This window comes from Opisthocomus hoazin, chromosome 10, assembly GCF_030867145.1.
Source record: "Opisthocomus hoazin isolate bOpiHoa1 chromosome 10, bOpiHoa1.hap1, whole genome shotgun sequence".
Classification (NCBI taxonomy): Eukaryota; Metazoa; Chordata; class Aves; order Opisthocomiformes; family Opisthocomidae; genus Opisthocomus; species Opisthocomus hoazin.
In genome coordinates, this window is record NC_134423.1 from 20,842,142 (window position 1) to 20,897,663 (window position 55,522).

At 37.3% G+C, this 55,522-nt stretch overlaps 2 protein-coding genes across 5 annotated transcripts in view; both read right to left on the minus strand.

The window, feature by feature from the left end:
- Positions 1 to 1,321: 1,321 nt before the first annotated feature.
- On the minus strand, positions 1,322 to 29,741 carry SECISBP2L (SECIS binding protein 2 like). Of its 3 annotated transcripts, XM_075431714.1 has the most exons (21): positions 29,566 to 29,741; positions 26,902 to 27,020; positions 26,597 to 26,653; positions 25,554 to 25,634; positions 18,892 to 19,070; positions 17,184 to 17,508; positions 16,532 to 16,667; positions 15,351 to 15,580; positions 15,242 to 15,266; positions 14,373 to 14,488; positions 12,444 to 12,575; positions 11,828 to 11,911; positions 10,787 to 10,954; positions 10,491 to 10,632; positions 8,636 to 8,805; positions 7,290 to 7,422; positions 6,170 to 6,332; positions 5,265 to 5,485; positions 4,446 to 4,600; positions 3,721 to 3,940; positions 1,322 to 2,736 (listed from the first exon to the last, which is right to left on the minus strand). In XM_075431714.1, exons 4-21 carry the CDS (start codon positions 25,554 to 25,556, stop codon positions 2,063 to 2,065), a joined length of 3,276 nt encoding a protein of 1,091 aa, XP_075287829.1. In that variant the 5' UTR covers positions 25,557 to 25,634; positions 26,597 to 26,653; positions 26,902 to 27,020; positions 29,566 to 29,741; the 3' UTR covers positions 1,322 to 2,062. The 3 variants fall into 3 exon arrangements, with proteins under 3 accessions (XP_075287829.1, XP_075287831.1, XP_075287828.1); XM_075431716.1 differs by lacking the exon at positions 26,902 to 27,020; XM_075431713.1 differs by lacking the exons at positions 25,554 to 25,634; positions 26,597 to 26,653; positions 26,902 to 27,020.
- Positions 29,742 to 36,865: 7,124 nt separating this feature from the next.
- COPS2 (COP9 signalosome subunit 2) overlaps positions 36,866 to 55,522 on the minus strand; it is a 22,878-nt gene continuing 4,221 nt past the window's right edge. The window contains exons 2-13 of one of the 2 annotated variants that reach the window (XM_075432228.1): positions 49,723 to 49,836; positions 48,571 to 48,648; positions 47,846 to 47,971; positions 46,374 to 46,463; positions 46,176 to 46,253; positions 45,140 to 45,314; positions 43,918 to 44,096; positions 43,739 to 43,791; positions 41,377 to 41,474; positions 39,485 to 39,567; positions 38,398 to 38,456; positions 36,866 to 37,621 (exon numbers count right to left, since the gene is read on the minus strand). In XM_075432228.1, the coding sequence (XP_075288343.1) occupies positions 37,477 to 37,621; positions 38,398 to 38,456; positions 39,485 to 39,567; positions 41,377 to 41,474; positions 43,739 to 43,791; positions 43,918 to 44,096; positions 45,140 to 45,314; positions 46,176 to 46,253; positions 46,374 to 46,463; positions 47,846 to 47,971; positions 48,571 to 48,648; positions 49,723 to 49,836 (1,278 nt within the window). In that variant the 3' untranslated portion in view covers positions 36,866 to 37,476. Of the gene's footprint in view, positions 37,622 to 38,397; positions 38,457 to 39,484; positions 39,568 to 41,376; positions 41,475 to 43,738; positions 43,792 to 43,917; positions 44,097 to 45,139; positions 45,315 to 46,175; positions 46,254 to 46,373; positions 46,485 to 47,845; positions 47,972 to 48,570; positions 48,649 to 49,722; positions 49,837 to 55,522 lie in introns of both variants that reach the window. The other variant, XM_075432227.1, reaches the window with a different exon arrangement.

The window sequence follows — 55,522 nt, forward strand, 5'->3', positions numbered from 1 at the left end:
GTTCCGGTGAAGTTTTGCCCTCAGTGTACACACCAACCTCTGCTGGCGTCAAGACATGTGCTTACACATTCAAGGGCAAGTTTTGCTTGTCAGCAGTTCAAACACCTCTCATTTCCTAAAGCAAAACCTCTTTCAAAACATACAGTGAGTAGAAATCTGCCATATGGACAGTAAAAGGCTTAACATTCAGGAGGCACCATTCCGTAGTCTTTGTTTTCCTATAAAATGCCTGTTCTAACATCTAGGAAGATTACATTAAGGAACTAAGAACGTGACAGAACAGCCAGTTGTCCTACCAGCTCCCTATATACTGCTTATCTACATAGCATTTGCTATGCCTATACCTACCAAAGCACTATTTACATAATACACACAGTTTCTATTATTCTCATTAGCATCCCAAAAACCCAGGGGTAGATGATTTCTAAACCTGGAGTCTTATCTTCCCAGTGCAACTTAAAATGCCAGCGTCACTAGCACTATAAGCGTTGGTCCCATATTAATACGTGTGGACTAAATACTTAACTAAACCATTCGTTTCACATGTTTTTCAGCCTACCCAGAGGTTTTTCATGCATTTTTAGACAAGTGATCAAGAAAAATGAAGTGGAATTAAATGAAACATTTGTTTGCTATAGAAGTGTTATTCACGTGAGTTTCTCTTTGGCTACTCTTGTAGTGAAGCTCCTGCTGCTGGCAGTTTCAGTACATCCCTTGCCAATGTAAGACAAACATGGAAAACAGACTCCTTACATGCAAGGTTTAGACACATACTCCACCTTCAATCTGAAATGAATTCCTCAGCTAATGGATTTCACTTCAGTATTCAGAAAAAAACATGGAACAATTCTCTGGCAACGTGTACGTTTCAGGGAGGGCGTATTTTTGTTTCTTTTACCTCTGAACCACTGAAATACCTCTCCCATGCCACTTCCTCCTTTCCTAGAATAACTACTTGCTTTTATACTCGAGGTCAACTCCTAAAGCTCCTACAACTGGGAGAACAGACAAAAAAGAGGTCACGTTTTGAATGAGACTTGTCAAGATACAACCTGAACTCAAACATGAGGGTGGCCAGGATCAACGCAGGCAGACGAACATGTAGATGCACTGAACCACCATATCATTTGTACTTGATGTTAAAGCATTATTCGTGCTTTCTGCAATGTCACGTAGATTACAATACGCAAACCAGCATTCTTCAGGTAAGTGACAGGAGAAAGAGGAAGTCACCAGTCTACTAAAAGCCCTGGATAGGAATTATGGTTAATGATTCACTTCATGTGGTTTGGCAGGCAGCAATTGTGGAGAGCATGGGGAATTCTTGTTTTGTTTTTTTTTTTTGTTTGTTTGTTTTTTAAATGCAGTATTTCCACCTTGTGAAAAAACCCCAAAACATTAATTATATCCCTCTGGCTTAAAGTTTTTCTAGAATAAAAGTTGTTATAGCTTATTGTAACCATCTCAACTATCAGCAGCTTTTTAATGATGCATTCACCGAGACCAACTAAAAAGCTGCATCTGTCTTAGCGTAATAATCACACATAGATTTCTCTACTACTTACTTTCCATTCAGACGGCAAATGGGGTTTTCTAGTTTTTCTTGAAAGAGAACCAAAATTTTACTTTTATTTCTGGAGAAAACTAGAAAGTCGTGGCCAAATACACTGACGTGCCTGGCACAACACCAATGTAAAGCGTTGGTAATTTGTCAGTATTAACGTAGGTTATCTGTTTGAAAATGAGCTAGAGTCACAGCCTAAAAGAATTTTGCTTAAAACTGGTCAGTTACAAGAAGTTTCCTTTTACAAAAGATCAAATGAATACTTACTGACAAATTTTCCATACAGTTCCTGGAAACAGATACTGATTAAAAGCTAAGCTAGTTTTTAAATCAAACAAGTAACAGACAGCTACAAAAATATTGTCGTGAATTAAATACACATATTAAATGTTTAACAGTGCAAAATGTTGAGATGAAGCATACGAAATAATGGCTGCAACCTTTACAACAGTTAGTTTTAGTATAATTTCTAAATTGTTCCTGAGTTCCTGCTTATTTTTACGGCATATAGATGGAATCTGTGTGTTCTTTATTCAACGAACTGCAGATGGTGGGTTTATGTTGAGTGTTACTTGCGTGCTTATCATTTGTCCATTCCTCACCATCAGTGACTGGATCAGCCTGCTCAGAAGTCTCTATTTCCTCCTCTTCACTTTGTTCTGCATTGTCTTCTTCGGCACCACTAAGGGTCTTCCCAAGCTGAAGAGTCTCCATAGTTCTCTGAGTCTCTGAAACCCAAGATTCAATTCTGCTATTAAGTTGAACCTCTACAGAAATTGGTTCATGGGCATAATCCTCCTCATCATCATCTTCCTCCTCCTCCTCCTCTTCTAACATTCCTGGTACAAGAGTACTGGTGGTACTGGTCATGGAGGAATTCAAGAGATCTCGGCAGCTGCCATCCAGAGATCCTGTTTCTGTACTCTGCTGTGAGGCCCACTCCAGATTGTCATCCGGTTTCACCTCATCTTTGTCACCTGGTGTGGATTTTCCATGATTTGTTGCTGAGGTAGTGCCAGCTGTAGCCAGAGGTGGTTGTTTGTTAGGAGTGGCTTTTTCAACTTCACCATTACCAGCTTTTTCTGGTACCGCAGTCTTACATGAGGATTCTCTCTCATTTTCAGAGGTTTCTAACCCATCAGGTGTTTCCACCATATTTCTCCAGTTTGTTTCTACAAGTTTCAAAAGAAGTTTAAGTAGGAAACATTAATTCTTTCTAGATAGAAAAAAAATATTTCTCCTGAACATCCCAGAATTATTTAAATGAGCAATAGAAGCTTAGTCTATGCTCGCTAGAAAAATTTCAATTAGAAAAAGGGGGAAGAAGGGAAAGGGAGAGACAACAGAAAGAGCTCTGAATAAATTTGGGTTTTTACAGTATACCGAAACAGACATTTACAAAGTCAAAAGTTTGTGCACTTAGTTTCCTGTGTAAACTGTGGCAGCACCAAACGTAACGGTGAGTGTAGTCAAAGGGGTTACTCTCAAGTATAAATTTAAAGCAGAAAATTGCCACAGTATTAAGTCATCTGTTGAATGATTTTTTGAAAAACATTTAACAAATTAAGTAAGTTTTAGACACCACAAAAGAATTAACTAAAATCAAGACAGTATCCTTTTTAATTCACCGTAAGACTAAAAGAGAGAAGCCTTTTGACTTCAAACAAGCATTCTTCCTTTTATCCCATCTGTCATCTGGGCTTAAGCAACCAGATAAATGAATTTGCCTTTTGCTCACACTAGTGTCATTCATTGCCACCTCAAGTTTCAAAATTTAAGCCACATGTCCCATCTTCAGAGACATCAATAATTTAGTTCCTACCCTCTGTCATTAGTTCTTCCTCAATCATATAATCAATTCTGTGTTTGGTATCAGTTCTATACTACTTCAGTAAAACTGGAGAAGCCCCCTCCACTGATGTGAGTTAGGTAACTAACACTTTTGAGGATTAGAAATTAGAATTATTTTCTATATAGTTCGGGGAAAAAAATGACTTGCAAAGCTACCTGAAGACTAACCTATTTTCTCCTACCCCTGAAAATTGTAAAATACTGTAAATTATGAAGAAATACAGTATTTTCAGCTACATTTTGCAGTAAGCAGCATTTGGAAAATTCCAGCTTCTAGTTACTAAAGTAAGTTTTAACACACTTACCATATTCTTTCTCATTCACTTCAGATATGGGTTCAGAAATAACACTACAGAATGAGATTGCACTTGCTGCAGAGGGGTTACGAGAATGACCCATATGATGGGGTGCCTTCTTGACATTCTTCAAGGCTTCTTCTGCCTGTTCCTGTTCCATTGCAGCAACCATATCTCTGTAGGCTTTTCTGGCCTCTTCAGTCAGTGATACCAGCTTATTAAATAGGTCCTAAGTATGAAGGCAGTTTTTATAATCAGTAGTTCTTACTAGTACTCCTCATTTTAAATTACTTCTTTTAGTCAAAGGTATACTACATAGTGAGCCTTAAGCTTATTAACACCAAATACCTCTACTTGAACCAAAAAATTAGTTCTTCCCTGTATTATATAAAAAGAATGCTCCATCTTTAAGCAATTTCGAGGAGATGTACTTAAAGATACTGTTTTCCTTACAATCTCAAACATTCCAGAGAATTTCAGATGGCATTTAAGTCTATTTGAAAGCTATAGAGATGTTGTGACCAAAGTGTTTCAGCATACTCTCTGAGTTCTGTAAATACTGAATTTCAAAGAAAAACACATCCTAATATAGATCAGGTCAGGGCCATCATCAAATGTGTGTTAGTTAGGTGTGCTCTGCATGTCAAAAATTCTTAACTACAAGGATTAACTATAATCAACTCTTAACTACAAGGCTGTTTACTCCAGCCATTTATGTGAATGGAACTACTCACCTCAGCACCTGAGTAGTTGAAGATACCCACTACGCTAACAGGAACCAGCTTATTCACACAACGGCCAAGAGCTTTACGTCCAAGAGCAAAGACAAAAGGAATTTCTTGTTCCCGTGCCATGGCTATTACATTATACAGAGCCTCATCTAGTCCACCTTGAAGAAAGCAATTTTGAATAGATATCTACAGTCAGTTAAAGTCATAGTATAGCAAGATACAACTCTCTATCCCATTTTAACAATAATTAGTCAGTAAAACTTCAAATACACACCATCACCAGCTACTATGTTCTACAGGACAACAAACTACACATTTCAAGTACAGGGAGTGAGTATAGATCAAGACGCTACCTGTAGTCTCTATTAGTCCTGCACACAAGTTAAACCAGAATTTTTCACAGCTCTTTTCTTGAGCAGAGCTCTGTTTTTCTCCCAGCTCAGAAAGCCTCTGTTTAAATTTCTGGCTGTGGCAAAATGTGTTGGTTGGCTATCTAACCAATTCATATTTCTCTTAAGGAATCGTACTTAAAAGCACCTAGAGCTCAGGACTCCAATTGTATCAAAGACTGAATGGAATAAAACTGAAGTCTATTGTATGTATTATAACATCTGTTTTTCTTTAAGCTGTTCACCCCTCGTGAACAAGTTTCTTCCAGAATGGATAAGAAGAGAATGAATATGGAGTGGCAATTGCACAATTGATTCTGGAAGTGTTATATCATGCACAGTAACTAAAAAATGCTTCTACCCTTGCTAATCAGCACTTCTAATCAGCACAAGAAAACTGTAAACAGTTAAGTGCACCACTAATCATTTATACCTTTTGACTGGATTTTTTCGCAGTTGGGAGATATGATTACACACTTGATCTTGTTTAGCTTCATATGCTTAGTAACCTCACGCAACCCCATAACAAGTCTTCTCCTTGCTTTAGCTCTCATGGGATCCTTTTGATAAATCCGTTCCTGGAAGCTGACAAGCTCTTGCAATAGAAGAGTCACACACTCATCTATTTCTTTACTTAGAACTTGGTTACAGTATCTGTCCATTTAAAAAACACCAAATATTAGCATAGCACATAATTAATACTATTTCACTGAGTCTTTTCTTTTACCAAATAAAAATAATTTTACTTCCTCAGAGCAGTTATTAAACTGTTAGTTATTAAAAGGATTTAGAAATCAGACTGTATACTGTAAGTTAAAAAAATACATCCTGAAAACATTTATATGACCAGTATCCCTTACAAGTTGGTCAAAAAGCATATTAAAAAATGCAAAGAAATACTCCAACAGGTGCCACAAGTAACTACTCTTCTCCTTAATTTGGTACTCTATAATAATACATTAATAAGAAAAGCAGTACTGTATATAGAGTGACTATTGCAGTATTTTCAGCATTCGTAAGTACTCTTCCTTTCCCATCCGACGTCTACGCAGCCCTCCTTTAAAAAAAATATTTTTTAGAGAATACATCCATCTAGCTTATTTGCTGCAGCAACAATTGAAAATTCAAAGTGTGTGTGTACATGCACAATATATATATACATTTATGCATGTATATACACACACATATGTAGCAATCTATCTATGGCAAGAAAATACTTGCAAAAACTTCTATTGATGAAAGAGTAGCTCATGTTCATTAAGCTCCTCTTAAGTCTACTAAACCTTTCCACTTCAGTTTATATTTCTTGAGCTTATATTAATAATGAAAAACTCTTACTCTCTGAATCTCTTGCTGTGAATTTTGGTTATTGCAGAAGATGCCATTGGACTACCTATTCCAGAACTAGCAGGTGAACCCTGTGACACTGGGGTCATGCAGTACGGAGAATTCTGACTTGCTGGCGAGAGTGAAGTATCACTAGGCATACTTAGTCCAGTTTCTGAAAGACAATTTTGCAACATCATGCAATGCAAAGACATTTTCCCATAGAAGAAACTGCATCACACTTCTTATGTATCTCTCCCTCGCCTTTTCCAAATTATATTCTGAAAACACTAAGGACTATTCTTCCCTGAAGGAGCAGTTGAGTGAGGGGAAGACAAAACAAGCACGTTTCCAACATAAATAAGCAATATTTGAATATTCATTAAAAATATCCAAAGCTTAGCTTGGGAAATGGACAGAAGAGAAGGGAAAGCACACCTAAATGTTACAACTTCTTCCAATAATTTTTTACTATTTACATATATAACTAACTTATTCCTAGGATATTTAAGATTTTCACACTTATCTTCAGTCAGCTGAAGCCTGTCAGGTCATTCAGAAGAAAAGTTCTGAAGCAGTACAACTGGAATCTTGATAGACACCTTCCCCCCTAGCCCCTGCCAAACCACCCCCATGTGAATGACACCGAAAGTTCTTTGGAGGTTCCCAGTTGCTCAGAGCTGTTGCTGCACCTTGACAGTCCAGACATTGCAGTCGACTGGAAAACCTTATTTACAGTTTGCAATTTCTGTATCTGGAAAACTTTCAGTATGCTCACCATTAAAAAGCATTGTGATCAACATGGCATGGCTGACAACAGGTCACATTTTATCTGCTTATCAAAAATGCTGTCAACTCTGACATGTGTTGGGAACATCTGCTCAGGAGAAATGAATTAAAAGGCTGTATGAAGATTATGTACTTGGAACCCATACTGCACTGAGCCTTCCACTACTGAGGGACAGACAGGAGATCTCAGAAGGAGAGGGTTCTTGTTTTTAGTGTTTCATAACACTAAAAAAGTTAAAAGATAGTATCAATAAATTGTGTTGCATAAAGAGAAAGACAAAATATTAGAATAAGCAGATTAGTACAACTGGGGGAAGAGGGAAAGGGGACAAGAGAGACCAACCTTCTTGGGAGGCCAGCTCCTGCGACTGATCAGCAGTCAAGTTTATATGAACCTCTTTCTGTTCATCAGATCCCAAAAGGCTGTGGTCAGCTGATAAACGGCCTTTCTTCTCTTCTCTCTCTTTCAAAATAATCTAGGAACAAAATGAACAGCTATGAGCATCTGAAAATTATAGATACACCTGTAAAGAAAAATGTCCATTTGACTAAACAAAACACAAAATAGTTAACCAAGTTGTTTTGAACCTTCCTACTCATGCCAGTATAGAAACCCAGAAATCGTTTTGTTTCATCTTTGATCACAAAAGTATTTCATTCCAGCATTTTACAGATGGTATACTCAATACTCTCATATTTCTACATAAATAATACTTTGAACTAAGTACTTTTACAGCTTGCTTCTGATACATAACACTCACTCATTAACAACTCATCCCCACCCCTTAAAACCATCTTATGCAAGAATACTAGTCATCTTAGTGAAGCACCACGAAAACAGACAGAACCCTTTCTTTTATAGAAAGGAAAATGCAAAGATAAACAGCCATGGATATATTGGTAATGCTATGAGAAATAAGCTTCAGAGAGTTTCGAACTTTTCTGAACAGGTAGCTGTGAATTTCTCTAACTTAAATAGATCAAAGGTAAGTCAGAAAAAAAGATTGCCAGGGAGATTAAAAGAATAAAACTAACCTTTATACAAACTCACTTCTACCAGATTCTAACTCTCCGTAACATAAAGCAATCTTGGTGACAGGAAACGTGGTGCATGAGTACAGGCGACTTGCACGCTTTTTTTAAAAAGGCTTTCACACTTTCTTTTTTAGAGCTAGGTTTTTTCTGTTTTACCTTCCTATTTCCATACATGCTGTATTCTCTGTGTACATACCTACTTTATGTGTACATGTATATAGACATATACAACCAATTATTTCTAAATATACTCAAGTAAAAATCATTTTTACTTCAAGCTCTATATTCATTCTGTAAAAAAGGAGTAGGGTAATTTGAGGTTAGCATACTACATTGCACTGCCAACTAGGATTCAACAACATGAAAAAAGACTATGCACATTTTCCTATATGTCCTAGTGCTCATAGTTAAAGATCCTTGAAATCTGTATTGAGATGGATTTGTATCACCTTCAACTAACTACGGGGGTATAAAAGTTATGTTACATGTCTAAATCCAAAGGACAGGACCATCACTGCAATGGGAATTAGAGGCAGAAGCTCATGACTCCCTTACTCGATGCTCATTGTCCCTAGTCCTCATGTAAGAAAATACCATTTTTTTTGTTTTGAAGTACAAATGTAGGTCAAGACACTCCAGGACTGACATGTTTACCTTTTTAAGCGCTGTAGGGCGTTTCAGTTTTGCAATCTCTCTTTCTTTTCCTCTTTTCACTTTTGGGGCGGTTGAATCCAAAGGATTAAGGCAACCCGTAGATGGCTGTCCCTTTGTTAAGGACTTTCTGTTGGCAGATTCTTTGGTATGAAAGGGAGCAGCACTGCCAACTAAATACAAGAAAGATATCAGTTTCACCAAGAGACATGTCAGCTTTATTTCAACACCGTTTTCAGAATTTCCATTGATGAATGCTCAAAGTACATTTTCCTTCCTTGGAAAAAAGAAGTTCATAATGACAGGAAAATTACATCATCAGATATTGTCGCTTCCAGATGGTTTTAAGCTTTCTTCAACTTAGCCTCATGTTTTAGGAAGCTATGGATTCCAGGAAAGGAATTGCGTTAGTACTGGTAAGGTATCTCTCTCAAATGACTACATGTAGCTTTATTAGTAAGATGATACTAGTAAGATAAGTTGCAAATATTTATCCAAACATTAATTTTTAGTTGTCAAAGACTCAATTAGTTCACAGGACAAAATAGATGAGAAAAATCTCATCTTTTCAGCATGTAGCATGTAGTTAAGTGTATCTTCTGCAAGAAAGAATAAAACAAATGCTGTCTCCAGTAGAAACACCGACTGTTCTTTGCTGAGCTTTGTTTGATATAATCTTGCCAACTTTAATTAATGTTTGAACATGGCTGAAACTCAAAGCAGGTACATGAAGCAACACACAAGAAGGAAAATGGTAACTATGTGCATAACGATGGACTTTAGGCTACATACTCCTGCTCAGGAATGAGATTCATGGGTTGCAATAGATAACTACAAAAAAGTAAAGTCTGTATTCAGAAGCAAGCATTAAAAAAGCTAATTTAATGTTAAGTGTTGATCAAGAAATAGGTAACAAAAAAGCGTAATTAAGCCATTACATACATTCATGATGGAACTATAACTTTAGTCTGTGCACGTCTGATCTTCCTTATTTTCAAAAAGGCACAGTAGAATACAAGAAGGCACAGAGAAAGCAATATGGATTATCAGAAAATACATGCTTCCACAATGGAATAATTAAACAGACTAGGAATCTTCAGACTAGAAACGAGACGACAGACTTCTAAGAATCTTAGAAGAAGGAGAGCAGGGAACGATTGCTCAGTCTCTTTATAATACAAAGGTTATGAAAGCTAACGAAATGATGGGGGCACAAAAAAACCCCTGACCCCTACTCCCCAAAAAAAACACAGTAGAAGGAAGAGCTTCTCCACACAGCATATAGTAAGGTTAGAATTCACTGTCATTGGACCTTATGGACAGCACAAGCATCTGACAGAACCAATGGATAGTTTCAGAAACAAATTTGGTTTGAGAAACCCTTGGGTCAGGAGGCCCTGAACTATAATTAGTAGAGGTGGGAAGAATATCCTGGAGAGGTATCCCTCCATATCATAGTCACAGGTATCCTTCTCTAAGCTGCTTTCAAAAAGAATTCTGTACTATCTGCAGTAGCTGTTCAGTTTGACCTAGTACAGTTCTTTTTGCATATTCATTTTGGCACTGAATTACTCTCAAGACATGAATCCCAAGTTTTGAATAGTAGGTCTTCTAAGAGACATTTGTCCTCAGTTCTACATGGGCTTTCATCATTGCATACTGCATCTCAGAGGAAGATAGCACAGGTAAATTTGAGAAATGCATTAAGAAATAATAATAATAATAAAAGAAAATCCTTTATTATGTTTATATTCCAAAAAAAAAGTTGACAGAAAAAAGCATATTTAAGATGCTCAGATCGATCACATTTGTACTGTCACAAAATGTGTTTAGCAATAGTCAAGCAGACTAGAAATACCTGTGTATGAGAGAGGCCTGGTGTTGGTGATCTGACGAGCCTTCATTGCTTGCTGCTGCTTTTCAAGAGCTGCTAACATGTCACCCAAATCTAACTGAACAGGGGTCTTGCTCTTCTTTCCAGCTGCTTTTGATAATGCCTCCTATAACATAAACATCACATGCTGATAAATACAAAGAAATAGTGCCTATAAAGTGTCCTTAACAAAGAGATTGTTATTATAAAGAGGAGCAACAGCTAACTGATACTTCTCTTCACCACTTATGTGGGGGTGGTGGGGGTGTAGTGCTACACACTTGGAGTTTTTTCTGTTCCATGCTTATCTCCGAATACTCTTGAGCTGTTGCAAGTGCTGCTGCCAAGGCCTTCTTCTTCTGACTTTTTGCACGCTTTGGTACAGAGGTTGTAATGGGAATTGGAGTTTGGACTATATTGATTGGAGAATTCTCTGGTAAGTCATCCAACTAGGATTTTAAACAAAATGCAAGAAAGCCACAATTAAAGACCTTTCTGCCAAGACCACAGAAAATGTGACACTCAGGAAGCAAATGAACCATTGCTTTGGCCAGCAGTATGACATCTCAATTAAGTACAGATACATGACATATTAAGTTAATAAAACTAGAAACTTCTGTGTATTTCATTTTTGTATGGGAAAACTATTACACCTATCTCCAATTATGCCTTCAGAAGGTTTTCCAGTCTGACTGCTAAATAAGGGAGGGTTCCCCCTCCCCGTTAAGATTTCATGTAGGACTTGACTTTCCTGAAAAGCAGCCAGATAGATCAAGTAGTCTGTATGTACAGTACTGCAACAAAATATTTAAGTAGACCGGGTATTAAAAGAGCATCTTTCCAACAACCGTTTCTACAGCCTTAAAGCAGATAAAGTTTAGTTTATTTTCATTTCAGAATAAACTACACAACTTGTGGTTACTTTGAAAAATCGACACCATTACTACATATTTGCAGATTTAACAATTTTAAGAGAAGTCTGCATCAAAGCATCAGTCTGAATGCAAGCCGAGTCAGAAAGAACAACCAAGATGTAGTTGACATTAACAAGAAGAAAGCTCAATAATCCTCAAAACTAGTTTTAATCTCAAAAATCCTGCTGCATCTACTGTTCAGCCAAAATTTAGCATGCAACTTCAAAAAGCACAAAACTCATGAGAAACAATCAGTGAGATGGAGAAGCAGAAGGATGAAGAGTTGGACTCTATGATCTTTATGGGTCCCTTCCAACTTGGGATATTCTATGATTTTAAGTGTCTGTCACATCTATCTTACAGTGTCACTCTAACAATCTCATTAGCAGACAAAAAGTCAGTACTTACTACTTTGGGTGAAATCTTTTGCTGGATGTTACTACTTTTGCTGCTGCCATTGTCACTATTTAGCTCTGGAAATTCATCTTCATCCTAAACAATACACAAATTAAGAACGAAGACAATGGAACCAAAAGTCATATGAAAAGCATCAACTGAAACGGATGAAGCTAGAAGAACAAATTGAATCCTGAAGTCCCACATAAGCTAGAAGGGCTTAAAAGTGACACAAACAGAAAATGATGAAAAATGAAGAAAGCATTTCTGTATCCAAATAACCATTTTCAAAAAAAAAAAATTTATTAGTGTTTTATACTAAAGAAATACAGTAATAATGAGGGGAGAAAGGGGATAAACCAGAGAACACAGTAATTTTTATTCATGAGTGAACAGAAAAAGTTACTTGAAAGTTGCTTATCTAATTTGTCAATCAAATTGTTCTAAATTCTTACACTTTCTACAACACCCAAATACAATGAAAGCATCATATAATAATTAAATTAGTGCATTATATTGTACGCCTCTTGGGAGTCAGATGTTTCCCAATTTCTCCCTGTTGAGAACATCACTTACTCCATACACAACTCGCATGACTATAGTGCAAAAAGTTTTCATACAACACTACCTCAAAATACAGAGGTTCAGGACTCTGCTCTGTTCTACTTGACTGGCTTGCAGTTAGAGGTTTTTCATGTCGTTTCTGCAAATTCTGCCTTCTTTCTGAAGATGTGCTGTGGTCTCTGCATGTGAAACCGGACTGAAAATAACAAACATTGATTGGCATTTTGCAATTTCAATTTTTCAAGGTGTGTGTGCACACATGTAAGGCATTCTCATGTCTGCTAATTAGCAACTAAGAAGGTACATTTTTTACGAATTAGATTTAATAAGCTGTGCTTTGGTGGTTTTTTTTGTGGGTTTTTTTGGTTGGTTGGTTTATTTTTTTAATTTAAACCTGCAAAAACATATTCTACAGATAATATCAGACTATTCCCCCCTCCCAAACCAAATACAGTATCTCCATACATTCATCTCTAAATTTCTAGGTTAAAAATCATAGTGTCCTTTTGGCCAACATGAAGAAAACCTCAAGAGTTGCTGATGACTCTGCGTAACTCAGACATGCATCCTGAAGAACTGTCTGTAACCGTGATCAATCAAAAGAACTTTCTCCCACTACATAATTGTTCTGCATGCAATTATTGCCTTTTCAACATGTGTTTTATGACAACGCACAGGCTCTCTAAGGACCAGAGACCTCAGTATAGTGGTATAAACATTATTCTGTTTATTACGTGAAAGGTTGGTGGAAACCCATGTGCAAGACCAGTTGGCTGAAAACAAAGCATGACCGAAATTGTGGATCTCTCATACTAATGTATTTCGCAAGAAAATTTCTTACAGAGCTGGTACAAATTTAGTTTCAAAGGAAAATATTTTCTAGGACATTTCTGCCTTGAGGTACAATGAATTTGGCTGGGGAAACCTCACTTAAAACTGTTTGTGCCAGCTTTGTTTTTAAATATCTGAAATGACTGCCAGATTTAGAGTCTAAACTGTGACTGGATAAAAGGAAATCTGGTTCTTCCCACTCTCCCAATGCTATAAACCACAAATAGTGGCTTCTAAAAGACTCCGATTTGACTACAGGTTATAAAAAGATTCAGAATGGCTACACTGCCAGATACAAGCATCAAGGAGCTTCTTTATATAATAAACCCACAGATACCAAGTGGGAAGATTCAAGACAAATTAACAATTACATCTAAAAAACTAAACAAACTATCTCACATGTATCTGTGCATATAGGCATGTCTATGATAAAGTACCCACTCCACGCTCAGCTGTCCTTGTCTGCAATAACCGAATTCAAGTAAAACCTGTGTTTAAGCAAAGGTAGATGCTTCAGCCTTCTCCGTCCACCTCTGCACTCCCCTTCCCATAAAATGAGACTATCAAAACTAGGAAGACCACCTTCTCCTTGCATACAAATGACAGAAATCCTGTCCCCCTTGATGGAAGTTTCACAAACATATTCTCGAAGTTTTAGCACAAAACCTATAAATTTAATAAATAATAGAAGTTTTAAAAAAGAAAGTTTCAGAGACAACAGGAGTGAGAACACAGGATTCTAGTTCATCATCCCATCAGAATCTTTAGAAAGTTTGAGATTTTTTTATTTTCCTTCTAAAGTGTGAATGGGTGAAAAAATGAACTAACTTTTCTACACCCACGCTGTCTTCATTTCACAAGTTACCTTATATATGTAATGTCCTCCTAGGTAGATACATACAAAGAACAGGCTAAAGGCAGATGATTTCCAAATACATTAAATTATATATATATATATATATATATGTATGATACAGTGCCAACTCAAGAAACATACAAGGTAGAAATGTGCAACTGGGCTTTTTAGGTTGAGTTTCTACACTTAATTCACTGTTTTCATTAACTATTCTTTGTATGTTAATTTTATAACCCATTTCAAATTCTTTATTTTCATATATTACAAGAAACAGAACACTTAAATTCAGAACCATTAACAACATACCTGTGAACTGTTTCTTTGCTCAGCTTGTCTTCCACCTCTAGAGAATGTCTGAGTTTTTTCAATCCAAGGTTTTTTTTGAGTTGCCTGGGAATTTACAGTAGTCCAAATTACACCACCTGAAAGAGAAGTGCCATCTATGAAAAAATGAAATAGTATGACAGAATACATCATAATAATACACATGCCACCAGAGCCAGGAACACAATTTTGATACAAACAAAGCTCTCTGAGAAAGTCTAATTCTCCTCTGAACACCATTTACTTCTGTAGCTATTTCTACAAGTTAGCAGAATTGCCTGTATTGGAAAGAGTCAGATGACAGACATTCAAACTGCCAACAACTGATCATCAGGAAGCAGTCAGACAAAGGAAATCTCAAGTTCACATCCATAACAATTTCGGTCCAGTCATAAGTTATAGCCACTAGCGTTACCCACTACCACCAGACCAATCAAAATATTTGTTCACGTCACAGTACTACTTTAAAGCTTCTAAAACAGTGAATGAGAACGCTCTGGCTCTATTACTATCCAGGTATGAACTGTAGTCTAACAGGGTAAGGAAACTTGAGGATAAAACACAACAGAAACACAGCTTTGTCCGAATGCTTCCATTGGAGTCTCCAGCTTTTTTAATCCTTTCAGGAAAGGCAGCTGTTGATAAATCACTAGTGATAGCTACTTATGCACTTGTTCATTCAACAAGTAACAAGGGTCGTGGTGGAAATCACACTAAAGACATCTCTTCAGAAGTATCTGATCACTTAGAGTAGCATGCCAAAAGTAGATTGAGAGATGGTTCCTAGCAAAGTGTAAAGCAAAAATACCCAGACAAATTTTAAACACCTCATCAGGTAAGACAATGCTTACTTGTATTTATCGATGGTTCTACAACCTGAAAAGGAAAAAAATTTTTTTAGTAACTTTTATTGTCTGTAGGACACAAATATAGCTAAGTTATTCAGTTATGTTTACATACATTCATTGCACAAGAATCTGTATTTCTTGAAGTCATGGCTGCAGCCTGGTTATTGCCATGTTTAGGACTACAATAGCCACTGTCACTATCAATATCTGCTTCACTTGCACCCTGTTCACTAGAGGACTCTGCAGCAGGGTGAGAAGCTCTTCTGCGCCTGCCTTTTGATTTCCAAAGCATTGTAGAGGCGCTCTCAGAAAGTGACTTATTAGCTATATCTGAAGGAAAGTCTGCAAGAAACAATAAAGATATAATTACTTGTGCAGAAATTGTTAAAACACATAAAAAACCTACGTATCATAAAAATAAGTGAAAAAAGCTAAAGTCTTTGCACATGACAACAGTTTCATAGAATCATAGAACGGTAAGGGTTGGAAGGGACCTGAAAGATCATCTGGTTCCAACCCCCCTGCCATGAGCAGGGACATCTTCCACTAGACCAGGCTGCTCAGAGCTCCATCCAACCTGGCCTTGAACACTCCAGGGAGGGGGCAGCCACAGCTTCTCTGGGAAATGTGTGCCAGTGCCTCACCACCCTCATGGTGAAGAATTTCTTCCTAATATCTAAATCTGCCCTCTTGTAGTTTAGAGCCTTTCCCCCTTGTCCTATCACTACACATCCTTGTGAGAAGTCCCTCTCCATCCTTCCTGTAGGCCCCCTTCAGGTACTGGCAGGCTGCTTATAAGGTCACACCACAGCCTTCTCTTCTCCGGGCTGAACAGCCCCAATTCCCTCAGCCTGTCCTCACAGGAGAGGTGCTCCAGCCCTCTGATCATCTTTGTAGCCCTCCTCTGGACCTGCTCCAACACCCCCATGTCCTTATGTTGGGGGCTCCAGAGCTGCACGCAGTACTCCAGGTGGGGTCTCACAAGACCAGCACTGAATTTAAACAAATTATGTCTAGGTTCAACTATTAATAATAATCAATTCCTTCAAGAAGAGTCTCGTTTTGACAGTGGCCAAGTCTCTGCAGCAGTATCGTAGCATTTCAATGTTATAATCTGACATACTGAGCAGGTCTCTGCAACCATCAGCACCTTTTCTTTATTACTTTTTTAATCTGCATTTTAATTTCTCTTAAAAGCCACATCTGAACCAGGTCCATCTTCTTTCAGGAAAGATGGCGACTGACATGTGTTCTGGGTGTGCGAAATAACAAGAACTACAAGAAAGAAATTACCTGTTTGCTGTGATGCATCAACCAACAAAACAATCTTTGATCTGTTCTCAGGACCTGATGAACTAGTCTCCTTTTGAGTGGCAACATTTTTCACTGGAGGACGTTTATTTTTCACATGCGTCTGTAACTGCTGTTGCTGTTTTAAAAGATTAGCCACACATACATATAAGTCATATGATTTGACTTCATAGTTGTAATCAAACAAAGCAATCAGAAGTTCTAATGCTCTCTACAGAAGCCACATGTTTAAAGACAAGAGACTAAGGGAAATGTTCATAAAAATATTTGATTTATTAACCTCTTCGCAGTATTTTCTGCATGAAGTGTTCGTTATGATGTGGAAAATGGTAAATAAAGTATGGGTATATTTCCTTTGTTCTCTAATGAAGTAATTCTAAGCTCAGACCAAACCACCAGAGAGGTAGTTTCCCATGTTATACTTGCAGGCTTTATAAACTCACCAAGTATTTTACCACAAAATACCTCTGCAGACAGAGTTTTGCTACTGTCTGATTAATACCTTTTCTCCCCCACTTTTCCTTCCATTAATACTACTGACACACCTGTTCTTGCTCATTTGAGATGCATGCCTCCTGTGCAAAGATCTTTTCTTTATACAGTTCTACTTATCCTATTAAAAAAACAGACTTACTTTTTGTATGACTGGTCCTCTGTTACTGCTTCTGCTCCGCTGACTGGATAATGGAAACACCTGGCCTGACGGGTTGGGACGCTCAGTGCATTCGGTAGTAACTGTATTTACAGCATTTGCTGTTTGAAAGGGTGCAGAATAGGGGGTAGGGAAAGGATGATAGAAACCCATGACCTGAGCACATTGCGCTGGCATCAGCTGATAATAGGTATATTCTGTAGAAACAGGTGGTTGCGCAGATATTATAGGATAAGCAAGGTATGGTCCTGCAGGATTTGGGTTGGGTTGCTGCCATCTGATGTCACTGTTGTATAATGGAAACTGTCTGTAAAAATCAAAAGGAATGACAACTGCTCAGAAAGTTTTTCGCTCTCAAGGAAATTCAGACCTCTACCACCCCCTTCAAAAAAACAAACAAACAAATAACCACAACTCATTTGTTTCATGAGCTCCTAGCTTTTAATAAATGAACTTAAATTTACTAGGACTTCTTAGAGATGCCAACTGAATGACTGGCAAAGTCACATTACATTCAAGTGCAAAATAAGTATCTTTGTTGATCTTGTATTTGTATAAGCTTATTAAATTTCTAATATTAAACTTAGAAATAAAATGTAGGCATTTCCTTTGACAAGTACGTCAGACTCAGTACAATTTCACTGTTTCAGAAAACACATACAACCTGAGTAGATACCTAAGCTTACACAAGTTAAGCTAGCAGACACATTGAACACTGACATTCATTAGCTAACTCAGGGCCAAGTACTCAAGTATATTAAGTTGCCAACTCACCCTTGTTCAAAATTCCTAGGAAAATGCAGGCCTTAAGATGCACGCATGAAAATAGGCGTTTACAAACTTACTACTGAAACCAACTGTGGAGACTTCTTCCTGTGTTTATTTGTGATACAGCACACTACAAGACAACCCCCTTGGAAACTATGAACCCAATTCTCTTTCTCTTCAAAACCCTAAGAGGCCAGGAGATGATCTACATGGAAAATGCAGAGGCCTGAACATTAGAGAAAGAATAGGAAGGTAAAGATTCACGATAATTTTACAGATCTGCAGCAGGCAGTTGCTAAAGGATTATTTTTGTTCTTACCTTTTCAAGTGCAGCAGCACTGAAGTGCTGTCCTAAGCAAACACTGGGTACATTTTTCAAAACCAAACAGCAATACTTATTTATGCTTTCAATACAAAATAATCAACACTGAAGTTGTGCATTCAGTGAATATTTGGGCTGGAATAAAGAGTTCCTAAACTCAACGTATTATAATGAGTTATGCAAAGAAAACTGGATACAGCTACACTCAATACAAGTAACAGCTGAAAACTGTTTTGCCATGGCAGGATCCAAGTTGGACACCTGGAGCCCTGCTTCAGCATCAGATTCAGACACAGACCTCTTGAATGCCCTGGAAGATGCAAGAGCACAGCAGGTGACTGAGGGATCTGTATCAAACCTCTGTAGCTAGGGAAAAAAAGCAGCAAAGAACATGACTAGAGAAAAGTAGAGGGAAGGAAATAAGTAAAAAAAGCTTTAGGGCAGAGAAACTTCATCCTCACCCATGAAGGGTCATAAGATTAAACACAGTGAACAAAATGAAAATATGGCCAACGGTCACTGACTCCTCTCAAGCCTACCAAAAGTTTAAACTCATTTAAAAACAGATCATCTTCCATGAAGATCACAACCATTTATTACCTATTGGATTGGTTTTCCTGTACAAATGGGTAGCAAGTGATCAGGTAGCTAGGGATAGGAGTTGGTTCCATGCCGTTAATTCCTCCACTGTCACTAGGAAGCGCCATTGGGATCATCAGTGTTTCTGGACCCTTCTTCTGAGGAACAAATGGTTCTACTTCAGCTGACAGCTTGACATTCTTGAGAAAGAGAAAAGAAACAATGCCTTCATTAAATACCATCATAAATTATTGGGGAAAAATTAGATTCATGAAGTTGTATGTTAACTACCACAAATAGCAGGCAAATGAATGACAAGACTACAGGATTTCTACAGTAAACTGACAGAGGTGGAAAACAGTTGGCAAGTGCTTGTTACATCCTTCCAAATAACACAGGGTGTAATACAGATCATCAACATTTGGCATTTGTATTAACCTTTACATTTTCAAAGTGTGATACAAACACTAATTAAATTAAAAGGGACTGAAGTTCAGATCTTGCAGAGGATGTACTAGCCTGAACACAAAGAAATCAAATTACCACTGTAGGTGGAGCATAGTTGTGTAGGCTTTCATAAGTGAAATCAACATATGGAAGATGTAGTAATGCCTGGCCTGCTCTACAAAATCGACCACGTTCATAGGCAATTAAAAAAAAGATTTTTCAGCAGTAAGCCATAGGTTTACTGCTAAAATAGATGGTGTATCACAGAAGAACCACCACACACACACTCCATCTGCACAATCTTAACATATTCTAAAGCGTTAAGATATGATGAAATTTTGCAGTGAAGGCGGCATTAAAGAGTGCTTAGAAATAAGTTTTAAACTGTGCTTTCAAAGACAAGTACCACCCCTGATCCTGAAGCTATTCTCAGCGTTTACAAGGTGTTTTTATCCACACTTTTGGTCTTGGACAGAATAGCTGGATCTTATACTCAAAACAATGAGAAATGCTCTATTCAATAAGACAACTGCAGATCCAAAGTATCCTTAAATTCTGTATTCCATTGTAAATCACATTCAGCCAAAAAGCGTCTTTTTTTGTACAAAGATTTCAGCTTAATTATGTCTCACATTAGTACCTCATAGAAAACCAATTTCTAAGAAGATCCTCTCTAAAGCAGGCAAGGACTCCAGAAAATTTTCCTTCCATTTGTCTAATAAAGAATTCTAAATGCAACATGCAACCTGTACGAGTACATGCTCTTATTTTACAAAAATGAGAGCCTGAAGGTTTGATGTGCCAAGGATGGTCTTCTACCCTTGCCACTACCTGTGGAACATCCACATGAGCAGAAACAGTTAAAACAACGGGAGCTCTGAAAATTTCATGGCAAGCAGTCCCACATCTACCACACACTTCCCAGTCCACGTCCTTGCTCTGCATCAAACCCATCAAACAGCCTTACTGCCCAGTATCTCAATCTATAAACTTTTTTTTAAAAGCCCCCAAAATTTATTTTTTAAAATAAGATCTCACATTTGTTTAGCAGCAAGGGGTTGAAGAGGTGGGAGAGGCAAGTCCAAAAATGTTTTGACAATACAGTTGTCCCAGTCAGTAAGAAAAGCTACTTTTACTTGATGAGTAGGTATTTTAATGTATCAGACTGAACTACAAAAAGTGAGGTCAAGATCCACTCATGCAGAGTATCTTCATTTAGTTAGTCTGACACACTTACATACCAGAAAATTTAATTACTGAGCAAAAGGTAGAATCATCAAGTAAATTACTAAGACCATGAGTTACACTGTAATTCACCAAACAAGTTGAATACCAACTGGTATTTAAGTACTTTGGTGTCATGTACTGTCAGAGAGAAGAGGAAACAAAAAAAAACATAGTTGAGATTGTAAAAGCTCTTTTAACTTTCATGTAGGTATTATACCAACTATTAAATCATCATAACTACCAGTGATTTATGCACTATGTTTTTAAAATACAGAAGTACTTTCAATACATACTACTTACGATCGTAATATGGAATTCTCTACTAACTTCAAAAATAAAACAGAAATATTTTGCTCAACACATTCTTTTCAACTCTATATATGACATTTGAGCTAAGAAATTGTGAAGACATTCTATAACTGCTATCTGCATGACCGGTACAAGTGGAATCACACTTTCCTACAAAAAATGTTATCATATACAAAGTGTCTGCCTATGTTTTTATTTTTACCCTTCCATTGTCAAATTTGCTAATGCATACTTGTTTCATGAGATTTTACGCAGTATTAGCTGCAGCTTTAGCTCAAATTTCACCATTAGCCATTTCTTGTGAACCAAATAATTTCTACTTAAACATCACTCACTTTTTACAAATACTGTGCACCTCACTAAAAATGAGGTTTATAAACACAGGAGGAAGCTTCCTAAGTGAAACACTGCCTAGGATAGTAGACTTGTCTGCAGGACGTCCGCAAGTATTAGCTTGAGATCAAAGTTACATTCTTAACAACTTTGATGTAGGACATTCTGCAAGCCACAGTGACCAATGCCAAAGCTTGTTCATAACTGAACTGAAAAGTCAAAAAAAAAATACACAAAATGGGAGGAAAATACCCACAAAAATAATGAAGTATACAGTCCATTACTATTTTTAACCATTTTTTGGAAAGCTTCTGTCTTTGGACTTGCCAGAGTGTGCTGGGGACACAGAAACGTGTCTTCCAACAAAATCAGTCTCTGCTTTGATATGCTTATTTAGTAAGAACATCAGTCATTTAAAGATAAAATTGTAGCACAACAGACCTGAAGTTTTAGCAGCAATCAAAAAAGGAAAAAACATCTACAAAAAAATAAATAAAAGTATAAAAGTGGAACTAGAGCAGCAGTGGGGGAAAAAAAAAGTATGTCTTAGCAAGAGGCAAGATACACCGTCCCTGCCAAAAAAGTGGCTATTAATGACGATTCTCAAAATGCTTATGGCTACAAGCACCAACACAGAAGTATCACTACCTGCTGTGCAACAAGGTCTCTGTTACAGTGGAACAATCACCTTAGTATTAATTAAATGCATTTCTTGATCATTCAGGAGTAGACGAACATTTTTTTCCTTCTACATTAACTCTTTTCAAGTCCTGAAGTTACATTCAGCAGCAGCACCAAACTTGCGCAACACGAATCAAACATTCCACTCTACTCATGGCTCCCTCTCCAGCCTCGGGCACATCCCTCAGCTGCCGGGTCACCCACCCACCCTCTGCAAAACTCCAAGGCATTCTCCTCAACACACAGCACCATGGGGATAAACACTTCTCATTTAAAAAAAATTATCAAGTGCTTGTGTGCAGTGATCACATAAGCAAGCACTTAAGATCAGAAACAGCGATGCTCAATTCCCTCCCTGAAAACTAAGAGGGTTTTTTCACTCTATTTCAAGACTGCCAGGCAAAAAATACTTGCTTAAGTACAGATTCAGTCATGGGCTGGTCTACAAAACTAGATGGCATAAACACGAAAGCAACACACCAAGGCTGTCTCATCCATAGACAATTCAATAGTAAAACTAGGAATTAAAAAAAAAATTTGAAAAACTAGGATGAGTGCTTCACAAATATGGTATTCTTAATGAAGCACTGAAAACTTTCAAACAACTATTCCTGATCTGCTGGTCACTATCTCCCAGCAACATGTCAAGTGAACTTTAGTCAAGATACTAATTATAAACCACTCTAGTACTGGTTCCGAGAATAGTCAAAACATTTTAGTTGTAATTCAGGCTGGGACAAGACTCCCTATTTTAAAGGTGTTTCCTGTCTGGTTCTCTGCTCTTCCCCTATATTATTTTGGGAGACCGATATGGAAATACAAAAATTATTCCTTCATGGTGAGTGACTTGCAGAATGGTCTCACTACAACAATTTTTGTGGTATTGTATTATATCATCATTCATTATTAGTATTACGAGAGAACAGTCTTTCACATCAAGTATTAAAATAAAAGGAGATATAACCGATCAAAACAGGAGCGCAATAACTCCCATCAGCAAGGCTGCCATAGCAAAGTATGTCTTATCAATTTGCAAAGATAATCCCTACCTTACTTTTCCATCTAAGTATTTTAGAATGTGATTTATTTAAATCTTTCCAGTAAAAATAGGTTTATACATCTTTTGGGTTTGGGGAGGTGGGGTGGGTGGTGTTAAATTTATTTAAAAAAAACAAAAACAAACACACAAAACATGTAATTTGACAAACTTAGGAAAATTTCATTTTAATTATTCTGCTTGATTTTGCTAGGTTCAAGCAACTCAGAGATGCCCAAACCAGAAGGACAACTTTAATGTTTCCTTTCCTGTTGCCCAGTCTCTTATACAGGTAATGATTAATTATTGCTATGACAGAGCAATTGGCCGATATATTTAATTACCGCTTTCTGTACAGCTCATAACATATTTAGCTTACTTACAGTTGTAAGATAAAGACACAGCATATCCTGGAATCATACACACATATGGGTGTATTTGAAAGTAATTTCTTTTTTCACCTACAGAACTTTGATAGCGTCTGTTATTTAAATGAATTAAAACTGCATTTCAGAAATCTTTTACATGCATTATATCTTACACACTTTTTTGTACAATTTAATCCATACCTACAGATTTGTTGGTTTGCAGAGGTTTGTTGTTTTTTTTTTTTAATGCTTCCAAGAAACATGCTTCACCAAAAAGAAGAATTTAGGGTAAACCCCTCTTTAAATTTTGCATTTTGTTCTGTAGCCACTATTCACACACATACATATATACACACACATGCACTAACTCACTAGAATAGCAACTGAAAACTTAAAAACCTTAATACAGGTGTTTCAAAACCATTCTGCAAGAATAATACAAGCAATCCTCAGCACAGCTGATACATTTCATCAGACAACAGGGCCCCACTTCCACTTCAGGGTAGAAAATGCTGAAAGCTGAACTGTATCACCAACTAAACAAAATCAACTTCAACACATTGCTTCCTTATAGTATTTTACAAGTCCCTCCAAGTACTTAAAAGTTCCTTTTCACATAGGTTGTGTCTTCAGATAACGACACTAAACTTTATTAAACTTAAAGCAAAAAGGGGAAACAAATGTACTAAGTCAGGTCAGACTGCTAACCAAACCTAAACACAGATTTAACTCTCCAGTGTGACTATCCAGACGTTTCAGTACACTTCACAGGTGGCTAGTGGTCTCGTTTGACAGGCAAGGGAAACAAAATAGCAAGCCTAAGTAATATGCCCAAAGTTACCTAACTAGATTTTTTAGGACTCTGGTTTTCTCAGCTAGGAGTAATGGTTGGTGAAGACAGACAGCAAAGTAGCTCTTTTTTTAATAAACGGCATTTTAGGTCTCATGGTTCCTAATATGCTGTCAGAACAACAGAAATAATATTCCCTTAACAATGTAAGAAGAGAAAGTGAAACAAAAAGCAAAGAATAATCAATTTAACAGCAAGTAAAGGTGATGCTAATTTCTCATTGCACTGGACAAACCAAAAAATATCTCCAACTGAGGCTTCTTATTTAACAGGTTATCTCTGTGCTTCTTTGGTCAGATATGGAAACAATAATGCCAAATAAAATAGTTTGTTGGTAGTGGTTTTGGTTTTTTTTAAATACCATGTTGACATGCTTGAGAGTCAGTGGAAAATGCAACCAATGGCAACTGAAGCAAACTCCAGAATGAGAGACGAGATCCTTTTTTAAATCGCATTGTTTCAGAAGCAAATACTAAGTGCATAAATCAAAGTGTATGCAAATACGTACAAACACAACTCCTCAAAGACTTCATCCACACAGTACAAACGGAGTGACAAGTACAGATGAACAGAACTAACATGACTGATCATGCCACTAGTTTGTAACCACAAGCAAAAAAAAAAGAAAAAAAAAGACGTAGACAAGAAAGATTTGCCAAAAACTAAAAAATTTAGGGGAAGGTTCCTATACTTTTCCTAATCCTTACAACAGAGCACTTGTGATATTAATTTATGCTCTAATTACTCTCACAGTATTGAGATTTATTCTAGCCTGTATCCACTAAAAAATTAGCACTTCACCACTAACATCAGTGAACACAGGGTCAGACCCTAACAGTTAATGTAAAGTAATGTATGTTTTTAATCGGGCAATCTAAAGGCAAACATTGCAAGACCAACCTTAATTTTATTTTGGAGTGCAACTTTTTCACATTTATTCAACCTTTCACACCACAAAGCTAAACAAAGCTTTATTAAAATTGACCTTTGATAACCAAACTCGATTCTAAATATGAATTTAAGTCTTGCTGAAACACCACATTTTCAATCAGTTGCACACTCCTTCAAAAGAAACCAAGATTTATACAGAAGTCGATTTTGCAGATATCCCTAGTTTCAATTTACAAAACGTTTTGCAGTAGGTCATTACACATTTCAGTCCAACAATCACAACTCTTTCAAGACAGCATATATACTGAAGCGATCCTTTGTTTCCTATATAAAAGCTACTGTAGTCGCCAACAGCTGCAAAGACAGAAGATGACACAAGCAGGAACAGACTGGTAAACTTTGTCCTATAGTTACAGCACTGTATGTTTAATCTTAGAAAAGTTTTTGTTCATTGTAGCTTAACGTCATTCAGCATTTTCCGTTAAATAGGATCTCTGTCAGCTTGGTCTCTTAGAATAGAACACTTGGATATCAATCTTACCATTTACAGGGTGAGAAAATAGACACTGATGCCACATTTCAGAGGGCTGTAACGAAATCAGCTGTTTTACTGTCTGAAAGTCTGGAAACAAGAAGTCTAATCACAAACAGAAGATAAAAACATCGCTCAAATAACTTCTTTTTTCTTTTTTAGAAAACCAATCCTGCTCCTGAACTTTGGATTTCATCATTTAAAAGTCATATTAGTAGTAAGACAGGTCACATTTCATCTATTTTAAAAGAAACTTTACAAATATGGAAGTCATTGTTTCTATAATTAGTTGCTTCTAAGTGGCAGATACTTCAGGAATGGTAAATATGCAGTCCAACTGGAAACACCAGCAGCAGGCCACTTAAAGCACAAAATTTAATCCTCCCTAAGTAGATTAAACATAGTAATTTCAATGCAACACTTAAAGCAAATACACTATGAAGTCAGTCTTTCCCTTTTCCCTCAGCTCATAAGGGAATCATGCATAATTTTCTTCCCTTTCACAGAAGAAAGTACCATGCTCAGAATACAACAAAGTATTAAAATTTTTACGTATATGTAAAAAATTAGCAAGTGGCACAACATGACAAGTTGGTATGTTTAAACTCAAAACCAAAGTATTAATAAAAGGGGGATGGGAGTGGAATAAAAATTAGTATTTACAGTTACCAAGCTTGTCCAAAAATCTAAAAAGCTACCAGTAGGATCCTCTTCACTTATCTAGTTTACAGCATTTAAGAGTACATCCACACTTCTAAACTCACACTACCAATCTGAAGTAGTAACATTTGAATGTTTTGTAGCCTATATACTAAAAGTATTAACATAAACCATTCATGTAAATTAGCTGAATCATCTTCACAAACAAGTCAACTATTTGATCACAAATGTATCATTTAGATGTTCATATATCATATCAATAATGTTTAAAATCACTGGAGAACATATTCTATAATAAGATCATATAAAACTCTCACAAAACCCAAGTTCGCCTGCACTTTCAAAGTTCAATAGAAAGCAACATGCAAAACCTACAGCACAGAAATACTGACCTTTTCCAGTTTGCCTCAGTTGAAAACTCTGTCATGGGTAAGAAACACTGAAGGAAACTGGATAGGATAAAGAGCACAAAACATTGATCTAAACCTACTTCTACAGCAAGCATGTTATCGAACCAACTGTTGAATGGTAAAGAATAACAGAGGCAAGCAGAACAGGCTGTCTTTAAGGAATATTGATACAAGCCACAGATGATTGATTTTGCAACTTCACCTGATTTCTTAACTGCTCTAATGGAACACATCTTAATCACATGGCAAGACAATGAAGATTTAGAAAAATCAAAGCACAGCAGTACCTTTGAGAGGGGAAGTTGTTTCTCTCTAGTTTTCTACCACAATCAGCTTCAACAGAAAGAGTGCCAGAGGTCACGTGCTGAGTTTTCTCTCTTGTAGGAAAATAACCTGCACTTAACTGCTGAAACCCATACACTTTTTAATGAGAATAGTTATAGTTCTGACGTAGACAGAAGTAAACTTCCACACCCACCACGAAAATCACAACATATCCTATCATAAAAGTTATTTTTAAACAGCTTCATTATGTTTTCTTCTACATCAGCTTACCAAGTATCACTGAGTATATTATAACAAGCAAAATCATATCAGAATTTAAGTAACAGAAACCTGAAGGGCAGTCTACAAGCAACATCTTTTTGTCATTTAGGTGTCCAGATGTTCTTGGCGCATGACATCTCGTACTGATTTACTAAGCAAATACCACAAAACTCTGTTCGAATACACTCCCCATCAAAAGCACTTGTGATCCCCCTTTACTCTTGAAATACTATACTTTCAACATAGCACAATATTCCTACTCCCTCATATTCTAATTCCACAGTGGTTATTCCTATCAGCATGTAGAGTTACCATACTGTGGCTGAGAGAGTATTCTGGGGTAAAGGGGAGAAGAGTTAAGTACTGTTAACATACATCTGAATGCTTTAATATTCATTTATCAGAAGCCATGCAATACAGGTACAGAAAGGAACACAAATCGAAGAAAAGAGAGCAGCACCCAAACCTAATGCAACCTTACCCAACACTTATAGCAGTAATAGAGGTTACATTCAATTCTTACAGCACAAAAGGTTCGAACCCACAGCATTTAGGGAACTCCTAATCAAGATGCTACTGTATAATGAGAATACAAAAGCAACAAGATAGTTGAATCATTTCAGAAACTCCTCCGGTATTAATTATTTTTCTGCCTAGAAGCCTTACTAGTGGATAAGGAACCAACAGCACTAGATATGCTGCAAATAGAATAAACAAGAAGATGGTTCCTGCTTCAAAGAGCTTAACTGCGTATCCAAGTTGAAATATTGCACTTAGTTAAGATCACACTGACAGAGTCAACATTTTACACTGTGAAGAACACAATGATTCTCAGTTTTCATAAGCTATTTCCAACAAATAAGATGAGAATGGTTTGATAGGGGCATGTGTGTGAACCTCCGGTAACAAAGAAGAATAAATATTTCACAACTGTACTGCAGTAGTAATCACAGATGAACCAAAGGGGGAAAAAAACAACAATAAAACCCAAAAGTTTAAAACAAAAAGCACAACAGACTAATGTAAATTTTACAGAATAAGATCAGCTTTTCTACATGAAGGCAAATAAGAAAGCATGAAAAAAGTGAATTCAGCATCATTATCATACCAGGAAGCCTGGTAAGAAAGACACAGTGGGAGCCATACTGTAATAAGATACACCGTTCACTAACTTCCTTAGACATACGTACAAAATGAAAAGCAATATATCTTTACAGAGTGCATTATAATTCAGTGTCTCCTTTGCCACAGGAGCTTGTTATTTTATTTGAGTAACCCTACTATTAGAACCCCTGGAGATACCAAAGCTGAAAAATAGCAAAAAAAGGCAATAATTTATGCATTTTCAACATATTCTGCTGAAACAGAAGCTTAGAAGTAAGAACAGGTTGTTATGGATGGTAACATTCATTTCAGATATGTCTTTTAGAACTACCTCCTGACGATGAAATGTTTTATTGCATGTGTGTAACAAATCATACACACTCTTAAGTCCCAGCTTAAGCTTCTTCATACCTACAGGTTGAAGGGTCTTAAGAATAACGCAAACGGATTACCTTGACACAGTCAAGCTAAATACTGCAGGAAAAAAAAAAAAAGTGACTTGTAGAATTTGTGAGTTATACCCAACTCCTCCCCGCTCAGCTGACCAGCTGAGACCATCAGCTACGTCCTAACACTCAGAACTCCAACCAGCACCAGATATTCACAGTATTTCAACAACAGTGACACGTCTCTCACGCTGCCCAGTTCTCCAGAAGCCTGCAAAAGTCTCTCCTAGTGACCAGGCAGGTTTAAATTAAATGCCACTAACTGCAATTACTCCGTAAGCTCGAAACGAAGCCTGAAGGAACGGGAGGGACAAGGCCGAAGCAGCGCTTGACGCCCCTCTGGAACAGCAAGGGGAGATGCTGCCGGCTCCCCAGCTCGCCCCGGCAGGCCGGGCCCAGGCGCGGCCGGGGCTCGGGATAGGCACAGCCTCTCGCCTCCCGCCCCGGCAGAGGGGACGGCGGCCGCGGCGCCGACCCGGCAAACGCCCGCCGAGCTCCCGCTGCCAGCCTTGAGAACGCCGCACCTGAAGCCTCGGGCACGGCAGCCCCCCCGCACGACCGGTCCCGTCTCCCCGCCCTCGCTCCCCGAGCCACCGCCGGCCTCGGCAGGCCCCGGACCGCGCCCTGCCCCTCCGCCCGCCGGCCGGCCCGGGGCCGCTGCCTGACGGCACCGGGCAGGGCGGGACGGGCCTGACAAGAGCCGGGCCGCCGGGCCGCCGCCCCGGAGCTCCTCTCCCCGCTCCCCGCCCGCCCGGCCGCTCGCCCCCCTCCCTCACCGCAGCGCCAGGGTGTCGCTGCCCCCTCCCGCCGCGGCTGTTTACGGTCTCCTCAGCGCCGAGCCCCCGCCCCCCGCACCTTGTCGGCTTTGTCCATGGCTCCAGCTGCCGGGGCGGCGGCTCTAATAAGGACGGCGGAGAGCCCGAGCCGCCTCCTTCATGGCGCTTGCTTCCCCCGCCGGGCTCCCGCACACACCCAGGGCGGCGCTGGCCCCGCGCGCGGCTATCACGGAAACCGAGCCCGGCTGCGCCACGGCCGGGGGCGGGGAGGGGAGGGAGGGGGGCGGTGGCGGGGCGAGGGCGGTGGGGCGGGATCAGCTGGGACGGAAGCCGGGCGGGCCCAAGGCGCGCGGAACGCCTTCGCGCGAGCGCGCCGTCTGCCGCGTTCCCGGCTCGCGGGGCCGTGTTCCGGCCGCCCAAAAACGGGCGAGGCCGTGACTGAAACGTTACAGAGATCGTCAGAAATAAACGGGGATGGGGGCTGTGTTACTGCCTCTGCCCGCGGCCCTCGCGCCGGCGGCAGGTGCGTGGCGGGCCTGGTCTCCTCAGAGGCGGTGTCAGGGGAGGCTCAGGCCGACGGTGCCCTTGAAATTATCTGGAACATTGAAGGGGAAAAAAAAAAAAAAATCTGTGATTTATTTAGAGGCAGGAATCTAAAAATGTCGCGCAAGCATCCTGAGCGCGGGGCTGGGCTGCGAAGCGGGTCACGGGCCGGGCCCGGGTGCTGAAGCCCCTCAGCTTGGGGCACAGCGAGTAGGCTGCTGGCGTTACCGGCTGGGGGGGAAGTGCTGGGGTCTGGGTTTGGGTACAGCTCCTGTGGCGTTTCTTGGGTTTGGCTGGCTGCCTTGCGTTGAACTTGTGGTTAATTACAGTGAGTAATGGCCAGGGAAGTCCATTCACCCCGGAGACTCTGGAGGCCGGGAGACCAGCGTACAGGCCAGTGCCGCCTGACGCCATGTGATCCCACATGTGTTCACTACCTAATGGCCCCACACTTCATGAAGCTAGTATGTCTGTTGCCTTGGGTTTAATAGAAATCAGGCATGCTTTATTTGCAGCTTGGTTGATAATGTTTTATCCACATTCCTAAATCACGGCAAGGAGAAAAAAAAAATAAAAGTAGAACGAGACTAGGTACCTTTGTAAAAGAAATACACAAAGGATATTCTGGAGCAGACTCTTGAGCACTTCCAGGTGAAAAACATTTATAAAATGTATTAACACAAGAAGTGAGCTTCTGCTTATAGAGGTTCTTGTGAGGAATAAATGGCCGCATTAGGGGAAAAAGTAAGCGAGCCTATATCTGAATTTGGCAGAGATAAAGCTAACAAAAATGTCTCTACAGAGCTATCTTGCTAGATCTTCCTGTATTTAACCTTTATAATTATTTAATCTTTCCAGATTTATGTTCATTGTGCTACCTAACAATTCGTTCTAATTTATAAAAATTCCATTACTTGGATTAATCCACGTAATCCCTTTGTATTTTCTTAAGAACTGCTCTTCACCATCAAAACTTCATATGTAACATATGGTATTATGAAGATGGCTATTACATTGCACAGTAAGATCTCATCTTGCAAACAGATGACATGAACAGAGAACTGGAGCAGACTGTCACCGCCTTCTGTGTGATTCCATCCACATCAGCAGGATCACCATCAAAGTGTAACTTCTGCCTAGACATCTGCAACATTACTTATGTTCTGTGACTGAAGTTTTCATGGGGTTGCAGCCAACAAAGTCATAGGTCCCACAGATCGTATGGGAAAGGGAGAGGGTGAAGTTGTAATCTCAATTAAATTTAACTATATGATTTCTATTAAGTTCAGCGAGGACAGTGTTTTACTACAAATGAAGAACTAACACAAGTGTCCGTAACTCTAGGAAGCCATTTCAGGGTAGTAACACAGATAATTTGAGGTTATGATGTTATATTCCCAGAGGCTTTTACACAATGACATTTGTTATTTCAACACAAGTCATCACGAAAGTAAAACTGGGGATTAAGCTGGTTATATCAAGTTTTCAGCTGATGCAATGGAACAGCATTTAATCAGTCATTGATGAACTTAAATATGAGATGTAAATCTACAGATACTAAATTATGAAACATAAGTCACCTCATCTCTGTAAATCAAACAACCAATCTCTACTGAGTGAAATGTATTTTATTCCCAATAGTTGAATGTGTTTTGCTTATCTGTGCAAAATTAGGTTCATTTATTTAAAGCCTAGTCACTTTTCATCACCCAAGTAGTGTGGGTGAACTTATCTGACTGGACAGAAAACAGTGAAAAAATCCCACTGAAACAACTGGAACAATTGCCTTCTTGTATTAATTAGCACACCAGCGTTTTAGTGTGGAATGCAGCTTAATTTGTCCAAATTCGTGCTGACCATGGAAAATATGACATTTGCTTAAGATAGTTGCTGTATTTTTAAAAAATAATGACTCATTATGGCAAGGCTGTTCATTATGAAATCCTTCTTTTGTTCCCAAGATACATACCAACAGAAAGGTCACACTTGAAAGGGCTGTTATGCATACTTAAACAACAATAACAAGAAGTTCTAAGATCTAAATAGGGCAGTGATTAAATAGACATCAGATCTACATAAATCTATACAATATACATAATACAGAAAGTCATGCTGGGTGACCCGAGTGGCCACTCGGGTGAAAAGAACTCAAGTCTCCCATAAAATTTAACTCCATGTTATCAACAAAAATATACCAAAGCACTCGGAACCAGTTACGTTAGATCCTCTATCCACAGCTATCACAGCTACGCCAGGGTATCTGGTTACATTATTGTCATCTTGATCGAGTGTTGCATAAGAGAACTCAACAGTGTTACAGTCCTTAAGGAAGCCATAAAAAAAAATTTTAAAACCCTGTTCAGTTTAAACACATCGGTAATTGCAGTAGCTGGTTTTGAATATTCAGTCCTAAGGGTCCAGTTCTCAAATCTGGCAGTTTGTAAACAATTATTGCTACTTTTTTATTGTAACATGGAGTAAATAAGTCAATAGTTTGGAAGCAAAAATAGTGCTTGAACCTAGTGGTGCTGACTGCCGTTTTGCTAATAAGTTGTTGGGTTTATTGCTACATCTGTTGGATAATGGAGACATCCTTCCCGAACACAACGGAGGACACCAACCAAATGAACAAAATCTAGGTCGACACACACACAAAAAAATTGAGTCTAAACCGACATATCTCAGCAGTATGGAAAGGCACTTGGTAATGACTGTATTCAGAATTCAAATTGCAGGATTAGAAGCAAATCTAACAGTATATGTGTGGCTACTCATGCTCTCTACTTGCATAGGCTTTATTTACATCTGGTGGGTAGGAGTCCTACGAAACACGTAAGGGTGGGATTAAGCACGTCTCACTGAAATCGAGGCAGCTTCTTACAGTGAAAGCCGAACACATGTACAAGCTTAATCGCACTGGGATAGAAGTGCGAAACAGGGGTTGCTCAATAATGGCCCCCTCCACCCCCGAGGTCGAAGCAGGCTGAGACCGAGCCCCATGGCAGCACCGCCAGACCCTGGGCTGCAGCAGCACTTGTGGGTTTGCAGGCTGCCACAGGAAGCAAGCGGGAGAGGCAGTTTTTGCAAAATTAGTTTTACTGCACTGGGACTACAATCTTCAGCGTAATTAGTCCCGAAAGCAAAGTATATCTTGGCAAATAAATGTGTATCTGATGATACAACATGTAGCATCCTGCACGGGCAGCTAAGGGCAGACGCAACAGGGAACATACTGCAACCAAAGTGGGAAGGTGAGCTGGGAACTCGTCCATGAATCCCAGAATCACGATTCTGATAGCAACGTGCAATTACTACCTGGCAGCAGCCAGAGTGAGCCCAGCACTCCCACCGAGAGCAGCTGCGAAGAGGCAGTAGAGCCAACCAGGAGAGATCCTGCCTTGCAACTCCTTGTAATACAGCCAGGAAGGGATTAGCCTTTGCTCTTGCTGTAATGCTTACAGTTATTACATCTAAAATTTAGTGCTAAATATGCAAATATTATAACACAGATGCAGGCTGCAATCCACCTTTCCACAGATTGAGAAGCATTTAAGGTGGCGATACTACTTTCTGTCAAAATCTTAATTAACACTATGATTAGCTGTAATGTAGTATTTTACCTAGTCCTCTAATCTGATTCTAAAACATATTTTTAGCACTTTGAATATAATAAAGTAACAGCTAAAATTCTGTTTTTAAAGTCAGTATTAACATCTACATACAGATGTATAGCCCAAATAACTGCTGTATTTTTGAGAAAGCAAGGGGTACTGTCCAGAGTGATGTCAATTTACTCTTAATCCATACGTACACAGTTCCTGCTCAAGTAAATTAATTCACCACCTCTCAGAAAAAAAAGTAAATGTGAAAATACAATCTTCAAATACAGACATAATGTTTTACAGCTGACAACTTCTGAGTAATTACAAAAATCACAGTGTTTATTTACAGACTACAATTCAAATACCTTCATTATATTATTCTGCCAGGTGCATTTCAGCTGCCTTGCCTTTTTTCTGGTTTTTTGTTGGTTTTTTTTTTCATTCAATACGTTTCTAAGCCTATTTAAAATGAAAGGAAAATGAAATCCTCACTACATCATGGTTTCAGATCTAATCCATTAGAGAAGGACTTTGAGGTAAGAAAAGAAAGCGCTCCTCCACAGTATGTTTGATAAATAATAATTTTTTAAAAAAATCTAAAATGCATGCAGACATTGCACCATGCAAATGAAATCTGGAGGATGCAGATGTTCAGTTTTAATGCATAAACTGCCAGCAACTTAAAAGAGGGGTTTACATATACACGGCTTAATCACTGTTGTAGTCTTACATAAAACAGCCATTAAAATGTTCTTTTGCAAACAGTGTTACTGGTACCAGATAAGGTGCCAGTTTGTCTTGTAGCAACGGCAACAAAAGGTGTATAAAATAACAGAAAGTTGTGAAAAGCGTGGCTCTGACAATTAATGACAATTGCAGAAATTTAATGATTGGAACTGAGACTGGAGAACGCAGTGAGACTGCTTAGCACTTCTTGAACAACCTGCAGTGCAATAATGTTATTTGCAAAAAAATTCTTTCACCCTCTTCCTTCAACTGCTTGTTTACTTTTCCCCAGGAGGCAGAAATGACACCAGAGCCAGATCTACCAGGGACTAAGCGGGCTATAGCAACTATTAGCAATTTCTGCTGCAGTTGTATGACAACACAGCTCCTCCATATTTCCCCACAGAAAATTCTCATCTTCCAGGTTAAGAATTACGAGAACTCAAGAAAAGGGGTAGAATCCCTTAGGGATTATATAAATCTTCATTATGTGCCCAGAGCACAGATGCTAAGGCACTGTATGCATGTGTAAGAACTAAAGTATGCCAAAACACACAACAGTGTATTAGAGGTAGACTGACACTTTTTCGATTTAAAACCGCATTGCTTGCCCTCACTATTCAAACTAACAGTCCTTTGCTAGTTGGACTAGTCCTACTACAGTTAGTCCATCACAACAAAAAGATAAAACAAGGGGACTAGATGGATAGGACAAGATTTCTGCAGTACTCCTATTTCCTTCTTGAAAAATCCAAACATTCCTCCCCAGCAGACAGAGCTGGCATGGGAAAAGTTACATCAGTCATAACAGCCAAAGTCGACTTTTTTTTTTATAAAAAAAAGGCAATACTAAGTTTACGCACAGTTCTTTTTTTTCCCACTCTTTTAATAGAGAGTAGTTGTTCCTTCCCACAGCGAGGGTGGCAGGAAATAGCAGAGAAAGGAAACATGCTGAAATAGCTGTCACTGTCCCCTGTCCCCATGGGAAGAACAACCTTGAAATAGCTGTCACAGTCCCCTGTCCCCATTGGAAGAGGAACCTTGCAAGACTGGCTACACAAATTAAAGCCTCTGGATCTGTAGATAGTGTGCAGTATTAATATAAGTTCAGCTTAACATCACCAGATGCCAGTTTTTACTTTGAAAATTCCACTACGTTATACATCCATCACAGTACTGTAAGAAAATAAAATTTGAACAATGTGCTTTAGTGAATGTTATTTACAGATTTTATGAAGGAAATAAACATTGCCTTTGCTTAAAAACTAAGTTCAATTTATATTCATATTTTACTATTATTCTAAGTAAGTGGATAAATTAGAAACACCTATTGGTAAAAATATGCATCAGTGAAGGAGAAATGCTCGCCCAAGATTCAGCATCATGCTACACATGCAACACATTAAGTTTTACTGTGTAAACACTAGGGGAAAAAAAAAATCACTTGCTTTGACGACTGCAGAGCAAAATAATTTTCTAAGGAACATAACTATCCTTCAGATGAAAGTTAATTTTATCCTATTTAATTATACACTGTTACCAATTTAAATCCTGCCCTAGAACATTGAGTTTACCACACTGGCTTGCATGTATGTGATGGACATGTGTCATTTATTAGGCTTTTCCATTATGTTTGGGGTGGTGTTAATTGCTCTACATACATATTTTTCCTTCTACTGTAACAATGACTGTGTGTGGCACTGCTTTGTGCACCATTACACTATACCCTCAGCTTTAAAATGGAGTACTTGCAGTTATGGAAGAAGTGACCCTACAAAATTTCTTCTCAGTTTCTGAGACCAGCAAGAGAATTTTTCAGCTCCAGACAGGCTGCAGTAGGAAGAAAAGTTGCTGTAGTCAACACTGCAGCTGTGTATTTTAAGTAGATCTGATGATCCCAAAATCTTAGGACGTGAAAGGCATATGCCTACTATGTGGTAGGACTTCAGGACTCGAATAGCAGCTCTGAAGGGACTACAATACAATCAAACATTTGGGACAGAACAGATTCCATTATTACTGAGGTCACTGTACTTCATCCCAACTCTATATACACAGTGTCTTTTTAAATACATTGAATTTCACCAAAAAGACCACAGATTAAGCAAAGAGAGGTAACAATGAGGGTCTGCATTTCTATTCCCAGGGTACTGCTTGGCAAACCTGTATACCTGAAGTGCCAAAATAAAAACCGAGTATATTCCTGAGAAATGCCAAATACCCACCAACGTCAACTAGACAGGACCAGTAACAGTTTGGTGTCTTGCAAGATAAGAGTCAGTTAGCAAGACTGTTAAATGTCAGCTTTTAAACTCTTTAGTATTTACATTTAACTATGTCAAGGGGGGGGAAGGAAAAAAAAAAAAATCAACAGCACACATACCAAGGTTTAGACTTAAAATCTTCATATTGTCCTCCATAAGTGAGGTGAGGATAAATATCCATTTTCTTTTAAAAATAACAAAAGTAAAAATCAAGTATAATGAAAGCACATCAAGAAACAAACTGTACAATTTCTGAACTGCACTGTTTATTTTGCTGCTTGAAACCTAAGTGACAGTATGCCACTATAATTATGGGGTTTCTTCTAAACCTTTACTACACTGCAGGTACAGAAATATACGGACACATTTTTGGAGAACTGACATTTTGCAAAATGCAGCAAACATTTCAATTTATACATGAGAAAAGGAAGTGTTCAAAAGGGTATGCATTTCAAGTTATTGCAGGTTATTTCTGTGAGAGAATTTCTGCAGGTAAAACATGTTTAAATTTAACCAACAGTAACATGTCAGTGTATTTAAAATCACGACAAAAATCTTCTCTCTGGTCATTAATTGCCCTTTGACAAATTATTAGGATGTTGTATGTTTCGGGCAAGATGTCAATACAGCATAAATCCCGTGGCATTTTGGTGTTCTTCTGGAGATTAAAGCTGTTTTTCTCTTGGGATAAATGCAGCAGCAAAACACAAACCAGCTGATCAAAAAAGCACTTCTGCCATAACTCCAATAATTTCAGGGCACACCAACCGACAGTAGTTTTGCCATTCCCAGTTCTTTCAAGGTTTACATCACTGCACTGTTGCCTTAAGTATGTTTGTAAAAGCTTGTTTTCTGTTAGGCCAGCTTGCTGACTACAGCCTGGTTGAGAGAATTTAGTTGGTTGGTCCATTTATCTAATGCAGTATACCGTGCACCACCTCTCTTCTGATGATCCAGTTCTAGGAGCTGGTTGACTTGATCAATTCGGCCATGTATAGTGCTACAAGTAAATAAATAAATAACTATAAACCACTAATGCATATGGAAATAGGAGCTAACAATAAATCAGAGGTAAAATAAGAGGTCTTCTTCTACAAGAAACCCACAAAATCAATTTCAGAATTCAGCAATTACTATAATACATTGTCCTGGGTAGTACTGCCTATTTAGCTGTCATCATGACTGGAAATCAAATGAAGCAATTCATTGAGCAATGCATGTATTATCTCCCTAGCTATGACCCACATATAAAGTCTGAAGCAGTAAGAGGTAAGCAGTTCTTGAAAGGCAAGGAATCATGAAATATGGAGATTTATGTAAAAAGAAATTAAAATATAAACCCACATATGGATCGTATTTTCCTAGTAGATATAACAAGTTACCCTCCAAAAAAAGATTTTGCAAATTTTAGTTCAGTTTTTACAGGCAAGGAGAGCAAACTACTATTTTGACAACTTGAAAATGTGCTCAAAAATATGATTATAATCAGCAATTACTAAGAATAATAACTTTCTTAATTTCATAATTCAAGTAATTTATTAAGTAATTTAAAATTAAAGTAAAAACATGCCACACGATCTCTTTCTATAATTTTCTTGGCTCACATCTTACAAATATACTTTACTGCTCATAAGCCAAGCAAATCCAAAGTCAGCACCATCACCTTTCAGTTCCAGAATCAACCAGTATTGTCATAATGCACAAAAATATTGTTTTGTTGCTTCTTGCATACTTTAAAGTAATAAAAAAATCAGTAATCAAGAGTAAAGTACGTACTTATCCAATATGCACTGCACGAGCAAGCTTTCCACATCAGCTACATCTATGTTTAACTCCTAAAAGAAAAAAAACCCCACCTTGTTATGCTGCTCTGTTTTGCAACATTAAATCCTTTCAATCTTTATTTTCATATACAGAATTTGGTTTAATTTCTGTTTCTTACTGTTCAAAAGTATCAATTCAATAATGATCTATCAAGCAAAAGAACTCCACCCAAAGTATATATGGACAATGATCAAGAGATCAGTAACCTCTCAGAAAAGGCTGAAGAAGACAAAGCAAAATTTTCAGAAGCTCCAGAAATCAGTTCTTTTGCTTACTTACTGAAAAAAAAAACAAAACACAAAAAACACCAGGAAATAAAATAAGACAATAATTATGAGAAAAGTATGGGTCTGTACTCAAAATCATTTAGAGGGCTAATTGCATCTTCCGGCTCAAGCAAGTTCTACAAATGTTAAGGCTAGCTTAAAAAAAACAACCACAGAGTTGCATAAAAAATAGGCATCTCTAATACTTCATGATATATTCTGCAATGCTGTTGCATTGCTTTTGCAAGAAAAATCACAGACGTACAGGAGACAGAAATAGTAATCTGTTGTCACTGGGTTTTGATTTTGTTCTTTCCATATTAGGGAATGAAATCAGTGATTCTAGTACAACAGTTGGTTTGTTGTATTATCACAGTTCTGTAACTTGTGCAACACAGACATTTCAAGATACCTTCTGAACAAAAGGAACTAAAATTTGGATTTTTAGGTTCATAAAATTTACATTCATAATTATATCTTGAATGATACAAATTCAATTTTTTATATTTCTCTCCAGAAAAGTGCTTTTCTATACCAAGTAGAATATAGTAAGTGAGTATTTTAGAAGTATATCATAGTACATATTATAAAAGCATTGGGACAACACTTGAAATTTACATTTTCGCACTGCAAAGCTGCCAGCAGTGCATCAGTACTACTTTATGGGTTAGATTATAGTTTAGATGTTCTATTTCTGGAAGCACTATATTTATTTAAGAGCTTTTATTCATAATTAATCACTTAAGCAAAAGCAAGGCTCCACTGACACATACCTTAGAAATAAAAGGAATATGTATTCTTGTGTAAGGCTTAATTAATTTTATAAGCACTTGTGTTCTGATGTTTCGCAACAGCTCTGTAAGAGCAGAAAAAAAATACTGTAAAAACAACAGCAATAAAGATGCAATACAGCTGCATACAGAAATACATTTTAAATACCATCATCTTTTAAGGTCATATTGCAGCAAGGTGGGGAAGCACAGCAACATAAAGGGACCCTCTTTTTCCAGGTATCCAAGCAATGTGTAACTCTGAACACGGACAGATAGAGTTGAAGATTGCTTAAACATGAAGCAACATATTCCCTGGTAAAAATTTAAATTATTCAAACTAATTGGGTAAATCATATAGATTATTGCATGGTATGTCTGCCCCTCTAATTTATGGCTAGAATGCTTGCCTTGTACAAAAGTGAAAAGAGGTATTCTTAAGGCTCTGAAACTTAAGTCTGCATGCATTTAACTTCATGGGGAATAGTCACATTTTAAGTTAAAAGATCAGGGCCTAATGGTATAATTATGATGAGGACCTGAAGAAGAAGTATAAAACAGAGTCTGCATGAAGTGGCTGGTTTTGCTTAGATAAGACAGCACAGACATTGTTTTAGAAATTTTTACATTATTAGAGAAAAATTGGCTTAAATGAAAGCATAAACTACAATTGTAAATTAACAGAAAAAGCTAGATCCATTTTTATCTAATTAGTTACACATGGACTGTTTACCTAATTAAAAATAATACTGAAGACCAGATTATGTATCTCAATAAAACTAAGGAGATTAAAACAATGAGGCAAGGTATGTAAACGTTATAACCAGGAACACACATTCTGATCAGTACAGAGTGGAAAAGTTGAGAATGTCTTTATTTCCCCTGGATATCACTAGCAGACTATTATCATATAAGGGGTGAAACTCAAATTCTCTTCAGTCTTTTGATTCAGCTGTCCTCCTTCTCTTGCTTTCCAGTTCTGTCATACTTTCTTCCTTAAGCATCCATCTCTCTAATCTTACAGAGTCTCCCTACAAGACTTTGAAGCTTACCAGTAGTTGACATGTAACAGCAGTAGAGGGGTTATATTTAGTTTCTCCTGCTGTTTGCCATGTTCTCTTTTACAAACAAGAAGTGTAAGAAAACCAGGTCTCTGGATTTAACTCTTTTCTCTCAGGTTAACTACCCAGCTAAATGATCTTGTAGTGCCACAGAAAGCCCTACTCTGAAAAACTGGACACTACCTTTAAGTGGAGAGACTTTTAAATTCTCAGATACATGACAAACGCAGAGGGTAACTTTATTTTGTCATGTTAATGGCATGGAGGGCCGCCATGTGTTAGTATGTTCCTCTGTTTTATTAAGTGTAGGTACTATAAATCCTAACATTGTTTTCAACACACACATTAGAATTATGTATCTTGTTATGTATTTTATTACTACACATCTATTAATGCAACCTTCATTACATTGTCTACATATTTTGTCTTTAATCTGAAGCAGAAAATTAACCATATAAACTAGCAAACATCTAACTGTTGAGGCTGATACAAACAACCTTCACAAGTAATGGTTGCCCTCATTCAATCCTTTCAATGGAAAAAAAAACAAACCACCACTCAAAATATTCAGTGCCTGACACCACCGTAGATATTATCTTAGAATATCCACTCTTGCTAGAACATTCTCCATCATTCCTGCAATTCTTCGCAGTCGTCCTACATGCCTGGATACATATTGGCCTTGACCAATTTCTAAAGAACTTGGAAACAGTAAAGGAATTGTCCACAAGTAATTACAAAGAACTCTCATTCTGCCAAGAAGAAAGTAAACCGGGGCGGAGCTAATAAAGTAGTGGGGAAAAAAAAAAAAATTAGAATATCCTGCAAAAATACCTTCAATGTGCTCCCTTATGAAGGGATCGTCCATGATGTTGCTGTGATTTGTTTTCAGAATCTTCTCAAATTCAGTGATGTCGTTATTCTGATAGGCACTACAGAAAAAAAACAAGGGACTGAATTATTATTTTTAAAAGTTAAACAGTCATAAGACTGTGTTCTCCATCTTCTAAAAAAAAAGTATTAAGTGTTGGTGGCAAATAATTATATTCAGAACCTTTGTAAGGAAAAACAATTTCAAGATGATATGCAACAGAAATAACCTTTCTCCTATTTCAGTTTTAGTAGCATTTACAAAAGTTTAGTATGAACATTTAGTTATTCCACAAGTGCACTCCACTTTCAAAACTTTTTTACTTTAAGAAGTTATTCTTTAAAAAAGCCTAGCCCCTAAAAATTGTCAGATTTTTAATTTTGGCTTCCTGAAGCCATATTTTATGGAACAAATAAGGGCTAAAAAGAGTCTAGAGGGCTGTTACTGTTTCTACAATGTCCATCTTAAGTTGAATTCTAAATGCTGGAAGAGGGAAGAAATCCTGTCTTCCAGGATTAACCATGGGTAATTCTGGCATAATATTACTTTTCAGATTTTTATAGCTTATTTTTAGTATATATATTGTTTAACTAGTCAATCTTATTATGTATGAAAGGATTACAAAAAGAAGGTGGGTTTAGACATCTGTTGTTCAGTAGTGGCACCACAGCATCATTTAAAGGTAAGAGCTGTCACCAGTGAAACAAGACCTTTTTCTTGAAACATAATGGTTTTACAATTCAAATCTTTTCTTACAGGAACAATCAGCTGTAGTAGGGACTATCTACTAAATAATCAAACACACACAGTAATTTAGTTATATTAAGCTACAGGCTATCAATTTTTAACCTGAAAGACACACTGTTCAAAACATGCTTTCAACTTCTGTTTAATACTAACAATTTTTAAAACAACATCTATTTTTCCTTTATAGTCTCTGTACATTTTGAAATTGTTTTTAAAGTAGTCAAAAAAAGCTCATCCTTTATTATCAGTAAAAGTGGCAAGACAAAGACCTGTTAAATTTAAGGTGGACCTTCAGGAGTTTATAAATGGAGTTATATGAGTGGAATGTACTGTATCACATGAAACCAGTAAATTTTACTTCATAATAAAAAGGAATTTCAGTTAAGTAAATTTTATTATTTATTCCAGAAGTCTCTTTTTATCATATGTAAAACATCCAAGCTCCCAATGTAGAGTATAGGAAGAATCAAAAACACAATTATAATCTTTGGAATTGATTTTACCTTCTGCGCATTTCTTATCTACACTGCTTTAATTGCATTATTAATTTTAAAGAAGCAGTTATACTCAAATGTCAAGATAAAAGATATAAATTAGGAGTATGAATAAAATCAGACTGGGTAGGGCCATCTGGAGTTTCTTCTGCCTCAAATTCACATGAAACTATGACAGTGAAGTAGAAAAGACATGTCTATAGTGGAATTCTTGGAAATAGTCGCTTAATAAACTGCCAAATCATTATTCATCATTATGTCAATAATGGATGAACATCCTCCCTTTCAGAAACAATCTGTATGCATACAATGGTGCAGCACCACAGCCGTATCAAGAGCAAGGTTTATTCCAACACAAGATCACTTGTGTATTTCAAAAATGTGAGCAGGCATTACTTCTTACAAAAAGTTTTCCTACGCATTGTTCAATTTTTTTACCTGATAAAGTAAGGACAGGATAGAGTGGATGGAACAGATTACCTTTACAGCACCCCATACAAAAACTGCCACAGTTCAATTTATTTTGCCTGATTATCTTAATACCCTGAAAATTCTCATATCACAGTCACTTCTAAGAGGTAATGAAGCATTCTTTTGCTTTTCCCTTGTGTTTGAAGGATAGGGGAGATCACGTGAGAGTCCAGCTTCATATTACTAAATTACGAAATTCCTTTAGTAATCATGACATATCCATGCATCCAATTATTCTATTGGCTTTGGTATGAGATGCCAGTCACCTCAGTTTCTCTATATATAATCACCCAAACCCTAAAGACCAGTTGCAGTACAAAGTGGGACAACTCTGTTTAAGGTAAGAAATGAGGTTTTTGCCACTGCAGAAGAAATTCACTATAGTCGAAGATAACGGCATGTTTCTGTACCTTTACCTGGTATAGTATAGATACTTTGGTATGTCATAGTAAATAAAAGTTTCTTAAGAAAAACAGTCTACAAATATTTGCCCAATATTTATGAAATAACTGTGTTAGCTGTGCAGAGAAAAGCCACCTCTAAAAATATTCCACTTCTGGTTTGGACACTACATCTTTTTTTCTGTTGTTCTCCAGAAAAATTAAAATCTTACCTTACTAAATTTGTCATTGCTAGAATCTCTGGATCATTTTTGTATGGTTTAGCCTACACAGAACAGAAAGCACAATATACATGTTTAGATTTTAAATGTTTTCCATTTTTGTCTTTTGGGTAATTTGCCTATCAATACGGGGGGTGGAGGGTGAGGAGGGTGGGTAGGAAAAAAAATACCTCCTGAGAGTCAAATGGATTTATTCCAGATTTCATGAGCATGTTTGCTAAGACCAAGTATTTTAAGCAAGTGGTTCTTCTCGGGCTCCCTGATTCATCATAATTCTTGAATGCTTCAAAAAAATCAGTATGTGCCTTTTCAAACTCTCCTTCTCTTAAGTGCATTTTGCCTCCACATTCTGAAAAGAAAACACAGATGAACAGAAAAGGAACACTGCGTGCTTGTTGCTGACTACAGTAATTGTACTCAGAAGTTCCATGCTATTTCTAAATAGATTACTGAAATATTTTCAGGAGTCTTTTCATTCACTAGAAAAAATAAAAGCATTAGAGCCTTCACATACAGCATTGTCATTTGAATAAACCCATTATAAAGAAAAAACAAAACTCAACCCACATCATAAATCTAAAAGAACACTAATACCCACAGCCAATAATTATTTAACCTTATGTTAAAATACTGTAAAAACTGAAATGGAATTTATCTCCATTTCAAAGGTAAAAGACTTCCTATATTTATGGAATTTTCCCAATCTGTTGAGCAAAACCACACAGAAGAACTGAGAAATACTCTATACCTGCTTTTATTTCTGAAGTACCCGCTGCTGCCTGAGTATCTGCACAAGTGCCTACACCAGTGGAAGAGGGAAGGCACAACAGTATTCCGGAGAAAGTTTTTTTCAAGATAGACGGGATGCTTCCACTAAAATTCATCATTACAGAACATAAACGACATTTTCAAACACATCTTAAAACCCTTCAGTTCCTAATGAATTTTAGTGAGGTGAGACAGAGGTGTACAAATTTACAAAAGGGGATTGCATAAATAGCAGTCCCTTCTGCCAGCAGTCCTGTCAAGCCTTGTTTTTATCATCTGCAAATGCCTTTGCATTTATCCTTTGTTGCCTGCTATGGTGTTGAACATCTCACGTCTTCCTCCTGTTCTTCTACTGCTTCTCTCCTACACTATGTGTAGCCAACTGTCCTGCCCTTCTGACTTAGGCACTAGAACAGCAGAGCTGAAGTCCTACAGGAGGCAAATATAAAATGATTTCAGATTGTAGCCACTGTATTAGTAGTCCTTTATTCACATACGGTTTATCTGCCTCTGAATCTACAGGACCCTCTGTCTTTGTAGTTAGAACTGAAAAAAACATTCTCAGATTTTCATAAAACTAATCTATGCAACAGAAGTTAAATGAAAAATTCAAGATTAACTTGCCTCTGATAACTCCCATGATCAGTGGATGAGGAATGGCTGACTTGATGTGCAATGACTGTTCATATAGTGCTTTAAGTTTTTTGTTATTTTTCTGTGCTGTATACATTTGAATTTCCAAAGCATAGATTTCCAATAGTTGAGTACCTTTTTTTAGATCATCTTCTCCATCATCAGTCTAGGACAGATTAAGTAATAAATACTGTGAAATTTTAAGAGAACAGTGATTTCAGTTTTATACTAGTAAAAAACTGATTACCAAATACTCTCAGTAATTTCCTCTCAGAAATACGGATACTCCTAAAACTTTAAGATTTTGATATAACTATTAACACAAAACATAATACTGAAAGAACTTATCACAGGCCAAGTTTTGAAGCCCTTTATGTAAAAAGTCAGGATTTTTGTTCAATTACATGTTTTCTTTACAACAACTTTCAGAACTTTGCCATTTATTCTTTTCCACTTTCCTTAAAGTACACTCTCAGTATATAAATGCAATGACTGATACACATACATATATATACACACATAATACATACGACTCTTCTGCTGCCTGTAACAGAACCATTTCCCAGATATTTGTAGCCCATTTTCCATGTTGGAGGAAGTAAAGGGGACACAAACAAGCACAGCAGACTGCATGGCTAATTTTTTTTTTACCATTCCAAATGGGAAAATAGCAACTGTCCTTTCAGTTTTGAGTAAAGCTTACTTGGAATCTTCACTGTTTTAAAATAAATGTCTATATATTATAGATTATTCATACATGCTTCTCATCCTTGCATCTGACTAAAAGGAAACTTAATCAGCAGTTGTGAACAGTTTTTTAAAAATCGTCTTTCAGCAAGGAATAAGACACTTATCATTTTTTGTTCACGTTATCAAACAAGTAACAAATTAAAGCAGGCACAGTATTTCTTCCCTCTGTACTCAGCAACATGCCTCAAAGGCCAACAACAGATGTAAAAAAAAACAATTAAAAAACAAAAAATCATTGTTGTTTACTAAGCTACAGTGATTTAGAATATAAAGGTACCTGGCATGACTGATGCAGCTGACGCAAAATCTTTTGTAACTTTCCATATTCTTCTCGTTCTAAATATAATTTGCCAAGCTGTAATGAAAAAAAACATTGAAGTACTAAAGTCTATTAAGATTTCACAATAATAATTTAATAAAAGTTAGCTGAAGGTGTCACAAACAAAAGCAAAAACCAGTAAATTATATATTTTACCTTTGTGTTTGTCTTAAACCACAATCTGTCATTCTTAGCATCTTTCAGAGCTTCAAGCGTTGTTTCATAGAATTCCTGAAGTAAATCCATCTGACATAAAAAATCAGAATTCTATAATTGTAAACAGCAAATTTGTACCTGTTAATGAAGTCAATCTGAACAAACTAGAAAAGCATGCTTGAACTTCACAATAAGGTACCTGCATCTTACTGAATGTCTGCTTTTAAATTGTAAAGAGCTTCTAAAGTAACAAAACTAAGTACACTTGCTTTTCTCATATGAAAAAGATATAATTACAAAGTATTCACATTTTAAGATTTGCAACCATCTATCATGCTAGTGAAAAATGAAAGACACCTTATACAAGCCCATCTTATATAACCAAGTAATAAAATTCTTACGTTGTGTAACAGAAGACAAACACTAATGGGAAACATTGTTCTTAAAAGAAGGAAACCAAAAATAATTTACCTATCAAAAAGAAAGGACGATTTACAAAGAAATGGTCTAAAGGAAAAGATGCTTTCTCCTTTCTATACTACCAGTGCTGCATGAAAGCAAGCTCTTCAGCGCATCAAACCGTTTCTTTGCATAAAACCCAAAAATACAACATCCAAAATGAAATCGAAGTGCTGAGTGTGACCTTAAACAAAGGTTCTACAAAGAACGCATTAGTATTGGTTATGGCCATTGTTCTCTAGAGGATAACAGATCTGTGGCTATATATCAAGCTAAGAGTTCCAGATGTTCCCTCCAGGTGTGGCTCCAACTGCATGTAGACTAAACACACTGACCTCTGCCAACAAAGTATAGTCTAAGACAATCCTTTAGACCTTAATAGTAACCATCATTCAACTATTAAACTTTCATTTCCTATGAGTGGCAGGACAGGAGAATTGCGATAATGACAGAGGAGTCATCACTGAAGACCAGTGATCCTCCATATGCAGGTACTACTTCCAGGTATTCAACTAGGGGAGCCTTCCACTCTCTGTAAAGCTTCTACAACACCACAACAGAAAAGGAGCGGGGCTGTATATCTATGAACATGTACCTAGCTTGCACAGTACACTCAAAGACAGGCAGTATTTAACACCAGTACTTCATTGTAAAGTTTTGCATAGGTTCCCCTCTCCCCACAAAGTTAAAAAAAAAATTATACTGTTTAATCACAAATTATATTTCAGAAGTCACTTATAGTATGTAGCTACTACGCAAAAAAAAAGTATTTATTTATTAGCATAGAAATCCCAGGTAAATATTGCAAAAAAAAAAATTTTGGACAAGTCACGTGTTGATAGAATCCATTAAATATGGGAAACATATTTTAACATACAACAACAAATTAATACTGCAAATGTTCTCTATTAAGATTAAAAAACCCAAAGCCAACAGACTACCATACACAAAAAACTCTACAGTTAAAAATGCAGAAAGGAAAGCCATGAAGATGAAAGAAGTGATGATCTAACCTGCTTGGAAGTAGAGATATAATCAAGAATAGAATTGATGGATTTTTCAGAGTAATTCCTTGTAACTGCACTCCGAATGTAGGTCAATAGCTGCTTATATCTGTTCATCATTTCAGGAAAGTTAGTCTAAAAGAAAAACAAAATTATAATTTTTGTTTTAATGATTAAAAACTGAGCTATATCTTGCAAACATACATGCAGAAAAGAAAGTGTAACAGAAAGAATATGGAGTAGTGGCTGCTGTTAGGAACTTTTACATCAGCACTTTATTCATGAGCAGCAGAATCAGGAATAACTTCAGCAGGACTGCATGGAATAGACATTTAAAATATTTATCTCAACGAAGAAAACAGAGTTTGCTACACAACTATTTGGAGTGGTTGCATATGTAGCATATATATTTTTCACTGGTTTATTCTGCTGAAGTACGCATACATAGAAACATTACTGGTTTCAATGGTACGATACCTCAGGATAGCAAGGACAGAGCCTCAAACTCTGCGAGTATCCGCTGACTACAGCAGCTATTTTGCATCCATTTCGCCTTTGACTTGCAAGCGCCACATAATTTCCCTGCCATGTCTGTAGTAGCCATTAAAGGCCACAAAAGACAAGTTCTGGTAGATTTAGTTGTCACAGCTGTAAACCGAGAATAACAACACAAGATCTCTGGATCAAATACATATTCATGCCACTTACTCTCAAGCGACAGCTGTAATTCTTACCAATTTAAAGTTTATTTTAATCATCTGTTTCAGAGCTTTGAATCCCCACTCTCCTTTTTCACCTTCAAGCTCCAAAACCTGAAATAGAAGAATTTTTTAAAAATATTTATAAAAGGTTTATTCAAACTTTAATTGATTTGCATCTTGTTTAAAATGTACACATCCTACACGTTTCCCCCCCACCCACATTTTGTTCCCTACAAAGGAATGTTTCACTCTGCCCTGTTTTTCAATTTCACTCTTCCCTGATAATACTGAGAAAGTGAGGGGTATGTATCTTGGTAGTTCTCACAGCTTAGCTGATGTAGGGAGGGTGAATTGTTATTTACAGATCTTTGTTGTTGTTGTTGTCTAACACCAAACAATAAACTTTAATCCTACCCCATAAATACATATACACAAAAAGTTGTAACACCCCCTGCAAAACTGACTCAACCCACACCTTGACTACATTAGTCAAAAAATTGACACTTCTGAACTACTATAGTTTCTTCACATATCATAAGGGCTTCCAGGCTTTAATGTAACATAGTTAAGGGAATGTGTTGTAAGTAAAAAGTTCAGAAAGCTTTTTTTTAAGTCACGTATATAATACTGTTCTACACTACAAATAAGCCAAGAGATGAAAAAAAATCTATTTTTTCTCTAAAAAGTTACATCTAGCATATTGCTTTCTGGTGGCAGTGTACAAACATTAAAAATTTAAAACTGACATGAAGGAAAGAAACCCTGTGTCACTTAGTAGTTATACATTTAAAGCTCTGGAATCGGATAGCAAAGCAAATATAATACATTACATAAGACATTGGGGAAAACGCCATTTCATTTTAGTAAATGAGTGGATCTGGCTTCTACAATTGACACATGAAAACACACTTAGGACTGTTTAATTAACTTCGTAAATCCTGCAGATTAAAAATGCCATTCTGTGATAAAATATTACTGTTCCATGTCCTATTTACGCTCCCTAAGAATGATCCTGAAAGGCAGTCAGCCAGGAGTCTAAGTTGTCCAGTGATAAACTTTGCACATTCGTAAGTTAAAATATAAACATTACTCTTAAAATTCCAGAAAATAACTCAAAAAGGTAAGCGAATATTTTTAAATGTGAATTAACATAAAAACAAGAGATAGAATACAAAAACAGAAAACCTTCTGAAAACTGCTTAATGCTGCTTTGGGATCATCTTCCTTCAAAGCTTTGGAATTGTAGTATTGATTTTCCAGATCCACATTTGGTTCAGAATTGCTGTCCTCAGAATATTCCTACATTTTAAAAGAAAAAAGAAAAAAAAACCCCGCACAAATAAAAATCAGAGACAAAAAGTAAGGTTCATAACATCTAATATTCTGCTGAAAATAGATAAAAATACAGTAAGACATATTGCTCAAACTGACACAGAATGCTTGTGTATTCACAGAAAATCTTCATTTTTAGAGCATGTAACAGGTATGGACTCTTACGACGATTTCATCTCTCTGCCACTACTAGGCCAGCCTCACCATTCAACACTTGCCTGGTCAACAGATTTCTTTCTGGACAAATGAACTCAGAGCTCTACCAACCTTGCCTTTATGACAAGTACAGACTGTATTATTAAAATTCTGCCATTTTTGGTGTTTAAGGACAGATGTCTAACAGCATATGTCATTTCTGTATGGAGGAGAGCTCATGCTGGCCACTAGTCTTCTAGTGACCTTTGCCACCCTCGGAAGAGACTCTTGGCTGAGCTGCCACACACGCAGTGATTCAGCAATGGACGATATAAAATGCTTCCATGAATCTCGCTAATCTGCTTTTTTATGCTGTAATGATTCATACTAGTCTAAGGAAATTTAAAAAAAAAAAAAAGAATAATGACGATAACACCAGCTGCTTCTGTACTGAGAAGCAGGAGATGATTGAGAAAATGCTAAAGATACTGCCAAAGAGGGTGGGGTGGGCATAGGCACAATAATTTAATCAAATAATTACCCATCATCTACACTAGCACCAAATAAACTGAAGAATTTACTTCTACCAATTATTACTTCATTAAAAAAAACCCACACACAAGTACTCTGAGGCTTTTTCTGATGAAACAAACCTAAGTATTGTACCTTCTTTTGTTGAAGGACAATGTTGCATGTCTGAATTACGAAACACTAACAAAATAATTTTATTTGAGGTTTACATGAGTCAAAAATATTTCACACCTCTGCATTTTCAAGCCAACTTCTCTCAGAGTGCTTAGCTATTAGGAGATGAACTGTTTAACAGAATCTGTTAAAATCTCAGAAGTTACTGCCATCAGAGTAACCTTCCCCCATAACACACACAATGTATAGTCAGGTGCCCTTCTTTTGCTGTACTTCTTCACAAGGCACATTTATTATTTTGTTCATTCATATATTGCTAATATTAACAGACTCCTTCATAACCACGGGAATGAATGAAGAAAAGATGAGGCAAAAGAGAAGTTTTAAATTAGCTCTGTCTTCCCCACAGTGCAAGCAAAATCTTTCAAAGCTTAAGTCTTCTGAAGTTCTAATGGAAAAATTAATTATGGAAGCTCACAGTTGGCCCAAATTTTATTAAACATGGTCCTTGAGGCATTTATCCTTCAACCTGCTAATGTTTCTATTTGTTACATGTAGGCAAGTTTCTTGCGTATGTGTTTATTTGTACTCACACAAAGTACTAGTATCAGTATTTAGTGACAATCAATGGACTTCAAAGCCTAGTGAATTCCACAGACCTGTTTTCCGAATTCCCAGAGAAATACAAAACTTCACACCGAAAACTGCAAAGACGACAGGAAGCAAGTGACTTATTTCACTGGGCAGCCTTTCATTTTGCCTAGCTTGTTTTTGTAAATTCTTTACCCTATTGATCCAACATTGATGGGGCAGCTACAAGAACATGACGTCAACAGCAGTAAGCGTATCAGGCACCTTATGAAGATATCAGCTGCCAAAGCTTTAACAACATAGCATTTAAGATACGTATAATCAGCTGAAGTCTTGTTTATACTAAACTTAAACAATGGTGAGTATTTTTGGCAGAAGCAGCTATTTGTAAAGATAAAAGGAAATCAAACTAAATTAATTCCTTTTAGGAAGCAATGTGCTCTGTTAGCCTAAAGCCAGAAACATCTGAATTTTCATCTTAGCTCTGGCAGTGATTCTGGATGTGGCCTCATGCAGGAAGCCTTTCTCAGATCTTTTTCTCAATGCTACTTACAAATCCCATAAAGCTATTTTCATAATAATATTAATACACAATAAAGAATAAGTGTTAAGTCTAGATATTTTTTTCCCCCCCGATAGAATCGCTTTGAAATGCACCAAATGTAGCGTTTTATGTTCTCACAGCTATATTGTTCCCTCACTTGATGCCTATCTGCTTCACATTGAATTCAGGATGTTGATAGGGACTTAAAAGTCTAAGGGAGACAGGGCTTTCCAACTTCTGGAAAATGTCATGTGATGTGCTTACTTTAAAAGACATATTTAGACTTAATGGCTGTGAAGAAATCTTTAAAACCATGAACTAAGTGAGATGATGCCGTGAATCTGTAGATAAAAAAAAAAAGATCAGCTATGTAGATATGGCATCTTAATTTAAGCATCAATGCTAATTATGCCAGCGCTGATCAATTCAGAAGGACCATCACTCTATCTTCTTTTGACGCAGACATGGCTTAGTGCAGTATGATACAGATGTGAGAACATTCAGCTTTTGCCAAAAGCAAAAGGAAAGAAGGAGGAAAGGAAAAGTGTGAAGCTGTATCCTCAAAGCTCAAACTAAGAAAAAGATGCATTTCCTTCACAGTACTGAAAACAGAAAAGTTCTTTTAACAATAAATTCAGATACCAAACACCTAACCTTTCCTCACCACCATTTTTAACCCCCCTGCTTTGGGCCTGAACAACTTCTACCTAAAAAGGTAGAAAGTTTGTTGCATCAAACAATGCAGCGCCAAAATAAAAGTGCACAAAAATTAGACAGACTATCAGGTTTACAAAAAGATTTTCCACTTAACTCTAAAAATCTCTACTATACCATCTAGACCTAATATTCTGCATAGTGAAGAACACCTTTAATTATACCTTCAAGATATAAAAGTACCTGTGTGATATACTTTAGCTCCAGCTACGTAGGAAGAGACCTAATAATTTTCTTTTTATTAAGATCTTGGTGATATTTTTTAAAACGGACATCAATACTATCAGTACCAATGAACACAAGTCTGAGTATGCAGAATTGATCTTCGAAACCCATTTAGTTCTCCCTTCCTGAGAAGACCAAAACAAACAAGGTGTTTTTTTTTTAATTATCATTCATTAAAGTAGAAAGCCCAGATACAGCTTTAAAAAAATGTAGTTAAAAAAAAAGTCACAGCATTATTTAAGCATTGCTCCACTGAAAATCCGCATGTTCTAAATGTAGTCAGTTATAAACAATACAATCCTATCACATCACTTTTTGAGGGAAGAAAAATTACCACACTAGCTCAGCTGTAATGGAGATAAAACCGCTGATGCAGCTTACTCTGCCTGGAACATAGTTCTTTCAAGTAATTTTAATAAAAGTTAAATTAGTACCAAGGAACCAATTTAATTTACAAGTCTTTATTACATTACGTCTTTAAGTTTTCACAAAATTCATTTCATCTAGTAAACAGCTTTAAAACATTAAGCCTCAACTTCTCAAATGAACACACGCAGGAGACAATTCACCCCAGTCAGCTTCAATCATCCTTTCTAGGGCACGGATCCATTTGTAGTTTCTCCAGCCGCAAAGGCAGGTTAAGAGCATCCAGCGCTCCCCGACCCTTTCTGTTAATTTCTGGTCCTAGCATTGCCTTTCCCCTTCACTGCAGCAATTCAACATTTTATGCTGTACAAGTCCTTGGTGATGGCTGATTCTGCTCGGGCTGAAAGAACAGGCCCTCCAGCGCTTACACAGACGCAGTCCTGAGGCTGGTGAGCTACGGCGCAGTGGCAGGTGACCGGGGAGGGTAGGAAAACCAGCTGTGGCTTCAGAAATCAGTAGCAGGAGCCTTAGTCAATGTGGTCTCAAGAGAGAGCTCTTGAAGCACCTCTCCTCACAGACAGAATAAGGTAGATGAACTTGGAGACAGTAACACTATATCAGTGACATTTAATAGTATATTTGTGGTATTCCAGCTGATCAGTGGCGCTTTAACCTGGTAAAGTTAAGCATGTACAAAACCAAATTTATAAGTATTCTGTGAAAACTACCATTATTTAGTCACTTACTTTCTTGTCTCCTCTCTTGCCTAAAGCACTTCCCTAACCTCTACATCGAAAGTGGAGTGAAAATCTAAACGTTTGCTTTTCTGTGCATCATTCACTAGCTATATAGCAACCAAACTCCTACTTGGCAAGCCTTTTAAAAAAAAAAAGTGAAAGTAGCTATACAGAGGATAACTTTCCAGACTAAAGACACAATACAAAGAGTTCTATTTCTGTAGAAATTTATCCTTCAAGGACATTGTTAACAATACTTATTACTGTCAATTTTCAACTGCTGGTAATCTTACCAAATTTCAACCATTGGGCTGACTCAAACCATCCTTTTTTTATGAAGTGCAACTGTTTCTGAGAAGAAGTCTGGTACAAAAGTTGATTTTACTTTAGCTAACTTTGTTTCATAACCACGGTATTTAGGAGTTCTGCTAACTGTAGGATTTGGAGCGAAGATCTGATATTTTGCAAGAGCACTAGTAATGTGCGTTGCGGGGTATAGGGTTTGTGCATTTGTTGTTTTTTTGTGGGGTTTTTTTTAAAAAAAAAAAAACACAAAAATGCCCAAATGAGGCCAACTGAAAAAAAACCACTGCAAATAACTCCTCAGTATATTAATATATTAGCTTGCCAGCTAAATTTCTCAAACATTTCACCTACAATGAACATGCACTATTTTCACATAGCTCATATGCACTGGCTGCAAAAGTGACCAACCAAACACCATCCTGGTGTCAACTACAACTTCCTTTGCCATTTGTTCTTCCTGGACCACTGGCCCCGAGGCACCAGGGCAAAAAGCAATTAACAGTTTCTATGTGCATTTGCCACTGGTATCCAGGCACATGAATATAAAGAAAGCAATCAGACTGGAATGCAAAAGAGTAAGGAGGAAAAGAACAGAGACAAACCGTGAGAGTGAAAACAAGAGTGTGATTTGTGTAAGAAGTCTGCAACCACTCAACCATGCATTGGGAGTCCTGGTTTTCTTTTCCACATTCCAGGTCTCTCCGCTCTTCTGCTCCTACTCCTAACTCTGCAAGTCATCTAATGCCTGCTGGCTCACACCAGGGCTGACACCAGGAATAAGAAGTCTGTGAAGCCAGCGATTTGCAATGGGGTCAGTACAGTTCCGTAGAAAGACAGTGCTCTGCCTTTGCTTTATTTTTTTTTTTTTTAAGCAGAGGTTGGAAGATGCACAGAAACGAGACAGGAGACTGCAGAAAGAAAAAAAATGGTATTATGACATCTAAAGAGTATCAAAAAGAAGTGCCTTTTCTTTCTACCTTTATCACACAGCTCTCCTATAGTTACATGCATCCTTTTCTGAAAGTCCAGTTTTTAGCATAACTTACATCTAAAATACTTCTGTTTCACACCCAACTGCCTATCAGATGCTGGGGAGCTCTCTCCCTCGAAAAAACACAACAAAACCCCAGAACTTAGTGACAGTTGTCAATGTACAGATGGAAGGAATTTACTGATTAATTATTCTCATACTTTTGCCTCAATATTTCCTTCTGAGACTTCACGGTAATGAGCAAAACAACACCCAAATATATTAATTCTGTGTTTAAAGATGAGTCTGAAGAAAATACATAAAACAAAATATCAGGACACACACTGATTCCACATAAAATATGAAACAGTAGTTAATTCAGAGAACAGTATATCCTGTGTCCTCTGTGAAGTTCACTGA

Bases quoted from the DNA above. Each gene is read 5' to 3' on its own strand.
- SECISBP2L (XM_075431713.1), bottom strand. The intron at 10,633-10,786 runs GTGTGTAGCACT...TTTATGTTATAG, and splicing joins TGGAACAGAAAAAACTCCAA to GAGGCATTATCAAAAGCAGC. The intron at 2,737-3,720 runs GTAAGTGTGTTA...TGAAACTTGTAG, and splicing joins AGTGAATGAGAAAGAATATG to AAACAAACTGGAGAAATATG.